The sequence below is a fragment of the Hevea brasiliensis genome, chromosome 1 (genome assembly GCF_030052815.1).
Source record: "Hevea brasiliensis isolate MT/VB/25A 57/8 chromosome 1, ASM3005281v1, whole genome shotgun sequence".
Taxonomy (NCBI): Eukaryota; Viridiplantae; Streptophyta; class Magnoliopsida; order Malpighiales; family Euphorbiaceae; genus Hevea; species Hevea brasiliensis.
The window spans coordinates 119,904,742-119,965,689 of record NC_079493.1 but is presented as its reverse complement, the minus strand read 5'-3'; the positions used below and the strand labels follow the sequence as shown (position 1 = coordinate 119,965,689).

Genomic DNA, 60,948 nt, shown 5'->3' with positions numbered 1-60,948 from the left:
TATTAGGGGATAATTATAACTTAAAAGACAATTAAAATAAAATGAAAATCAATTTTTTTACTTGGTCTTCTTCAAGTGTTGTAGCCTTCTTCCTCTCCTCTCTCTCTCTTTCCATTTCCACCTCCATTAAAGTTTGAATATAAGCTTGATTTCACTCAACAAAACCCTAAATTCCCCAAAATTAATCCATAAAAACTTGTTATCTTCACTTGAGGAGGCATTAGAAGAAGGAAAGAAAAGAAGAAAAGGAAGAAAGTGAAGAATTGAAAGTCAAGTGGAGGTTAGTAATTTAAGATGAAAATTTTAGTTTATTATTTGTGTGCTTAGCTCAATTAACCTAGAACTCAACTTAAAAATCAAAAGAAAACACCTATGGGGGATTGATTGGGATTTTGGCCAGCTAAATGTGGAGTTGGAATTGAATGAATTTGATGCATTTGAATGGTTGTTTATGTTGAATTATGTATGTAGACCATGGATACATATTTTGATTTCATTAGATATTAAATTTATGTATTTAGAATTCTTGAGCATGTAAAAATTTAGAGAAAAATTAGGGAATTGGTCAATTGATGAAATTGACCTTAGTTGAGTTGAGCAATGGTCAATTGGGACCATTTGTGATGTGTGTGAATTGGTAGAACCAAATTGTAATTCGGATTGGTTAGTGTACAGATTTTGGCAGCTTAACCTAGGTCCTTTTCAGGGATCAAAACTAAAAATTTACTAACCCAATTGGTGTGAGGCTAATTGGGAATGAAAACAGACACATAATGACATATTTTTCATTTAGGAACCATGCCCAGAAAATGACATTAGGATAATGAACAATTAGGTCAAACTAGGGTGTAGTGCACTGCCACTGTACCAAAATGACCAAATGAACAGTGTTTATTCATTTGGCCATGACATGGGCTATACAGGTCCAAATGACCTAAGTTTTGTGGCATTGGAAAGGTATGACATAGCACTACAACTTTTATGAAGAACACCAAATCAAATTCTGCCCATAATCCAGTCATTTTGCCACCCAAAGTTAGTGATCCAAAACTGTCAGAACCAAATTAAGTGCCCAGAAATTCTGGGTAGACCAATCCGGCCAGCCATATTCAAATGGCCATAACTTGGGCTACAAAACTCCAAATAGAGTGATTCAAAAAAAGGAATTAAAGTTAAGACAATAAGGAACAAGTTTTATGAAGAACACTTTGTGAAATTCCCACAGCAATATGACCAATGGAACAGTGCAAAACATGATATCAAATCTAGAAATTTTAAAATTGTACTTAAGAGACCTAAAATTTGAAGAAACAATCAAAACCAACAAATTTGACATCCAAAATGTGGTATGTGGGTATAAGTGGATTTCCCATACCTATTAAGCATAAGAAAGTCAACATATTGATATGAATAGTAACCCCGAAATGAAAATTTTCAAGAGCGTTAGTTTAAGCATATTGGGGCGAGAATTGAGCATATATGAATTAATTATTGGATTTATTGTAAGATAAGGTATTGAAACACTGTCAATTGTGTGTTTCAGCTAAAAAAACGGGGAAGGGACAAAGGACTGAGTCAAGGCCTGGAGGCGACTCATATCAGGTCTGTGTACAGTAATTTTTGTTTAAATATATTATTTTTGAAAATTTGATTTTTGAATTAATTATGAATTGTGTTGCCATTTATGATTGTGAATATGACTTTGGAAATTGACCAGATTTCTTACAAATTATTTGAATAAATTATTTTGAATTGATTTTGTATTCACACTTAGCATGACAGTAACACATCATTCCTCCTCCATTAATGTGGTTGAGATCATTCATTTTCCTCCCTCTCTGGCTTACCAGTTGAGGTCGAGATCGGATGAGTACTCATTAGCTAGCTAGCCACCTCCCTCATTGATTTCGATTAGTGTGGTTGTAGATTGCTTTGTCGTGGTGTACAACACGGCATTGATTGAAAATTTTGTGTCATGGCTTAAGATGTGTGTGGATTTACAACATTATGTTATTAAATTGTTTGACTAAAATTGTGTTATAATGAGTTGTGAAATTTGTGAAAAGAAATTGTGAATTGTTAATAAATATTTTACATTACGTATTTTACATTTTATTGTGCACCACTGAGTATTTTTTATACTCAGTGATAGCTTCTTTTGCTGTCGCAGATAGGGGCAAGGAAAAAATAGCAGAGTGAGCTGTTGATTTTGGAGACTACTCAGAGATTTTTGTACGAGTATTTGATTATACCCTTGTAATTTTTTGATGTAAATAATTTTGTAGTCATATGTACTTTTGTAACTGAGCAGTTGTACAGTCATATGTAATCATATTATCTTTTATTTTTTTTTTAATGTTTGTGAACTAAATTGTGAATGAAATCAAATATTTTAAATGCATGGTATATAACTTATTTTGGAAAAATTTGGGATGGCAATCTTATTTTGAATTGTGGAGATTTGATGGATTTGTGTTGACCGAGTGATTTGGTGATTGAGATTTGATAAAGTGCTATTATTTGAAGTGTTTTTCCACAGGTAAATTTTTGGTTTTTCTCAATTACTGTCGGCACTCTGCCGAAATTTTTCCAGAATTTACGAAAAAATAAAATGGACAACAATTTTAACTAATTTTTAATCTTCAATTAAATATTTTTAGTTCCTACCAAAAATGCTCACCACTTTCAAAAAGTAAGAAAATGGTTTTAAAATCCCTTGTAGTGTACTTAATAGGTTATCGGTAGGTGAAGTTCAGTAAGTTATTAAGTATACTACGTGATCATGTTACACCTTACAGGGAGGTAAGGTGTGACAATTGCTGTTAGCAATTGATTCACAAATCGGTTGTAAATAAAGAAAAAAAATTGGGCAGGAATTTGAAGGAAAAAAATTAGTTGCAAAATCAGTTATTTTTAATAATCAATTTGTAAATCGGCTGCAAATAAAAAAAAGTGCAAAATTTTTTTTGGGAAAAAAATCAATTGCAAAATCGGTTATAAAAACCGGTTGCAAATTGAAAAAAAAAATTTATATGAGAATTTTTAGATGAGAAAATTTAATAACTAATTTACAATTGGTTACAGAAATCGATTATTAATAACAACCGATTTTAGCAATTAATTCCAAATCGGTTGCTGATTTTTGCAGCCGATTGTAAATCGATTATTGACTCTAGAGCCAATTAAAATAATTTTTTAATCTAGCAATTGATTCTCTAAATCGATTTCTATTAGCACCAAATTTTAAAATCGATTGTTATTAGTAACATATTTTAGCAATCGATTTTTTAATCATTTATTAATAGCAACTGATTTTAAAATCCGTTGTCAATTGTATATTTAAAGTTTTTTTAATATCTATTAGTAATCGACTAAAAATATAATACTATTAGCAATTGATTTTAGCAATCAATTATAAATTAGTTGTTATTTAATTATTTTATTAAAAAAATCAGAAATTATAAATAAGTTGCTAAATTAATTGCTAAGAACAATTGATTTCAATTAATTACAATAATCAATTACAAAACTGATTGTTTTTTATTATAGTGTGTAACACATAATGTGGTATTTGCTTCTCTGTAACAATGACGAAGAACCACTTGATACCGTCGATATGGGAAACCACAACACTGAACAATATGTTAAGGGTGCCTGTTTGAAGCATTACATCTCTTTATGCATAATGTTTTCATGAATAATATTAGGTGTAACATGCTTTCCAATGGTATAAATCACAAATTTTTTTGAGCTAAAATGAAAAATTAACTTGTGGTTGTTCAAAAAATTTAAGAGTGAAAGCATAACATATGGTGGCAAAGTTAGATTAGAGAAGGAGAAGGTTGCATAGAAAGAAGACGATGATTGTGGAATTGGAGATTTAGAGATTGTCATTACGTGGAACTATAAAGATTTTTTTATTTTTTAATGAATGGCTATGATGGTATGGACTAAAAAAATTAAAGGTGATTAGTCCACTCGTTGAACTTATTGATATATCATTGCATGTGTTGTCAGTGTTGATGATATGCATTTTAGAATTGGGAATATTGTAAATTTGTATTCAAGTATTATAAAAAAAAAATTAAAAATTTTAAAGTGTAATAAATTTTTAAAATATTTAAGAATGCGGTAGGTTAAATTAAATAAGTTTGGAATGCATATATGCTTTTGCCATTTGAAAATTCAATTTCGCTACGTTATTTATTGGAAAAGTTTGATTAAATTTATTTTTAATTTTTTTATTTAAATTAATTTTAAATTTTTATTTTAAAATAAATTGAATTTAACAATAAAAATTATATGCTAGATTTTGTAATTTCTTAATTTAAATAAAAAAATTAAAAACTTATTTTTTAATTTCTAGATTAAATTTCTTTATTTAAGTTAAAAATCAAGAAACTTAATTTTTTTATTTTTAAATTTTGAATGAAATTGAGATAAAATTAAAAAATTTAAATTAATTTAAAAAAAAGAATGAAATAAATTAAACTTCATAAATAAAGACAGTAGTGAAATTTAGCTTTAAATTTTTTCCAAATCACTTAACTACAACAACTCCACCAAGACATCAATGGCCACTTCAACGTAAACCTCTCCAACAACATCCACAGTAGGGGCCAAGCCACCATCATCGATAGAGGAACCTATTGCAACGGAAGTTGTAGAAAAAAAAAAAAAAAAGCACATACGGACAACTCAACCAAAGTAAGGCAAAATGAAAAAGCCACCCAACCTAGCCGAACCTGTAGATGTGTAATCTCGGAGGAAACGAGTGAAGTATGTAGCAAGCACCGAATAAAACTAGGCCTGTAAACTATTGAACCATTGCCAGAAGCATCAGGAGATGGTGTGGCGATACACAGGGTCTCAATCTCATTTAGCTCAGCCTAAGGCAGTGACCAACAAAATACCTACACTTTCATTATGCCAGTCGATAAGGAGAAACCAAAAGAGTAGAAATTGATACTATTGATCGTCGATCTACACCTTTGAAACACAATAACCACATACCAACAAATCAAAAACTCCAAGCAAAACTATGCACATACAGTTGAAAAGGGGAAAGGGAATATCCAACCTTCAATGAGTGAAAGGATCATTTTCCTGTCCAGAGGGCAGGGGATGGCCACCAAGTTCTCTAAAAACCAAAGACTCTAGAGAGAATCAAGTGGATACTCTCTCATTGAAAGAGAAATTGCATGATTTCACAGTCACATGCAGCTTCGTCAAGTGATTTGAATTTCTGGAAAACAATCTCCCACTCTAGACTGTTGGATCAGCATAATAAAAATCGATGCGGGCGATTACACTTTTTATTGTAAATGGATGTTAAGTACGATGTTAATAAAAGGTAATTATTATTATTATAATTTTTAATTTTTTTAATATTATTTAAATATTTAAATAAATTAAATTAATTTTTTTATTTTATTAATATTTTTACTTAATATTAATTTTAATCATTTAAATTAATATTTATCTATATTAAAAATTAAAATTTATAAAATTAACATTTAATTCTATTTTTTAACTTTCTCTCAAGTGCATCGATGCATAAAATTGTTAAAAAAAAGCTGCCTCAACAAAACGACAACAGAAAACTGAAAATAAAAAGGTCCATGGGGCTTAATTAATGGGAATCATCACTAACGCTCACACGTGGTTGTGAGGTCCATTTCTGGGACCGACCAAATCATAGCTCGATGGAGATGTTTCACGCCGTCAGTTTACTGTTAGAATACTTCACCGTGATGATTTTTGCCTCACAAATTCCACTAACTTTTTTAATTCAATAAAATATAATAAACCAAGTGATAATTAATAAAAAAATATATAAAATATTTTTTACAAAATAAATGAAACCAGCGATGGATTTATGCAAACAAAGAAGTTTACTTATGAAAATGACAAATGGTATTTTAGATAAATTTAGCAATGATGATATAAAAGACACCAAAGATTAGGACATTAATTAAGTGTTTGAACATAACAAAATAAAATCTAATTATCATTATTATAACGTTTAAAAGTTTATTAATGGTAACATAAATCATACATATTTGTAATTAATGATATACACGTGGCAAATATTAACTACGCTAAAAGATTTGGCCAAGTGACATTGTGGATTTTATTTTATGGTATTGAAATCTTCCAAGGTTTAATTAATGCAACATTTGATATAAATCTGCCCATTTATTGTTGCACCTTTTGAAGTATTCATAAGTCTACTGCTATTAACTTATACGTAGGAATAATTAGAATTATATTGACAAAAGTCAGAGCCACTTCTACCGTTTAAAGGGTAAAAAAATTCTGGGATTTAAGTATTTTTATTTATTTATTTTTATAGTAAAAATAAAAAATATATATATCTTTACAGTCTTGTTTATTAATTATGTCCAACTCATTTTACTTCTATTAAAAAAATATTAATTAAATAAAATAATTCTTTGAAAAGTTTATCTTTTGCACAGAAAATTTAAGGCACCATTTTCGTGGACCCTCAACATTCAATTCCATTTGGACCCACCACGCTATCCATCCTTATATATATATTATTTTAAATCAAAAATAAAATTCATTCATATTAAAAAATGTTGTACAAATTAGAGTTCATAACGAATCAATTTAGTTACAACACAACAACTCTCTATATTTAAACCCAAAAATAAGGCTTACAACTTATACAAAAGATCTCTAAGTGAACCTGGTTGATCCAAAAAGAAATGGGCATGGATCATGAGAATGTTGCAGCGCCATTGGGGAATGATGGTGGCCAAATGGAAGAACAAGGATAAGATATGCCATTCAGTGGGCAAGAATGGCTATGATGCTTGAAAAGGTTGCAGCAGAACACTTATCCAGTCGTTTACCCTTAAATAACACGACCAAGCAATTCGACCAGAGCATGAAGATTGTATAAGTCAAATCACCTTTGCATGCGATAAGCCACTCATGGAGGGTTATCCCCAAAAAATTGAAAAAAAAAAAAAAAGTAGTTTTAATACATTGCATTTTCAGTGATCTGATTCCCACTATCTGAAGCCAGATTTGGGCTAGATTTGCAGTGTACAAGTTCATTGGGTGTGATCGCATTGTATAGAAAAGTTGCCCTGTCTTTAGCTATAAAACAAGGAATATACGCAGTTTAATACAATACTGTGTTCCATACGTATTTCTTCTCAATCATAAGAGAGAGAGAGAGAGAGAGAGAGAGAGAGAGGGGCAGGCAGGCTCTCAGAAGTCTCACTCTCAGTGCTTCACTGCTCAGAACTTAGAAGTGATAAAAATAAACTAAAATTAAAAAAAAAATAAAGCTAAAAGCAGAAATATATAGGGAGAGTTGTGTTTGTGCTTTGTCCACACATTATCTATGGCTCTGCTTGCATTTGAGTTTCTGTCCGGCCCTTCTTTGAAGTTTTAAGAGGGGAAACCCAGGTAGGTTTTCCATGTTTTTCCTATTTTCCTTTCTTTTGGAGCTTATAGCGATGATCCATTTTACGCATTAGTTCTTGGGTATTTTTAAAGTTTCAAACTTTGGCTTCTGTCGAAGTCATACTCCAATTTTTTTGTTGTCAGATTATTTTACTTGGTTTTTAGTGTTTGTGAGGTTATTTTTGATGCATGATGTGGATCTCTACACTGTAAACATTGATCTAATGGTAATTTTAATTTTTAAGCACCTTTTGAGGAATTTTAGGGATAAAATAATCAAATTTTCTGTTAAGGTCTTTCAATCCTTTGCATCCTTTACTTTTTGTGAATGCTTGATTTTGATTGATTTCTTATGGGTATCTAAATCTTTGTGTTTTATGGCACAAGTGATGCATTTGATCCTTTTAGTCATTCAATAACACATTTTATAGAAACTTCTCTGCTATAGGTTCTTTGGGTAAAAATGTAAAGCAGTTCCTTTGTTGTTTGACTTCTCTCTCTCTCTATGGGGAAAGGGAATGAGAGTTGGGGGATTCTTGATCTTCCTGTTATCTGGAGTCTAGACTCTTATCCATCTTGATGATTAATACGCGTAGATTTCCAAATATATGCTTGCTTTTAGCCCTCCTTTGTGTGTGAAAATACTATAAACTAATGTTTCTCAAGCCTTTGCCCTGCATGATTAAATTGTTGCATGATCATGACTTGCAAGTTTGCTAATTGCTATTACTTATTATTATAGTTTTATTGTTGATTTGCGATTAAGAAATCTTTATGTCTCCTTTTATGTTCTCTTTAATGATCTGCAGTTATAGGATCCCTGGTCCTGAGTTTATGAACTGGTTTCCGGGTATTTAAGCTCTTTTGTTTTTATTGATTATAGATTATATCGTTCAGGACCTTTATGAGTATATGAGAGAGGTTCCACTGTCGATACCTTGTTTTAAATGTGGTTCTCAGATGTCATTCAAAGCTCATAAATGTTTCAAAATCATTTTGGAGTTTTACTGTGACCAAAGATTTGTCATCATTGGGGGGCAATTTTGTGATATCTTGTTCATTGATGGACGTCTCTTCTAATAAATTCTTGATGGTTTTCGCACTATTTCTATTGATTTTGATGCGTTCTACTTTTCTTTGATTTTATTAACTTCAACTGTTACGGCAGGAAATTGCCAGTCTTTACTTCAACCATTGAGGGGCTCTTTAATGATGCTTACAAATAGAAGCAGAATATGATAGAAGGAGCATGCACGTTCAATCTAATGGCTGATTCTGCTTCAGAGTCCCATTGCCAATCTGATGCATCAGGCCTGAGACACATAAGCAGCACATTTTTCAATTTTCCTGGTTTCTTTGTGGGGTTTGGTTCAAGAGGTTCATCAGATTCTGACTCAATTAGGAGCCCTACATCTCTTGATTTCAATTTTTTCTCCAATCTTAGTAACCCGTTTAGCCAAAAGTCCCCACGATCACCAACCCAAAATGGCCATCAGAAGAAATGGGATTGCAGTAAAGTAGGTCTCAGCATCATAAATTTACTAGTTGATGAAACCAAACCAGCTGGTGAAGTTCTTAATTCACCAAAGAGGAAGAATATAATATTTGGATCACAGATGAAGACTGGTTATTCTGTGAGATCCAAATCTTTGCCAAGAGACTACATGCTTTTGCTACAATCACAAACCAAAACTCCTAACCCCAAATTAGGTAAATCAGACTCTGATGCTGTCTTTGGGAATGATGGAGTCCGGTTGGAACCTAAACCCTTTGAAATCTCTTCTCCAATTAGCTTATCCCCCACATCCCCTTTGAGTTCTAAAAAGTTTTGTTCCGAGAATAGAACCACTACTATAACAAGTTTACCACAGTTTAGTGGTGGATGTACACAAACAGATAATTCTTCGGAAATAAAATCAAGTTCACTTCCTGTACCCATTGGCTCTAGCCATGGGTGTGTAGGTTCTCTCTCTGCACGTGAGATTGAGCTTTCTGAGGATTATACCTGTATAATTTCTTATGGTCCAAACCCTAAAACAACTCATATTTTTGGTGACTGTATTTTGGAATGTCACACAAATGAGATGTCCAATTTTGACAAAACACAAAATCTGGGCTTTGAATTGCCTCAAGAGGCTAACTGCCTGGAAGTGGAGGGTCCAACTTCTCACCCATCTGATGAGTTCTTGAGCTTCTGTTACTCCTGCAAAAAAAAGTTGGAGAAGGGAGATGACATTTATATCTACAGGTATGCCATAAAAATTCTGTGAATGAAGTGCCTTACTTCTGATTCTGACCATTGAATCTAATTTAAATCATGGACATCTTGTGGCTTTTGATGTTTTGTAGAGGTGAGAAAGCGTTTTGCAGTTTTGATTGCCACTCTGAAGAAATTTTTGCTGAGGATGAAATAGAGAAAACTTGTGACGATTCCCCCAAAAGCTCTCCTGCATCTAGCTACCATGAAGATATTTTCCTAACAAGTATGCCCAGTGCTATGTAATGGGCTGATGTTACTCTCCAATCATGCTTTCATGTCTTGGTGATAAACAATCGGATCATCTGTTTTGAAAGAGCTGTTTATGTGTATCTGTTGCAGCCTTGGATGATTTCTATGGTGAATCTTGCTGTTTTCTGATTGTGTTTCAGCTTTCATGGTATTGGTGATTCCTAGGTAGCAAAAAGCATAGAGTTTTTATTTTGTAGTCGAGGCATAAACATTGTCGTAGATTTTTGTTGTTCTATGTTTTCAATTAGATGGGTTAGAAGTGGCCAGGAGCCCTCACTCATCAGTTCTCTTTCCATTTTCTTTGTATTGCATTTATCAAGAGTTGATGTAGTCGCCTTCTGTTCCTGTTGAACTCATTATTAAAGCTTTCAGCATTATCCAGCAAATGACATTCTCTAAAATATTCTGTTGGTGAAATTTTGATCGATCAAATTTCTCTTTAGCGGTTCCCATTTTCTGACAAATAGCATCTTCAGTGGCCAGCTTCTTGCTATGTTGCAATTTGAGTGAACTGCTCTGTTCTCTCTATTCATGTCAAGTATCATATCAAAGAAAACATGTGGCTTTCTATTTGTTCATGTATAGCCTTTTCGGCTAAATCTTAACACAAATTTGTGTCATCTGATGGGCAAAGTTGGAGATGTGCTAAAACCGGGTCGACCTTCTGAGTGCTAGTTTGGCATTGTCGGCTGAGGCTTTGCACAAAAGCTGAGAACACAAAACAGATAAGGCTTTGTTTGTGATGCTTTTTTTGTGAAGCTGCTTTCTTTTTGTGAAACTATCGTTGCAAAAGCAGCTCCCCTCACTGTCAATATCTCCCTAAGCATGAGAAAGGATCCTTTTTGTTAGTGATTTTTGCAAATTTGGAACAACCAAATCTTCATTCTTTTAAGAAATACCAAATTGGTGGGCAGCCACTTTCTTGAAAAGGGCAGCATTAGTGGTCCAGTGGAATTGTCCGATATTGGGGAGCCTCGAGTCACGCACGCACAAACACTTGCTAGTCAATGGCTAGGAAAACCAACCATTTAAACTTCGAAGTGGTAATGGTACAGGTAGTGGGCGGCTCATTTACATAAATTTTAGATATTAAAAACAGTAGACCACACTGCTAATGGAATAATAAAAATTTATCTTAAAATATTTTTCTTAGTATAACTTATATAGTAATAAACCCGAGAGAAAATATATGCATATAATGATGTATATCATGATTAATGAACCAAACCCACCAATTTGATGATAAAAAATTAAGAGATTTTGAGAGATTACAGTGAACCATGAAATTATGCCCTTTAATGATAATAATAATATAATAATCATGACTCTCCTAAACAAAGAAGAGTGGTTACCAACCTTATAAAATCTTTCTTCTTATCACCCAAACCATGTCAAATAAAGTGTAAGATTCTTATATGCATATAAAGAAAGTACAAATAAAGCCAGGATGATGGTATGTTCAAACCTTCAAATACCCTTTATAAAGAACAAAATGAAATGAAATAAGTCTCTTTTGATATGTTGCAGTTAATTAATTAAATTAATTAACCTTTGGACTTCAATAGTTTTGATTCTTTCTCCATTTTATGTAGAAGTGAAGAGAATAAACTGACCAATATAGAGATGTAATATGAATATGTCAATGTTATTCCAATTTTCTAAGCCCTATTTTTTTTTTTTTTTAAGAATATTCCAAGGCCTAGCATGTAAGGTGTGGATGTGAGTGTTTTTGTTGGTAACTAAACTTTGGTATTTGTCTTATCTTATAGGCCGATTAATTAGCTTATAAGTTTTAAAAATAAGTTTGTTCATTTATTTAAAATATTTTTTAGCTTATAAACTAAACAATATTAATTAGTTAAATTAATTTAATTAGTTGGTAAAATGTTTGCTATATGTATATAATTTGAATTATATTTATATTTTTATTTAAATTGTACTAATAAAATTAAGAAAGTAAATGAATTATTCATTCACAAGTTAAGCTTTTTGAACAAAATGGTTTCTCTTTTTTTATATGATTATTTGATGTACAAGGTATCTATTTATATACATAGAAAAATGATACTGGTAAATCTACAGATTCCTTAATATCCTTGATTTTATATGATGATCCTTGATTTGCTCCATGAATTTATCTGACTTCTTGATTGGATCCAGCTATTGATGTTATCAGCCCCCCTTCAAGCTGGAGATTGGATGTGCTTGTAGCTCAATTAATCCCAGCTTGGACACAAGAACAGAAAAGGAAGGACCGCCGAGGCTTTTGGTGAAAATATCAGCCAGTTGATGTTGGGCTGGAACATGCTGAGGTTGAATGAGGTCTTTTGTGATTTGCTCCCTGACGATATGACAATCAATGTCGAGATGTTTGGTTCTTTCATGGAAGATTGGATTGGATGCGATGTAAAGTGCTGCTTTGTTATCACAATATAGTTTGACAGGAAAAGTGCGTATTTGGAAAGTTTGAAGTAGATATGATAGCCATTTTAGTTCACAAATTGTAGAAGCCATGCTTCTATATTCGGCCTCAGCGGAAGAGCGGCTCACAGTGGGTTGCTTTTTAGACTTCCATGAGACTAGTGATTGACCAAGGAAAATGCAAAAACCCGTGATGGAACGCTTGGTTTCAGTACAAGAGGCCCAATCAGCGTCGCAAAACGCTTTCAAAGTACTAAGATCATTATCTGCTAGAAAAAAGAGCCCTTTACTTGGGCAGCCTTTGAGATATCGAAGAACATGAATTGTTGCGTTCCAGTGGACCTATCGAGGTTGTTGCATGTATTGACTAAGCTGTTGCACAGAGAAAGAGAGGTCTAGTCGGGTGAGATTAAGATAAAGTAACTTCCCAACCAGCCGTCTATATGTGTCTGGGGCAGGGAGTAGCTCACTTGTTTTGGAGGAAAGTTTCATGCCTCGCGGTAGTGGTGTTTGAGCAATTCTTGCATCATTGAGGCCGAGATCAGTCAAAATGTCAAGAATATATTTCCTTTGGCAAAGGTACAGTCCAGCAGTAGAGCTAGCCATTTCAAGTCCTAAGAAGAATTTTGCAATACCTAGGTCCTTTTTTGTAAAAGCTTTATCAAGGGATGCCTTGGTGTGGAGAATATCGTCCTCACAAGGTCCTGCAATTAATACGTCATCTACGTAAACTATCAAGGCAAGAAAATGAGCTCCAGTACCTCGTGTGAACAGGCAATCGTTGTGAGAGCATTGAGTGAAACCAAACTAGATTAGTTTGCATGCAAATTCCTTATTCCACTGACGGGCAGCTTGCTTTAGCCCGTATAAGGACTTCTTAAGCTTGCACACTTGTCCTGGTGTAGCCTTTGTATAGCCGGGTAGGGGTAACATGTAGAGCTCCTCTTCAATGGTTCCATGGAGATAGGCATTGTTAACGTCTATTTGATGAATGGGCCAACCAAAAGAAGTGGCTATCGCAAGGAAAAGTCGAACAGTGACCAACTTGGCTACAGGGCTAAAGCTGTCAGTATAGTCAATGCCTTCTAGCTGGTTAAAGCCTTTTGCGACAAGACGTCCTTTATATCGGTCCACACTACCATCTTGATTATATTTGATTCTGAAAACCCATTTAGATGCGATGGGTTTTTTATGTGTGGGATGAGGAACCATGTCCCATGTTTGATTGAGCTCTAATGCATCAAGTTCTTGTTGTATGGCTTGAGTCCAGTTTGGATCTATTTTTGCTTGCTCATATGTAATAAGTTCGTGAGCTAGTGATACTGCTGCAATAAACTCAAGGTGATTGTGATTGAAACAAACATTAGAAAAGTGAAATGGGTGTTGATTATGGTTACCTGAGTCATCCGCCAGACTGGGTGAGTTACTGTTGGCAAATGGGAAGGATGGATTAACATCAACTGTTGCCACATAGTCATTCAACCAAGCAGGACGTATATGTGTGCGTGAGCTTCTTCTCATGATTGGAGCTGGTTCTGAAGCAGTGGTATTTTTTGTTTGGGGAACATTGAGCTCATAGTCAGTGGAGGTGTTAGGTATCTCATCTTCTGATATTGGGTAAGGAGAGGGTGTTGATGCTGGTGTTTGGTGGATTAATTTGTAGGGGAATATATGCTTATGAAACTTGACGTCTCTGGACATATATATGGTTTGAGTTTATAGGTCCATGAGTTTATAGGCTTTATAGCCCATAGCATGCCCTAGGAAAATGCTTTTGATCGCTCGCGGCTCAAACTTAGTTTTGGATGGCTTTGTGTTGGTGCCATAACATAGGCACCCGAAGGTTCTCAGTATTTGATAATCTGGTGGTTGAGGATGGAGAACTTCATATGGACTTTTCCAATTAAGGACTGCAGTGGGCAGTCTATTGATGATGTAGGTGGCATGGAGGATGGTATGTCCCCAAAACTTCTGTGGTAGAGGGCCCTCGCAACTTGAAGTAGATGTTTATGCTTTCTCTCAATGACTCCATTCTGTTGTGGGGTGTATGTGCAGGTGTCGCAAGGGATTTTGCGGTCGCCTGGACGATCACTCACCGAAGTGGGAAAGAGTGAGGAGTCGCCACCTTAGTTTTGAGGGAAACTAAAGAAAACCATTAGAGAAGTTAAATAAAAAAAATGAAACCACTTCAAGACAGAGATTCTAGGTTCGGGGTCCGTAAACGGGTGGGGAAGGTGTTAGGCACCCCACCTCGTCCCTTAATAAGGGTAAGTAGACTTAATTTCTCGTTCTTCATAAATTAGTTAAGAGGGCTCGGATGGAAATGTTAATCCTTTTGTCAAAAGGAAATTTTGATATTTCACTAAATTCGGATCACCCAGATACATAAGTAAATGAGACAACCTTAGTGAGTTGACGTCGCGAATCATTTTTGGTTTTGAGATTATTTTGCGTACAGGTTAAGATTTGGTGTGAGAATCGGATAAGAACTCTCCTCCGATCTCTTTTAAAATTTTGGGTGGAGACCGGATAAGAACCCTCCTCCGTTCTCCTTTGAATATTTATTAGAATTTTGTGGGGAGACCGGATAAGAACTCTCCTCCGATCTCTTTTAGATAGTTATTAAAATTTTGAGTTAAGACCGGATAAGAACTCTCCTCCGATCTCTTTTAGATTATTTATTAAAATTATGAGTTGAGACCGGATAAGAACTCTCCTCCGATCTCTTTTAAATAGTTATTAAAATTTTAAATTGAGACCGGATAAGAACTCTCCTCCGATCCCTTTTAGATTAACAGGAGCCAGAAAGGGACTTTTCCGATCTCCCGAATTTTAATTTCAGCTACATGTCATAAGAGCCTAAAACTAAGGATTCTGGCATTCAAAGATGCTGGGGATAAGGCTTCTGGATACCTTGTGACTAAGCGGGGAATACTAAACTTGATTTACCGACCTTTCATGTAGTCATTTTACCAATGCCTATTAATATCCGCTCTATTCTGTTTCGTTTACTTTGGTTTTATTCTACTTTATGGAATCTTGCCGAATTGCCGTTTACATCAGCTTAATAGTTTAGCTATTTTCCTGACGTGTTATTCAAGTTCTCTCTTTTAAAAGAGACCCTTAAGTTGCAGTTACCTACGTTTTACCCAACCACTTACACGCTACTAGGAGCTAAAAACTTGCATTCAGAAATGACGAAGATTAATAAAATGATGGACTGATCACTAAAGAGATAATTTGAGAGTAACGTTCTTTGGGATTCTTTTGTACAAAATGAACTTGGAGAAAGTCGCATGCGTAAGAAGAACAAAGAAAGTGCGAAAAGTAAACGTAAACAGTTAATAAAACAGCAATATGAGCTCTTACCTGTGAGGAGCCAAATCTATTGAAATAACTGCGGGATGACGAATAGTGATAAAACAGCGGACTGATTAGCCTGAGGGCCGATGTTCATCGTGAACTGAAGGTTGCTTAGCTAAAATGCGATCAGATTAAGATAAAAAAAACGAGTGAAAGGAAGTTGAGCTTGGGTAATGGGAATGAAAACAGAGAAGATAAATGGCTGAAAGTGAGAGTGTGACCAGATAATGAACAAACTGAAAATGTAGAGTTCCAGTATTCAGAATCCTTTTCAAGAAAACACTTCAGAAAACTAGTTTCAAAAGTCTTTTAATCAACACTCCTAAGTAGCAGAGTAACAAGCTGAATGAAGTTTCAGAGTTCCTCCGCTATAATAACTACCTCTTTTTTTTGCCCGTCCCCTGAACAGTTTTTCATGCAGGTATTTATAGGAATCGGGTGCTCCCCATGAAGGGTCAGGATTTATTTTGAGGGAGATGGAGGGTCAAGATTTCGAAGGACATGATCGGATGTTCAGGAATTAAAGAGAATCAAAATGAATGGTTGAGATCATTCTTCAGAATATTTGTCCTTTTCTTCTTTCCATCTGACGGTCTTGAATCCTCTTGTCTGGAACGATCTGAGGGCTAAGAGCGAAAGACGCTGGTATTGTCGTCTTCTCTTTTGATCCAATGGTTCTGGGTTCGTCCTTACAAGTGAGATCAACGGTGGAGATTGGGATGTACAGGACTGTCATGACATGCTCTGGCATTTGTTAGCATTGTGGGCGATTCTCAGGCATGCGGTGGAGATCTCGTCTGCCACGCTTTAACTACCTCGGCTCTGATTCTGACGACGGTTATTGGGATTTGTCTTATTCTTTTTGTCTTCCGATCCCTCCCCCTTCTCGATCTTCTTGACACGCTCCTATTCCGATCTCTCATGCTGATCTCCTATCTTCCGATCTCCATTATCCCTTAATCAGCCTGGGTCCGGTCAAAGCATTAATTGCACCTCGATTCCCGAAGCGTCCGCTTCGTTTTCTGCTCAGCAATAAATGCCCATTTTCCCCCTATATATACCCCTGACGACAGAGACATTTCCTTCATCTGATTTTCCTCTCTTCCTTCTTACTTCCCAGTTCTAGCTGCTCCGGCGGAAGTTCCGGCTATAACCGTGGCTTTGATCCTTTTCCGATGGGCTTCCTTACTCCTCGACTGAAAATTTACGACCCCGGTGATTGCATAACCTTGTCTGATGATGGTGAGAGGATTGGGTTAATTGACCGATCTGGGTTGCGGACCTCGACCGTGCCGATCCCGAGTTGTTCAACTGGCATAATCGACAAACTGATTTTGGCCGAGCAAATTGCTGATGCTCCGCTGACCCTTGGCGGTTGCTTCCTCAAGTTCATTCGGCTTCTCACCACATTGAGTGTTCCGACAGCGGTTTCTTCCCACATTGGGTGTTCCGACAGCGGATTAAGCTTCCGGTCGGCGACATCCTTGGGATCAGTTATAAACTTGGGCCTCTTTAGATAGGATGTTCCGCTGATCCTTAGATCGGCCTTTTGATGTAATCAGATCTCTAATGTATTCCGATCCTTAGAGATCGCCCAAATGATGTAATCCGTCAATGTAATCAGATCTCTAGAGATCGCCCAAATGATGTAGTTAGACCTTTATTGTAATCCGATCCCTAGAGATCGCCCAAATGATGTAATCCGATCTTTTGGAAATAAAAATCTTGTTTCTCCAATTATTATCCTTTTGATTATTTTCCGATCTCTGGTATATTTGTCCGATCTGGTTCCTAACAAAACGACTCTTAACTAATCCTTTATTCAAAATATTCAACTTATTATGCCGATCTCCAGTTAACCGATCTCGGAATGTTCGAGAGACGTGTCAGAACAGCTGGCGAATCCCGTTAATCGATGCACTGCCTGGAACCTCGTGAGCATTAAATGCTCGGACTAGTATAAATAGGGGTGGGGGGTTAGTCATTCGCTCCTGTATGTCATTTTCAACCTCTTGCTCACAACTTCAAAGTTCTCTCATTTTCTCAAGTTCCTCCGACGCCGATTAGACTCCGGTAAGGGCTTTGATCTTCTTTTTAGTTTAAGTTCTTTATTTCTTTTGAAAATGAGCGGTGCCGAAGGTCAGAGAGCGACGAGCCCTCCTTCCATCCAATTCTCGTGGTCCTCTGATGAAGAAGAGGTAGTCGGGCCAAGCGTTCAACAAGAACCTCCCAGGGTCTCCGTTCCAGCTCAGGGGCGGATTGCACCATCAAGGCATGCACCTTCTTCAGGGAGAGAGACTCTCCCTATGGACGAGCTGCCATCGATCTTGCGAGAATCCGATCTGCAATCATTTAGCCAGGAATACAATATTCGTCCTGATTCGTATGAACTCCTCCAGTGTCACGGCTATCACCGAGCCGATTACTTCTTTGAAGAGAATGATAGGGTTATGGTATACGAGGAACAGTTAAAGGCCGGTCTTCGGTTCCCTCTAGATGACTTCTACAAGGAGGTCCTAAAACTTCACCGAGTGTGCATTGCTCAAGTTCATCCTAACTCGTGGCGGATCTTGGTAGCCTTCCGAGGCCTATGCCGAGCTAAGGGAATCAGACCTACGGCTAAGGTGTTCGCCGAACTGCACAGGCTAACTCGCCGAAAGGACGACGAGCACTGGTTCTTTCAGGCGAAGCCTCATTGCGGGCTCTTCACCGATCTGCCCTCCTCCCTTAAAAATTGGAAGAACCGCTTCTTCATTCTGAGGAGCAAAAATCCGACCTGCTTTGAGGACTTCCCCCGTAGCTGGTGGCACCAGGGGCCCTTGCTTCCGAAGCGCATTACCCTGAACCAGGAGGAAAGCTTAATAGTGATGGATCTGAAGAGTCAGGCTGCCACTCAAAAGTATTCCTGTTTAAATGCGGTGACTGCCGAGCTGCACCATTGGACGATTCAGTTGATCACCGGCCAAGATAGCGAACTTCCGCTCTCTGACCTCGGCATTGGTATTTTCTATATCTCAGATCTCAGGACCTTAGCGATCTCACTGACCTCTTCTTTGTGCAGGTATGGCGGGTGGTGAGGGTTCTAGGAAGCGAAAGAAAGAAAGAGAGATCTCCCGGAAAATAAAGGAGATGAAGCGTTCGGAAATGCTTCGAACACCCGGTCATGAACCTGGGGAGATACAAAGAGACCCGCCTCAACCTTCGGGTTCGCCGATCGCAGAAGCTGTCCGATCTCCTCTTAGATCGGAAGAGCAGCCTCCACCTCTTCCAATTGTTCCAAGCACAGAAAGGGGTCCTTCTCAATCTTCTATGAGGGCCTCTTCTCGTGGCGCTCAAATACTGATCGACTCCCTGAAGAATAATCGGACTGTTCGGGAGAACCCCGGTTTTGCCAAAGTCTTGGGGTCTACCATCTGCTTTCGGGAGGATCGAGACAGACTGTCCCCGGGCAACCTTGACGATATCTTGACCCGATCCATGAGCCTGAACGTGGAGTGTCTGGTGAACCAGACCATAGTTCGGGAAAAGGCTCATCGCCTGGGTAAGGAGATTGAGAAGAAAAATCAGGAAGTAGCTTCCCTCCGATCCCAACTCTCATCCGCTCAGGATTATATATCTCAAGTTGAGGGGCGGGCGAAGTTCCATGAAGACAAGCCGGCCGAACAGAATCATATTCTGGCTGAAAAGGATCGTGCTCTCGGGGAAGTCCAGGCGCTTCGGGCCAACGAAGCTTCTCAGGTCGCTCAACTTATCGAGGAGCTTAAGGCGAAAGACGAAGAAATGGTGACAGGGATAGCTGGTGCCTATGTGAATGCTCACAAGGACCTCTTGGCCGAACTCCAGAAGCGTTACCCTGAAGAGGACTTCTCTTGGATGGCCGACCTGACTCCTGGGGGCGAGGGTGAGGATAGTGAAGAGGAGGGAGAGGAAGAGCAAAATGTAGATCAGGCTGGGGGTGATCCCCCAGCTGAATAACTTGTACAAATTTTACAATGAAATGAAATAGAATGCCTTTTTGTTCGATGAATGGTTGTGATCGGAAAATTTCTAAATCCTTGTTTGTCTGAGTATATTGAAATAACTGGAGGCGATTATTATCCTAAGTGTGAGAGATCGGAAAACACAGTATGAATGAGATTGGTAAGGAACCAACGTTAAACAGAACTTAATTGAAAATTTGGCTTGAACATTTAAGATCGAGATCATCATTGAGCCGGAATGAAACCTTTGATTATTCCTAAGGAAGATCGGCAATAAAACTGGTAAGAAAAGATCAAGTGTCAGTTCATTTTGTTTGTCAACAGAGATCATGAATATACTTGACTGGTCCGGAGATTCGACAATGGGTTTGGGCTTTGACCGATGTGAGGACTTAGCATTGATTTAATCCTTTGTGAGGAGAGATCGGAAATGTAATTATCTAACAAAGAGAGATCGGAAATGTAGTTAGCTGTCAAAGGAGACTAAGTACTGGGGATCGGTTTCAAAGTCTCATTGATTTTGGGGATCGGCCAAAATATGGTGTCTACAGCAGGTCCTTTGGTGTAAGATACCATTTTGAACAAACAATTGTTCACATTCTTGGTTGATAAATTTAGTCCCGTTATCTGTTCGTATGATTTTCACAGTGCCTTCAAAGTAGTTCTTGATGAATTGTAAGAATGTTGCGATGGTGGAGGGAACTTGAAATTTATCAGCTAGTAAGTATGTCCAGGTTGACTTGCTATAGTCATCCACGATGGTGAGGAAGTAGGATGCGCCTTGCAAGGACATGATCTTATATGGACCCCATAGATCGAGATGTAATAGTTGGAAAATGGCTAAGCTGTTAATGGTACTTTTTGGAAAAGGCAACCTTTGTTGCTTAGCCAATGGACATATATCACAATCAAAATGATTTCCATTGAATTTTATTTTGGCAATATGAGAAAATGTAGACTCAGATGCATGCCCGAGCCTTTGATGCCACAAATAGGAGTCATTGACATGACTTGAAATTGCATTGACAGAATCTCTACAATTATTTGAAAGTTGACATAGTTCCTCAAATGTAGTGAGCACAGAGGGATGTCGAGCTTGGTTGAATGAGCTTGTGACAAGCTTATATAGTCCCTTGTCCATCCTTCCAATTGCCAATAACTTCCTAGTCCAGGGGTCCTGCATATAATAATGATTATTAGTGAAGAGAATAGGAATTTGCGAATCTTTAGATAATTGGTGAATGGACAAGAGGTTATGTTTGAATTCAGGTATATAAATCACATTTTGTAATTTCAAATGTGGATGTAACTCCACGGTTCCTATATGGGTAATTTTTTTGGTGGAGTCATCAGGTAGTTGAACAAAATTGTGTGATTTTTGGGGCGTAAGAGTGGTAAAAAGATTTCGATCACAACACATATGAGTCATTGCACCACTATCAATAATCCATTTACCATCTTTACATAAAGTAGAGGTGTGAGAACTCTTACCAGCGAAGTTAGGGAAGTCGACACAACCAGCTTCATGATCGATTTCACCTTTCAATGCTTTCATGATTTCTTGCTGGATCAAGTTAGTGAGATTTGGGTTGTTCCAATCTCCAGAATGTTTGCCTTGTTCAATGGATTCATCTGCTATACTTCCCTAAGAAGTTGTATTTGCTAGATTAGCAGATGGTGTGGTTCTTCGTCCTTTATACCATTCCGGGTATTCAATGATTTTAAAGTAGCTTTCCGAGAAGTAGCTGGTTGTCTTACAATGCTCACAGTATTTATCCTCTTTCTTGATTCCATCCTTCCTTTTGTTTTGATTTTTGTTGCCTTCATGGATTCTTTTGGAGCTCAATCCTTTTGCCAGCATGGCTAGGGATGATTCGGTGCTGTCAAGGGAAAAAGTGTTGATCTCTCTCTGTTTTTCAACTTGCAAAGCCATAGAGTAGGCTTTGTTGACAGGTGGGAATGGGTCCATGAGCAGAATTTGGTTGCGGACATGGTCATAAGATGGGTTCAATCCCATAAGGAACTGAATCAATTTTGTATTATTTTCCATCTCTGCAATTTCCTTTGAGGCTTCACATTCACAAACTGGAAATTGCTCGAGACAAGCTAGTTCATCCCAAAGCTTTTTGAGCTTAGTGAAGTAATTTATGAGAGACATATTACCTTGGCTAAGAGAGCATATCTCTCTGTTGATTTGATATATCAAGGGACCGTTGCTTTCACCAAATCTCTGGGCAAGCTCATCCCATAAATCCTTGGCAGACGATGCATATAGAAAAGCTTCTACTATTTCTTTTGACATAGAACTTAGTATCCAAGAGATGACCATGCTGTCGACCTTGAGCCATTTCTCAGAATCTGGAGAGGTATCTACTGGCTTTTTGCATGTGCCATGGATGAACCCAAGTTTATCTTTGGCCCTTAATCCGATCAACATGGATCGACTCCAAGTGAGGTAATTATCGCTAGTGAGAGGGACGTTGATTAGTGACATGCCTGGGTGATCAGAATTTGATAAGGTGAACTGGTCATGTTCTGTTTCTTTCTTGGATGTGTTAGCCAAGGTGGAGTAATAACAGGTACAGAAAGGTTAGGTGTATTTGAACAATGAGCTGATGTTGTCGAGGTGGGATCTTTACTGCTCTGATACCATGAACAAAATGGTTTCTCTTTTTTTATATGATTATTTGCTGTACAAGGTCTATATTTATATACATAGAAAAATGATGCAGGTAAATCTACAGATTCCTTAATATCCTTGATTTGATATGATGATCATTGATTTGCTCCATGAATTTCTCTGACTTCTTGATTAGATCCAGCTATTGATGTTATCACTTTTAAAAGCTTTGTTTGTCAATAGTTTTAAAATAACGTTTAATATTTTGACTTTAGTAAAAATATTATTTCTCTTATTTATATTATTCGGTAATATCATTATTTTTATATTTAATAACTAATCAAATAATTATTTTTACTGAATATTTTTACTTTAAATTATTATATAAATAATAACAACTAATGATTAATATCTAGCGCTATCATCTAATTAACAATAAATATTTATGTTGTGAATCTTTTAGTCAAGTTGAATACATTGATTAAGTTGGAACACAACTGAGTTTAAATATTATGAATTTTGGTTTAGTGATTTCTAATTATAGTTAAATACTTAATTTTTATATAATTTTGAATATATTTTATATTAGAAATGATATATAAAAGTAAATTTTAAATTCTAATTCAAATTTAAACTTCAAAATTAAATGAGATTAGCACGTGTATTTTAAATTTAATTAATCAAAAAAATCTATAATTTTAAATTTAATTGATTTAACTTTTATATTTTATATTTAATTAAATTTTATGCTAAAATAGCGGGCAAATTGAAATATTTTGAAGCAGAGTGAAGTGGCTAGATGCAGCAAAAGTCGGTCGGTCGGTCGCGTAGACTATGACTGCATAGCTTATAGCGCATCCCTTTTATCTCCATCGACAAAACTAGCCCATGGGCTTTGCAATGGGAAGCTCCCACCTGTTGCAGTCTCACTTTCTCCCTTCTTCTTCTTTCTCCTCTTCTCATTCCCATTCTGTACTTCTTAATGCTAAGAACTGTAATGGGAAGACCAAGAAAAAGAGGGCAACCATTGTTGCTTGTACGCGCCAAGAAGATCCAGACGATATCGTTTTTAGCAAGAAGAGAGCAGTTCTCTTTGTGGGTATTACGGTTCTTCCCTTCTTGCAACTCAGGGCCAGAGCTATTGAAGGTTCATTTACAAGTGAGTTTTTTTTAAATTTTTTTTTTAAGTCTCATTTCTGTTTTCTCTGATTTTGTCAAATTGTTGAATTGCGTGGTGTGGGTTTTTCACATTTTGACTAGAAATAGAGGATAATGAGTGATATGAGTGTGCTCTTGCTATTTCAAGTTTTATTGGCTGGTTCTTTGTATTATTTTGGTCTATGGTATAGGGTAAACATTGGTTTTGTTCCTGTATCATGGTTTATTGCATCTGGGATAGTGTAAACATTTACTCTAGCTTCTGTTTGGTTATAAATACCTGTGTATGCTGCTTGATATTCTCGTTTTGTACTGGACTGAACCTATATTCAGTTTCCGTTAACTTATTGTTAGAAAAATTAAAGTCTAAGTGTACCTGGATATGGATTGCAGATAATTCCCAAAGAAATTGATGAGAAAGAAATCACAATGAATAAGAGAACCTTGTAGCACCAAAGTTTGCACCACCTTTGTTCTCTTATTGTTGCCAAAAATCCACCCTTATAGCACTATGTATTTTTGCCAATTCACAAGAAAGAGAGAAAATTGTATCTGCTCCTTCATGTGAACCTTTTATTTCTCATACTCTTCTATTATGAGTAGAAGACCAAAACCTATAGTGCTAAGAATTCCTACATGTTGAAGGATTCTATCATTTTGCAAGATATTCAATTTCTCTCTAAAAGAAATTGCTGGCAATTTTCACATGGCGCTTTGGCCATCATTTACATGATGGGCTTCAAGCCCAACATGGGTGAATGATCTTCTTCACTTATGCTTTAAAATCTTTTCAATGGCCATAATTTAGTATTTTGGATTCTTGAATATAATGATCCTTCCTTCCTGTTAACTTTCATATAGAATCTTTATGAACATTATTACATCAAATCATTTCCTTTCACTGCTTTCTTCCATTGAGTTTTATAGGGTTCTTAATAATGAAGTATAGGGTTTGGGATATGGTGGATAAGCAAGAAGCACAAATTGGAAGTGAAATGAATAAGTGGATATTGCATCAAAATTTGAGTAAGACAATTTGAATTCTGAAATATTGAATTTTGAGCCAACTCAACTCAACTCAACTAAGCCTTTATCCCAAAAATTTGGGGTCGGCTATATGGATTCGCTTTTTCCACTCTGAACGATTTTGGGTTAAATCCTCAGAAATGTGTAATGCTTCTAAGTCATGCTGTACTACTCTCCTCCAAGTCAATTTAGGTCTACCCCTTTTTTTCTTTCTATCCTCTAGCCTAATGTGCTCTACTTGTCTAACTGGAGCCTCCTTATGTCTACGCTTCACATGACCAAACCACCTCAATCTCCCTTCTCTCAACTTATCTTCAATTGGCACCACTCCTACCTTTTCTCTAATACTTTCATTACGGACTTTATCTAGTCTAGTATGGCCACTCATCCACCTTAACATTCTCATCTCTGCAACTCTTATCTTAGATGCATACGACTCTTTCAGTGCCCAACACTCACTACCATATAGCATAGCCGTATGGTTGTTAAAATTTTCCTTTTAATTTATTGGGAATCTTACGATCACATAAAACTCCCGTGGCACATCTCCACTTCAACCATCCGGCTTTAATCCTATGACTAACATCCTCCTCACATCCCCATCTACTTGAAGGAGCCTAGATATTTAAAGTGATTACTTTGGGACAGTGCCACTCCATTCAAACTAACTCCTTCCCTATCACGGTTTGGCATTCAAACTTGCAATGCATGTATTCTGTTCTACTTAACTTAAAACCCTTTGACTCTAGAGTACTTCTCCAAAGTTCTAGCTTCCTATTGACTCCTTCTCGTGTCTCATCTATCAGAACAATATCATCCGCAAACATCATGCACCAAGGAATACTCTCTTGTATATGTTTCGTCAGTTCATCTAAAACTAATGTAAAAAGGTAAGGGCTTATGGCTGATCCTTGGTGTAATCCAATTGAGATCGGAAAATCTCTTGTGTCCCCTCCCGCACAATAGTAGTTGCTCCTTCATACATATCTTTCAATACTTGTATATACCTAATAGATACCCTCTTTTGTTCTAACGCATTCCATAAGACCTCTCTTGGAACACTATCATAAGCCTTCTCCAAATCAATAAAAACCATGTGTAGATCTTTCTTCCCATCTCTATATTTCTCCATCAAGCTTCTAATGAGAAAGATCGCTTCCATAGTTGAACGACCAGGCATGAAACCAAATTGATTGAGAGAGATAGAAGTATCATGACGTAGTCGATGCTCCACAACTCTCTCCCACAACTTCATAGTATGGCTCATGAATTTTGAGCCAGTGAATAATAAATTCAATAATGTGTCAAAACACCTTGGAAGTGCTTATTTGAATCTAAAGAATAGAAGAATGTATGAAGTATCGTAATTGTAGAAAAATGTCTTATTAAAATTATCTAAAAAATGGTACTTTTAATTTTACAATAGTCTTTGATAGCTATATCATTTTCTTTTCTGGTGAGTTCTTAGAATCTGGTGAAGGATAAGCTGATTTATAGTATCTGTAAATGGTCACGCCCTTTATTTTAAATAGCTGGTACACATGGTAAGGCTTAATGTAAAATGAAAAATATCATTATTTCAGATACTGATGGAATGAAGGTTTTGGGTGAATAATTTGTATTTTTGCTTTGATAGCATAATATCTCTGTTTAGTAATTTTGTTATACAAGCAATTGTATGATTGATGAGAATTTCTTGAAACATCAAAATTGAATAAACATGAAATCGTCTAGGAAGCCTTGTGGGATCAAGTAATGAGCTGGAGGCTTAACATTATTTGCAGCAAGATATGACATGTATTATAGATATGTTGGGTGACCATCCTACGTATTTGGTCTTTCTTCTTGAAGGAAAAATTTTTTCTTTATTGTAATGATTACTTTTGGTGTCGAACTGTATCATCTCCTTCTTTAACTGTTTAAGCATTTGTTTACTTTGTTTCAGAAGAAAGTGAGCTCAAGACACCTGAAGATAACTCAAAAGAACAGGTATGAATCTCTGCTTCGTCTACAAATAAATCCAGACAAGTAACTTTTGGTATTTTTGATTTTATATTTTTTGATTTTGTACTTCTTAGTTAGTTGTGTTTGTGGACAGCTTGCACTTCAAAGATATACACCACCAAATCCCTTCCTGTCTCTTCTGAATGTACTTGGTGTATTTGGTACTGGTGTTATTGGTGCGCTCTATGCATTGACTAAGAAAGAGAAGAAAGCTACTGAAACAGCAATAGAATCTGTAAGCCACTGCTGACATTCTGTCTTATTTTTCATGCAACCTGATTTTACCCTGTTGAGAGAATTTAAGATAAATACTCTCATACCTTTGGATGTTGAAGGACTTCAAAATTTTGTTTTCTTTTATTATTTCTTTTAAAATCTCTCTCTTTCTCTAGATGTTCAAAGCTGAAGAAATCCTGTATTTTCTCTCAAATTTAGAGTCTTCTTCGAACTTGTTTCTTCTAATTTGACTTTATAATGCATTGTTTGGTGATAATTTTTCTTAATTAATACATGAACTGGTGGGATGCACAGATGACAGCCAAACTGAAAGAGAAGGAAGCTGCCATTGTGTCCTTAGAGAAGAACTTTGAGTCAAAGCTATTGAATAAACAGGAAGAATGGACAAAGCAACTCAGAAGGGCAAAGGATGAACAGCTGGTTCTTGTGAACCAACTAAAATCAGCTAACAGTACAATTACAGGGCTAGGACAGGAGCTGAAAAATGAGAAAAGAACAGTTGATGAACTCAAATTTCAAATGGATATTCTAGAAACCAACCTTTCAAAGGCTGAGGAAGATAAGAAAGCTCTTGAACGAGAACTAAAGGAAAAGCTCAATTCAATTGAAGTCTTACAAGATAAGACTAACTTGCTTAGTTTAGAGCTCAAAGATGAGGAAGATAATGTTCAACATCTCACCTCTTCACTTGCTGAAAAGGAATTGGAATTGAAGAACTTGAGTACTACGTACAAGGAAACAAAGGATGAACTGGCCAAGGCACAAAGAGAAATCACAGCATTGAAAGATGAACTTTGGAAAAATAGAAAGGAACTGGAATCGAAGAATTCTGTGGTGGATGAATTAAATTTGGCAGTGAGTTCTTTAATGTTTGAGAGGGATGAATCTAACAAGAAACTCGATGCTGTTCAGGAGTGCTACAGTGATCTGAAGTTGTCCTCTGAAAAGAAGGCTGCTTTGGATACTAAGCTGTTGGCAGAAAGAGAAGATGAGCTTCACCAACTAAAGGAAAAGCTTGAGCTTGCTCTGAATGAAGTAAGCAGAAACCAAGCCATGATTACAGATTTGACACAGGTAAAGGTAGATTTGAGAAAGATGCTTGATACAGAATTGAACAATGTGATGAATCTGAAACATGAACTTCAAGGCACTCAGGAAGATCTTGGGAAGTTGAGAAATGAGGCATCTGATCTGGCAAAAGAACTGCAGCAGTCAAGAAATAGGTGCACTGATCTTGAGGCTGAGGTTTCTAGAGTTCAGGCTGAGTTTTCTGAAGCTGCAGAAACAATGCGGAAGAGACTTGAGAAGGAGACACAGAGTGGTGAAGTGTTAGCCAATGAGATTATAGCAGTGAGGGAACAACTGATGAAAACTAAGGATGAGATGCAGTTGATGTCCCATGAACTGGCAGCCGTGACAGAAAATCGTGATAGTGTGCAGAAAGAATTGATAGATGTCTATCAGAAAGCCGAAGTCACAGCCAATGAACTAAGAGAAGAGAAAAAAATAGTTTCTTCTTTGAACAAAGAGCTACAACGGCTGGAGAATCAAATCATGAAGGACAGGGAGGCAAGAAAATCTCTTGAAACAGATCTAGAAGATGCTACTAAATCACTGGATGAGATGAATCGAAATGCATTGATACTTTCTGGGGAGCTAGAGAAAGCTAATTCTAGGATTTCTAACCTTGAAGATGAGAAAGAGGTGCTTTACAAGTCCCTAACAAAGCAGAAGAACGCATCTAAAGAGGCCCAAGAGAATATGGAAGATGCCCATAGCATTGTCTTGATGCTTGGCAAGGAAAGGGAGATTTTGGAGAAGAAGGCAAAGAAATTTGAAGAAGAATTGGCCTTTGCCAAGGGTGAAATATTGAAATTAAGGAGTCAGATAAATTCCTCAAAAACTCCTGGAAAAGAGCAGAAATCTCAGAAAAGTGAAGCAGAAGACAAGATCTCTGTTACTGCGAAGAGAACTGGCAGAAGAAGAAGAGCCAACTCCCAGTGAAGTATTTTAAAAGTAATTCACGGATTGCCAATATTAATATCTGACTAGTTCTCCTATTATAAATTGTTTTGCTGTTATCAACCTTCAAACTGTCTATTTCAGGGTTTTCATCCATTTCATCTATATGGAGATTTTTCCCCATACCAGTGTATGTATAGATTTGAGCTTGATGCATAAAAATGAGGAAATCCTTGTTCGTAATTTTTCCCATGGTGTTTGTTTTAAGAATATTAGATCAGATTCACAATCTTTTTCTGGAAAGGTTTGCCGAGTTTGTCTTGTTAAAATTATTTTTCATCATCTGAATGTTTCTCTAAGTAACTGTGGGATGGTTCTATTCCAAATTTGAGTAAAGAGGCAAAAGCTTTCCATCTTCACAATGGCTTGGGCATTGAATATTAATTGGCCGTTAGTTCAGTTATCGAGTATATGTAATATTGAAATTAGAAAGCCATTATTATTACTATACCCTCAAAAGGGTAGCTTTCCTGATTCACCACTTCCCAAGATAATAGATGTAATGCAATTAGAACTTCAAGATTGAGTTTTTTCAGCAATGGATCAAGGCCGGATGAAAAATCCTTGATTTTTTTAGGCACACTTAGGACAGTGAAAGAAATGAAATATCCTTGATGGAAAGGACTAATTATTCTGTAACATGGATCTTACTGTGGGATGGGCCAAGCAAACTTAAGACATAAATTATGTGGGCTGAAATTATGTTTTTTTTTGTGGTCCGTTCACGCTGCTCTTTTAATTCGTGTTTGTGCTTTTACATTACGCTGCACGAGGAGGCCTCGCCTGGATGCTCGTATTTGCTATTTCTTCTCTCTTCTTCTTCCTAAATCTTCTCTGTAAACGGCCACTTCCTGTACCTCTCCATTCGAATCTAGGGTTTTGTTTTGCTTCTTCATTGATTTAAATTAATCTTCTCAATTTCACCAATCGTTACACTCTCGGATCCGATCCGTCCACTATTCATTCCCTCAATTTTCACTTTCATTTCAGAAAAAAAAAATCTCACTATTTTTTCTGTTTTCAGAAAGCTTCAGATGGGGCGAGAATTTTAATTTCGCTGGAGTTTCTTTTTTTTTTTTTTGATAAACAATTCTAAGTTCGTTCGGTAGTGAATTGATTTTGGAGAGTTTTTTAGGTGAGTGTTAGGATTAAGGTTAGTCATGTTCTATGGTGCAGTGGTATGGGATCCATGGCTAATTGTTGCCCAAATAGTGTGCCTTCAATGCCTTTACTATCTCACGCTTGGTTCTTTCTTATCGATTCTTGTTGGGACTCGCGTGTCTCGCTTGAGTCTCGTTTATTTCTTTGATTTCGTTGCTGTTACTACCTCTACCATCACTGGTTGGTGTGTAATCGCCTCCTTTCTCTTTAGCTCCATTGCTGGGTAAGTGTTTAATCAATTTTGCTTCTTTTGCTGTTTTTATTTTTCCTCAATAAGTTGTTCTGTTAGCCCAGTAAAAACCTGAACATGTGCTTTGATGGTTTTTTTCTGTACGGTTTAATTAGTTTTTGGATCCTCAGGTTTTGGTTCAGTTTTGTTAGTTCACTAGAACCGTAGATTATTGAGTGTGATTTGACTATTGAGGTATTGCTTTCCATTTTATTAGTTACATTTTGTTGACCGTAAATGTTTGGAGAAGTTCTTAGTGTTTGCATTAGCAGTGGAATCTATTGGTGGACTAAATACTCAGATAAGTATTTATCCCAACAATTTGGGTCCGATATATATATTCTTTTTTTCAAATCTAAATGATTTAGTGTTAAATAATAAAAAATGTGTAATGCTAAATAACTGCTCTCCTCCAAATCGGTTCAAATAGATTTAGTTTTACTTTTTTTTTTCCCCTGTTTATCTAACTAGTGACTCCGAATGTTTAATGTAAGTTTTAAATGACTAAATTACTTCAATCTCGCTTCTCTCAATTTTGAATGTCTACGCTTCACATGACTAAACTAATTCAATCTCTCTTCTCTCAACTTCGATACTACTTCTAATACTCTCGTTTGGACTTTATTAGACTCCTCCATTTCATCTCCGCAATTCTTATCCGCAATTCTTATCTTAGACATATTTCAACTTATTGGGATTCTAGCGATCACACAAAACTTTTAAACTTCCGTGTCACGTGTCACGTCTCCACTTCAATCGTCCCACTTTAATCCTGTGATTAACATCTTCCTCGCATCCTCCCTCCCTCTCTACTTAGAGTACTGAGCCATCCTCCCTCCCTCTCTACTTAGAGTACTGAGCCGAGATATTTAAAATGATTACTTTGGGACAGTATCACTCCATCCAAACTAACTCATTCCCTGTAGACTTAAACTCCTTTGTACTTCTCCAAAACTCTAACTTTCTATTAACTCTTTCTTGCTGTCTCATCTATCATAACTATGTCTTCCGCAAACATCATGCATCATGCACCAAAGGATACTCTCTTATATGTGTTTCGTTAATTCATTTAAAATTAATGTAAAAAAGTAAGAGCTTAACGCTGAACCTTGTTGTAATCCAACTGAGATAGAAAAATTTCTTGTATCCCCCTCCATTGTGCGCACAATAGTAGTTGCTCCTTCATACATGTCTTCAACACTTGTATGTATTTAATAGATATTTGTTTTGTTCTAACACTCTCTACGAGACATCTCTTGGAACACTATCATAAGCCTTCTCCAAATCGATAAAAAACATGTGTAAATCTTTCCTCGCATCTCTATATTTTTTCATCAAGCTTCTAATGAGAAAGATCGCTTCCATAGTAGAACGACCAGGCATGAAGCCAAATTGATTGGGAGAGATAGAAGTATCATGACGTAGTCGATGTTCCACAACTCTCTCCTACAACTTCATAGTATGGCTTATGAGTTTAATTTCGCTATAGTTTGAGTAACTCTATATGTCTCCCTTATTTTTAAAAATAACTACTAAAACACTCTTCCTCCATTCATCAGACATTTTCTTTGAATTTAGAATCTTATTAAACAATTTAGTTAATCATGCCACTCCCATATTTCCCAAACACTTCCACACTTCAATTGTTATTCCATCGGGTCCACAGGCTTTATCCACTTTCATTTTCTTTAAGTGCTTCTTTTACTTCTAATATGTATGCAGTGGGATATGGTTATTTGCTTTGTAAAGGAGGCTCAAGCAAAACAATTTAGCAATTCTAGAGTATTCTATTCACTCAATATATGTAATGCATTCAATATGAGTTGGATAGCGGGAATACAACGAATTTTGGTTTCAAAGTTTCATTTTTGGTTAGGTAGTTTGATGACTGTTATGTGCTTGTGTGTGGAGACACTCTGTTTCTTCTTTCCGTTGATATGATTGATGTCTGTGGGAAAGATTGTCTAAATTTCCTAGGTTCTAAGATAATTTCACATCCTTTTGTGCCGATTATGTTCTTTTTTGCTTTCGACAACAGTTTTGAATGTACATTTTGATTATAATATATTCTAAACTTCCCTATTTTTGTTTTGTTTGGTTTCCGTAGAGCTGGATATATGCTTTACTTGATTGAGAGGGCAAAGAAGTGTTTAGATTTTTCTGCAACCCTCTACGTCATCCATCTTTTTATATGCATTATTTATGGAGGTTGGCCTTCCTCAATGACATGGTGGATTGTGAATGGTACTGGACTTGCAGTGATGGCTTTGCTGGGTGAATATCTGTGCATTAGACGTGAACTTCGAGAGATTCCAATCGCGCGATACCGATCAAGTAAGAAAGTATTCCTGTATATGTTAGGCAACAACCTAAGAGAATTGTCTTTTTTTTTTCTTAAATTTCTTTTTCTTCCCTCCATCTTTCTTTGTGATATTCCTTATGAGCGAATACAGTTAATTCCAGTTGTTGAGAAATTACTAGCCTTATTAATATTCTATGAGGATCTATTTTTTTGTTTTGCTGTGATCTTTTGCTACCCAAGCAATCAACATGATATTTCATGTGTCATGCAGTTGGTATTCGTGTTTGTGGCCTCAGGGCTGTAAGTAAACTGAGCTGTTTTAGTCAGTTAGGTGCATGTGCATTATTTAGTGAATAAGCTGAGAGCAAGCCTCATTTTTAGGATGTCAAATTGGAATAAGACATGGTTCAAGTGTGCTTATGGACATGGTACAGAAAATCTTTAGTTTTCTGATTGACTTATGTCTATCAATCCTTTTGACAGCTTGTGCTGCGTGTTATGTTCTAAAGTTTATTTTGGTCTTTTTCCTTGCTTTAGAGTTTTCTATATTCTGGATTAAGGGTCTTGAAAATGTTTCAGTTTGAATATATTGCTAAATTTCATGGAAATCAAGCAATACATTTGTTTTGGCTTTTTGAAATTTCATCTGTTGTTTCTCTATTATCGCTGATGTATTTTTTATTTAAGGAGATAATAGGTGTTTATCATATTATAGATAGTTTACAAAGTTATGCTTCATGAGCTGAGTTTTCATTTTATACATTCTGTTGCCACGTAGTTTATGTTCTTGGGTCTGACTGAGTGGACTACCGTTGATTCATGAAATTTTGTATTTTTCTTACTCATGTAGGTGTGGATATGTTGTGTATGAGATGATAATTTCGATTCTTCCCTTCTTGTTTTTTTTTTTAAACTTTTTATATCGTTCTATTCTGGTGATTTATGCTTTATTTTTTATTTTTGTTTATTGGGAGGCCCATTGGCTTTGGGATAAGGAGTTTGGGATTGTCTTACCTCACTAAAGCCATTTGATAAAAACCAACTAGAAATGACAACCCATTTGAAAGGGGGTTGTTAATTTTGAGATTTGACAATAGAATCTCAATGCTCTGGAGCGCATTAGCTTGAGGGATGGGCAATGAACTACTAGGCCAATGGCCAATTTCATGATTTCCAATTTCTGTTGTAACAGGAATGATGTTTTTAATCATAGACTATTTCCATGCAGATGTTTGATTGACAAGGAAAACTCCATAGGAAGGAACAGACTTGGTTCTGGACCTGTACTTTTTGCTTACGGAAAAGTTTTAAGGAGCTCTTGGATGAAGCTTGTGAGATATGAAATCCAAACTATGATAGGATGAATATTTTTAGTCTACTGATTCTATTGGCTGTGCTGAAGGTAATGATATGGAATGGCCACAGAAAATGGAGATGGTTTGTCAATTATGGGGTGATAGAGCATGTGAGACTAGGAAACCCTCAGTGTACAATTGTGGGTGGTTTCTGGGGAAGATGCTTGTTGTTGTTCTGATATTATTTTCTGGTTCAGTACCTTATTTTAATATGAATTTGGATGAGTTTCCATGAACTGAGAAAATGTCGTTCCTCGTGTCTTTAGACTTTTTAGGGCTGGTAAACTAATATTGATTTGTTCAATCTTTATGATAGGTTTGTTTTTCAGCTACTCAACAGGGTAAGCATCAAGAAGAAATTATAACAAACGTAATAACATGCTAAAAGCCTCCTGAGGTTTCCCCTAATAAATACTTCAATTAATAATTTGTCTTTATATTTTCATTAGGGATATGTATAAGCTTTTGAAAGATTGAAATATTGTAATAAAATCTAAAAATTTGCAGATTAAAATATAATTAATATTTAAAATTTCAAGAACTAAAGTAACTAATTTTGAAACACTGGAAATTAAAGTATGTGTATCAAATTTAATGGTTGCAATTTATCCTTATAAAAAGATGGTTTAGCCCATGAAAATGGGGAGTTCAATTTATTTATCATCTGTGGAATGGGCATACCTAAACTGTGATGATTCCTAAGAACATTAGATTCCCGGAGTTCAAGATTACAACTGGGTGCATAGGGATAGAAGAGAATTGAATACCCAACACCATCCCTTTGAGCAGTACTTTGTTTTTTAATCCGTTTAAAGGGTCATTAGAAAAGAATAATTTAGATAGCCAGTGCTTAGAGCTCTTGAAAAGTGGTGTTATGGGTGGTAAGCGAGAGCTGCATTGCATTTCATTTGTGGCATCTTCCATGTTGAGATTTGAGAGTGGCTTCACTTTTAAAGTTTGCTTTTTTACTATTGCATTTTTTAAGCTCAACTATGTCATTTGTGTAGAAAGCCAATCAGTACATAATGCATACTCCACAAGCAAATATGAACAGAGAGAACAACAAATTCTTTATTTTTTCAAAGATAAAATGGGTTAGATGCATAGATGATGCTTCGGTGACTAATAGCAAGATGAAAATTTTCAAGATCCTACAGAATTCCTGCTTTCATTTAAGAGCAATGTTGCTTGTAAGAGAATACACATAAATAGCAACTTAGAAATTACTAAATATGAAAATTTTAACCAAGTTCCTTTTAAATCTAATAGGGTGTTTGGTGCAAAATCAACAAAGGATAATTATTATCTTTATAATTTCTAATTTCTTGTTAATAATATTTGAATGCTTAAAAGATATCATGTTAATTTTTAATCTATTTAATATTTATTCCTTTTTAGAGGCTAAATGTTAATATTGAGGGATTAAGTTAATGATTATTTTTTTTTTATGGGTTAAAAATTCAAAGAAGTAACACTTAACTTTCAAATTTTTAACTTTGTACCAAAGCCATCTTAAGTAAGGTATCACCATTTGGATTACTCTAAATACCTGAAATTTTTCTCTTTTCACTTCTCTAAAAGAAACCATTTTAGTTTTTGCATTTTGTGCGCGATTGCAGAATCCATGTTGCCAAACGGGGTCTTAAGAATAATTAAAGCTTATATTTCAAAATTCCACCTTGTTTCAAACTTTATACCTTCTGGGTTATAGCTACAGGTTTATTGAGGAACAGTAACAATACTTTGATTGTTGGTGTTTATTAGATGTCTCAACATCTCTGTTAATCTGTCTTGCACATTGTTTGTGTGTTAATAATGATTTATTTGTTTTGAGCTCTATTTTTATATATTTTTCAAGGCAATGAAACATCTACCTACAATAGCTTTCTTCCATCAAACAAAACATGCAGAAGTCAGCAGTAAATTAAATTCAATAAATTTGCTGAGAGTTAAGAACTTCAAAATCTCTTCTCAAAAGAGCATATTTATCATCTATTCTCATTTTTTTTCAAAAAAAGAAGGCAATATTTTCCATTGCCTTGCTTCCCCGCAAACAGAAAAAGAGTACTACTCTCCTGACTACAGCTCTCCATATCTAACCTGTCATAATCTGAAAGAGTTAGTCATCTTTTCATTTCTTTCCACTGTCCTAAACTCTAAACAATCATGGCTGAGACTTCCACAAGGCCAAAATATCGGCTATAGCTTCTTCAACTGTAAGATAGAGTCCATTTAATCCAAATGACTCCAATACTTTGGATTGCTGCAGCTTTTCCATCACACTTCCAACAGGATTTGTCAACACAAGCTGTATGAGAAAAAAGAGTATCCAAGTTATAATTAAAAAGAACCTATATTAGTAAAATGTCCTGAAATTGATTTGGTCTTGGTCTTACCTGTAGAGATCTTTTCTCCATCATCTTTCTGAGTTCACATAGTAACTCAATACCACTTGTGTCTATAGCTGTAACAGCTGAAAAAAAAAGGTAACTTTTAAGCGATTGTACTGCAGACCCGTCGTGCAATTCATCAAATTGGAAACTTAAATATTGCTACTGTTGTAGTTTACATGGTATTTTGTGCCTGAATACGTTTCTCTTATGCTGAAAAGTGTTCAGATGACTATTCTACCAGACACATAAATTGCATTATTACTGTCATTAGAAGAACCTTATACTACTGGCACAGAAGAGTTGCATAGGTTCCAGGACTGAGGAAGATTCAAGGAATGATGGAACAGTTGCTTAAGACAAAAAGGTAATATACCTGTCATGTCTAGAATTATGCATTTAAGTGCACTTCCATTATTTGCTTTTATCCTCTCTTCTTCCTCACGAACCCACCTTAGTATCCTGCAATGGAAGATCAAACTTGGTGTCATTTTTTAAACTTGGCACTTGGCAGTATCGGACCTTATAATCTAAAATTGATAAAATTGCAGCAAGTTGTATTAAGTATTGGGAATTAAAGGTGAACAAACCTTTCTTGGAGGTAAGTAGAGTTTGCGAAGTAGATCGGGGACTCAATAGCCAGCATGAGAAATGAAGGAACTCTTAGAGCTTCTCTGTATCTGCTGAGGCTCTGGTATATTTGTGTTCCTGGTATGTTTCCCATAACTACGGTGTTTGGCCTGGTGACATGCAGTAGAATTTTGAGTACTGAAACTCCAACCTGAAATCCCCAGTCAAGAAGCCACTCAAGTTATAGCTCTTTTCATTCATTTCTGCTGTTTTCAAGCATGTTGGACAAGCTAAGTGAATCAGCGAGCTTACCGCTATGGCAAGACCCAAAGGCACTGAAATGAAAAGGACACCGAAGAAGGAGCACAAACAAGCCAAGAAATCAAGCTTGTCAACTTTCCACAATTGATATGCAGCCTGGTAATCAATTAGTCCAATCACAGCTGTTATTATGATGGCTGCCAAGATTACATTGGGAGTGTAGTAAAAGAGCGGCATGAGAAAGAGCACAGTCACAAGCACCGCTGAAGCCATTACTATGTTCGAGAGTGCAGTCTGTGCTCCAGCGTTGTAGTTGACTGCAGATCGAGAAAATGATCCTGAAACAGTAGTTGTAATGGGCGGTTTAGAAGTTGTGAAAGAATCACAGAACTACCAAGAAAAGTTTAAATTATGGATTATTACCTGTTGTAACATAACATGAAGAACAAGAACCAGCAACGTTCATGAGACCAATAGCCATCATTTCTTTGTTACCATCGACTTGGTAGTTCTTTAGTGCAGCAAATGTTCTTCCCACAGCAATTCCTTCCTAAAAAAGGTATACCAAAAGATGGAAATATTTAGCAAGATTAAGACTGCTGTGAGAGGAAGCTAAGAATAGCAAATTTGGACATAGATTTTTAGGCTATTATTGGCCATATTAATATAAAGAATGAAATGCATGTTTTGAACAACTTACAGTGAGAGATAGGATTCCAGTTACAATGCCAGTTTTGATGGCAACTGCCAGATACGAACCATTAAAATATAGCATATTTGCTGAGGGTGGATTCAAGCCCTTAGGCAAATGACCAATCTGTTAAGAGAAGTGCACATAAACAACTTGTGCAGATGATTCTGATATACAAGCAGCATAGGTTAAGCTATGGATTCTTACAATTGAGACTCCGTGAATCTTTGATTTGAGGCAGAAAACTAAAAGGGTGGAGATGATCACTGATGTTAATGGTGCTGCTGCTGACACCCAGAAAAGCTTGGGTTTCTTCATGCTCTGTGTCAATCCATCCAATATTGAAATTTTAGGAACTGTAATCAGTCATAAGAAACTAGTGGAGTGTTTTTGTGGGCAAAATGGAGGCACTTACAATATGCCTTGTTGTCAATAGAAACACCAAGAAACCGAAGCCAATAACAATGGTTTGCCAGGACCACTGCAAATTCAATTGCTGCTGTGTTATCATATGCAATTCTTAAAAAAGACCAATGTAATTGCAATATAAAGTACCCTTCTGTGAGAAAATTACCTCATCTCTGTTGTTGAAAACAGAGGACATCACAGGAACAAACTGCATCTTGCTAGTGAAGTGAACAATTCCAAGCAACCCTTTTAGCTGTTGCAGTGAAACAATAATGGCTGCACCAGCCATAAACCCAACAAGAGTGGCCTTTGAGAGAAAATCAATAACAAAGCCTAACCTGTAAACATATGATCATAAAAAACACAATCAGTTCAAATTCAAGAACGTAGAAATCATATTTCCTTCTTATCATCAAACCCTCTTCAAATTCTTATGATTTTGTCAACGAAATGATGGTGGTCAAAGTTGCCACAAAGTTCTCTAAGGGCTTAGCTCCTTTTTTTTATTTTTTAAATAAATTTGTCTTAAAACAAAATTTTGAGGTTAACACCAAGAGAAGCACACGAGACTGACATTGTTGTCACAAAATTTCTGGCAAAAACCATCACTATCAACTTCTCATAACACGAATGAATGACTGATCTTTTACCTTAGTAGACCTAGAGAAGCCTGAAACACACCAGCAAAGAAGGTAGCAGTGAAGGCCAATTTCAGATAAAGAATTTGATCTTCAGTAGGAGAAACTGCCTCACTTAGCATGGACCCCATTACCAAAGATGATATAGAGACTGGACCAACACCAAGGTGTCTAGAACTTCCAAGGATAGAGTATATCAATGGAGGTACAAAGCTTGAATCTGCATCAAAATTAATCATTATAAATTTTCACTTAGAAAATCATTTTTTTCCATTTGTTTCATAAGTGAATTGCAATACTGATACTAACATAGCCCAACTATAGGTGGCAAATTTGCGAGTTTTGCATAACTGATTCCCTGCAACATAAGAAACTTTATCAGATCACTGGAAAGGAAGACGCATTCATTTCGAATTTTCAGTTAAGGCCATGTATTTTTCTTTTCTTTTTTTTTTTTTTAAAGTTTACTTTTTTTTCAGATATAATTAGGCCAGAAATGAATTGATCTTAACATTGATTGCCAAATAGTGTCAAATAAAAAAATATTAAGTTATATTACATGAATTGCTAAGACAAGAATCATGTTCCCAGACAAAACAAGCCCAGATAAATATAAGAACAAAATTGACAAATAAAAAATGAACCTATTTGAGATCATCCTTTAAATTAATAATAACTGCCACTCTAATGATCCAAAGAAAAGAGCAAAGAATAAATGGAAACCCCAACTCAGAGTTCTTTGCCCATTAAAGCTCATAACATAAACCATAAGATGTCAAAAACCAGAAGCACCACATCACATATCCATATTCATACACAAACTCACACACACACACACACATATGCATGTCTGTGTGTACGTGTATATGTATGCATCTGCATGATGCATTTTCATGTATGCCTATATAAATACGCAGTTCTTAATTACCTGTGGGATGGCAAGACTGGCAATGGTGAGACCAGAGATGATATCAGACCTGAACAGCCTTAAACTATACTCAGGACCCCATTGGAAGATGGGGAACAAGAATTGAAGACCCAGAACCAGTTTCTTGCTCAAAGTTTGATTCTTGAATCTGTAGAGAGGATCATCAGGGAAAAAGATCTCACCAAGCCTTAGTTTCAGTTTCTGCAGGGTGGTTTGTTGGGGTGGCGGGCACACACTATGTATCATGGGTGGCATTACTGCTTCAGTGTTGATTCTGAGAGCAGTTTCATGGGAAGAGAAATCTTCTACTCTATTAGAATTGACACCCATTTTTTAAAACAAAGCAAAAAGAGAAGTGAGAACACAACTTGCTGAAGGAAGACGAGCAAGGAATTGATTTTATAGAGAAAGCATACGCACAGATATGGAGGGCATGTGTCAAGGAGGCAGTTACTTAAACAGTTGTCTGTATTTTTGTTTGGTAAGGGTAGTTTGGTCATGCTGAGGGTCCAGGGTAAAAATTTTATTATTAATATAAATTCATTAATGCAATTTTTTAAGAAAAATTAATATTTAGTCTTTTTATTTTAATAAAATTAACTATTTGACTCATGTATTTTAAAAAATATACTATTTAGTTCATGTGCTTTGCTTTCGTTAATTATTTAGTCCCTCTATCAAATTTTCTATAATTCAATATATGTCAAACTATTATTTAGTCCCTTTATTTTAGTGAAACTAATTAATTAGTCGCTATATTTTGAAAAATAACCAATTTATATCAAAAGATGAAAAATAGAGAGAGAATGACGAGAGAAGGGTGTGGTGAAGAGGGAAGAAATAATAGGAGATAGAAATAAGGGAAAATAAGAAACAAATAAAAGCGAGAAAGTCAAGGCAATTTAGGTATAAAAAACAATATGAGGAATTAAAGAATTAACGGAACTAAATTATAGGAAGTAGCTAATATCTATGCATTTTTGAAACTAATTAGTTGGTTCATGTATTTTGAAAAATAATACTAATTTGAAAAACATATTCCAGATGAAAATTTTACCGTACAGCCATACGATCGGTCATGTTATATTGTAGTGAGTGTTGGGCACTGAAGGAGTTGTATGTGTCTAAGATAAGAGTTGTGGAGATGAGAATGTTAAGGTAGATGAGTGGCCATAGTAGACTAGATAAAGTCCATAATGAGAGTATTAGATAAAAGGTAAGAGTAGTGTCAATTGAGAATAAGTTGAGAGAAGGGAGATTGAGATGGTTTGGTCATGTGAAGCGTAAACATACGGAGGCTACAGTTAGACAAGTAGAGCACATTAGTTTAAATGAGAGAAAAAAAAAAAGAAGGGGTAGACCTAAACTGACTTGGATGAGAGTAGTACAACATGACTTAGAAGCATTACACATTTTCGAGGATTTAACCCAAAATCATTTAGAGTAGAGAAATAGAATCCATATAGCCGACCCCAAATTTTTGGGATAAAGGCTTAGTTGAGTTGTAAATTATTTTCCTTCAATTCTTGGCATATTATGTTTTTTATTGGAAAATAAGTTTCTTAAATTATCGCTTTAATTACTTAGAGATCTAGGAAAATTGATTAATCTTTTTATACATATAAATTATACTAATTTCTATCAAAAAATGAAAAATAGAGAGAGAGAGAGAGAGAGAGAGAGAGAGAGAGAGAGAGAGAAACAAATAAGGGGGATGAGACAAATTGAGTATAAAAAAATAATAAGAGAAATAAAAAAATTAACTAAACTAAATTACAATAACTAACTAATGTCTTTTTTTTTTTAAATATATAGGCTAACTAATTAGTTTTATTAAAATAGAGAGACTAAATAGTAGTTTAAGTGATATTAAACTTTTAACTAATGAAAAATTTGAAGAAAAAATAAAATAGTTTAATGAAAATAAAATATAGAGACTAAATATTGTATTTTTAAAATACAAAAATTAAATAGTTAATTTAATTAAAATATATAAATTAAAAATTGATTTTTCTTTTTTCACAATTTGTTGGGAAAAAAGAAATCCAGCTTATATTTCCCAAAAAAAGTATTATTATTATTATTATTATTATTATTATTATTATAAAAATTGAGTTCTCAATAATTTAAAAATCTCAATTTCTATTACATTATGTATTTTTCAACTCACTCAAAAGATTTTAATTATCTTACTCAAATTATTAAAAATTATAATAATTGATGAAAAAATAAATTTAATATAATTTATTAAAAAAAAATTCATGATACCATCTTATGTGATTATTCAAACTAAATAAGTAATTGATGTTAATTTAATTAAAATCCCGAGAGAATAAGAGGATTATCACATAAAACAAAATTAGAATAGATCTTAATGCCCGAAGAATCAGTTAATTTTATTTTTTAATGATTATTCGACACTATTTACAATCATTTTTACCCTATAAACTTTCAATTAGTGATTGTAATAGGATATTAAATCTTAATGTTGAGGGGATATTGACTAATGAATTGATTTTTAAGCTAAATAAATAAAGGAGTTTGAGTTATTGTTTTTATTTTTTATTTTTATTAATATAGTCGCATTATTAAATGAATTAACTTTCATTTTTTTGATGCGAAACATGGGTCTATATGTATAAGCTGATGTTTACTTATGAAAAATTATTTTCTGTTTTTTATTTTTTATTTTCAAAAAAATTAAAGTTTTTATTTTTTTTTTTATAAAAAATAAGAAGAAACATAGAAAATGTGTTATATGCAGATAATAAAAAATGATTTTCTAATTTTAAAAATTTAAAAATTATCCATATCTTTTATACTTTATTTATTTATTTTATAATTATATGATAATTTATCATTATAAATAAATATTTTTTAAATAATTATTTAATTTTAGATATTTAAAATTTAACATAATTTTAATTATAAAAAGTTATGATTTTCAATTTGAAAAACAAAATTTTTTTTATTAAAAAAATAGTGAAAAAAATACTTTTGTATATGAGATTCTTATTAATATTATTATTAGAAATGAGACTTTGAGTGGAATATCTCATATTCCCATTTTAGCTCCCCTCTTCAAGTAAATAAGCATTCAATCATGGCCGTCCAATTGAAGTTAGCTTGACAACAATTTGATACCTCACTTTTTCTCTTTTCCACTTTTGTCCATGTTTATTCCACCATTAAGTTTCCCTTCCAACTCAAGTTGTCCATCCATGTTTTGCATTACTATTGAAATATTTATTTCTTCAAATAAATTATATTTAATGATTCATGTTAAATTTAATATATTTTAATTATAAAAATTTTAAAATAATTAAATTATTCATTAATAACATTTAAAATATTACCTTTTTTAAAGTACTTTTTATTCTAAAGGCAGTCCTATCAAATAGTTCTGCCTAGGAACCAATTTGGTGTTAAAATATTTTTTATGAAAATATTTTTCATTATTTGATTGTAGTATTAAATTAATAATATATATTTATTTTATATATGTATAAATATTTTAACATTTTAATAAGATTATCAAAGTTTAAAAAATAAAAAAATGATTTTCTCTTTTAAAAATAAAAATGACTTAATTTTTTTTAATAGAAACATATTTTCCGTTGATCAAGTTTTCTGAATCCTAAAAAAGTATTATCCGTAAAACAAACGGAGCCTAATTTTTTTTTTTTTTTAAATCTTTTAAGGAGTGTTATGACAAAAGTAACCTCATGAACAACCATCTCATAGATGCAATGCATAGGCAGACTGTGAAGAAAAGAAGAGAAGGTTTAACTAAAAGCAATAAATAGCAGATTATGGAGAGAGCAATTTTGATTGTGATTTCACAATTGACTCTGAGAAAGTAAATACAAAACTCGATTGAAATCCATTTGGCAGATGAATTTATAAAGAACTTGACAACACAAAACATTGAAACACAGAGAGATCATCCACGTTGCAGTAATGTAGAAATGGTAGATAAGGGAACATTAATTGATGCCTAGCATTGCAAACTAGCCTACGACTGTGGTCGCAGCTCACAGACATACAAAGAAATTAATGAAGAACCTAGCAGAAGTGCAATCTCCTATTATTAAATTTGTTACTAAGCCAGGCTTATGCAAAAAGCCACATCTAAAAAAAACCCTTATGCATCAAAATTAAAAATTATAATGGTAGTGGCATTGTAACAATTTCTAAAAAATAAATTTTAAATTTCAATTTCAATTGAAATTAAATAAAAAATTATAATGATATTTAATAACTGCACCTAAATGGTTGGAAACAAGACCCCAGGAGCTACAGCACTATACTGCTAGTGCTTTCTTTGTTGGACTCCAATCACTATTTTAGAGCACCTTTTTTTGACCAAAACATAATCTTGACTCATTTTTTTATTTTTCTTCTGGTTAATATATATATATATATATATATATATTATAAATTCTTGAATCTTAGAGTAAATATAATTAGATATGATTTTGTCATCTTTAATCGAACTGGAGAGATGAAGTGAATTCGATGTCGATAGTTAACCTATTGCTATTTGAAAAAAAATAAAAATCATCTCTAATGGAAGAGAAAATGGACCGAATTTAACTTTATCCAAAAACTAACACGAGGGTAGAAGTTTATTAAAGTTTTATATATAGCACAAATACCTTATTTACATCTAATGTGGAATAACACAATCCCTCACGCATGGGCATAAACATTTAGAGTGTAAAATTTGTAGACAAACACATTTGGGGTGGTCCAACATTGAAGCATAACATGTAGAGAAAATAGACTAGCCTAACTCTACCCAAAAAACTAACTCAAGAGAGGTTTGCCTAAATCTTGTATATAGTATAAACACTTTATCTCAAATTAATGTGAGACAATATTAATTACAGTCAATGGCTCTTAATTAAATTAATGTTAGGGTATTTTTGGGATTTTATCATGATTTATATTGTAATTGGGTAATAATTAATTACAAGTGCAAATATCAACCAATGAAGGGACTTTTTACCTGAAGTCTTTATGTCAAAAGCACTTTTTGATTCAGACCATATATCTAACCTTCTGTGAATGATTGAGTTTTGAAAGTTGAAAGGATCTATTTGGTTTGATTCTTGGGATCTTGTTTTCTTTAATACCTTAAAGTTGAGTAATTAAAGTAGCATTACAAATATTAAGTACTGATTTCAAAATATATCATTTGCAATAATCGAAGCGTGCTTAATAAAAATATGGTATAGTGCCAATCAATGTCATGCACAAAAAGCATACCTAGCAAGAATTAATGAATTTGGTGAATATGAGATAATTTTTAATTGGATTAACTGAAAATGACTTAAACTTAATTTCTTAATGTAATTTTTTTCTTTTATCCAAAGGAGGGGATAAACACCCAAATTAAAACACAGAAAAATAAGATCTAACTGCCCTCACTATCCACGCGAAGCAACTACAAAATATAATTTCAGGAGGGGAGCTGAAAGACAAAGAACACCAATGCTGCACCTCAAGGAAAGATTAGCTCAAAAACTAATGAAGAAATGCATGTTATTTTATTAGAAAACCTGATTGAATTAAACTTTTAAGATCCTTTGATGAACCAGCATAGAATGATAATATAAAGAGTCAAAAGTTGCTGCTGATAGAGCAATCTGTGAGATTTGGCAACTTGCAAGAATAGAAGATTATATCACCAACCACTAAACATACTTTTGTACTCGTGGAAAAAAGAACAACAAAGAATATTTTTTTTTACTACAAATACAACTCGTATATATATATATATATATATATATATATACGTACATTATGGGAAGGACAGAGGCATTTCCCTATATATATGCGGTGAGAGGCCAATGTTCAAAGTTGGCTAATAAGCTTAAAAATCACCAAAATTGGAAGAGACCAGGACACAAATTATTTTGTCCCTATATGCGGCGAGGGATAGCAGCTTTTTGCTGGTTGCTGCTTTGCCTAAAAATGGATGGTAAAAAGCAGACGACCTTTCTTTTATTATTTTATAAAACCTTTTATGGAACCCACAATTGATGAACCAGATTTAAATGCGTATGGACTTCTTTAGAATCATTTAATTTTCTCTGATTTTAGATTGATGAGAATATTCTTGTTGTGGTGTTGGAAAGAGTTGATAGGTGCGCATGGTGTGCCATCACTGCTGGGAATATATAGTGGGGTGCGGTGGTGTTTTGATTCTTGCAATAACATGCATTAAGGCAGTTCAGTTTCTAGGGGTTCTGCTGTTAACACCTCATCATTTGTTGATAAGGTTTTTTTTTTTTTTTTATAATCTTTTGCCCAAGTAAACTCTGCGCTTGAGAGGGAAACAATTTGTACCGTTAATATTTTGAATATTGAAGTGATCGATCACTTGCTATATAAACCCCACACGTTTTCTTCAACATTTAAGCTCTTGTTTAGTTTGGGTAACTCAATTCAGGAACTTCTTAACTTGTCCTTGACTTCTGGGAAAGTTCTCTTAATTCTTTCACTTCTAACTTATTTACTTCAACCTAATTAAGTTATTTTCTATAAAGTGAACTTTCCAAGAAGTAGGCATTTTGAATTAAATAAGTCCTCAGTTAGGTTTCAATGCGGCATGACATTGAAAGAGGCCGGGTACCCTCTCCTAAAAAATTTTATTTGTGAACAGTGATTCTAATAACCAGTAAAACAAAATGAGTTGACATATAATAGTGCTTGCTTGACAAGGGTCTAGCTAGGGTCCAACCCTATTTCACAAATATTAATTAACCCTGATCGCAGAGAGGCGATTGAGAAGAGAAGTGAGTGGACAAATTTATTCTTTGGAATATACCAGTTCCTTCAGGCTTTTTGCCGCACCTGTACACAATATTTTCATGGCTATGATCACACTCAGATTGACTTTTCTTTCTTTCTTCTTCTTGGGAGGAGTTCTATATACAGGAACTGCATGGCCGTCCTCCACTAAAGTCAACTTTGGGGACCTTCAAATCTTGAACTGCTAAATATGCAAAGCTTCTGCGCAATTTCTACCAATAAATCCATAGTGGTCAAGGCACTAATAAGAACAAGAAACGTATAATATATTGAGACAATCTATGGGATCACATAGGTTTCCCTGTTAAAAGTAAAGAAAATTGATAAAGAAAAAACCTGTATAATATTGACTCATGAAGATGAAGGTAATAATAATAATGATGATATATTTCTTGGACGTAATAATTTAATGAGTGGAGTGAGATAATTTTGAACTTATTGATATAATTGTAGAAAACGACATGCTTGTCAATGTAAACCTCTATATAATTTTATCACAGCAATGAAATTTTAGGCCAAATCATCATCTGGGTTTTGAAATAATTAATATTTCTAGGCGGAGGATTGCATAAAGCACTACTCTAAATAGTTTGAATTGTCGAGTGATATGATATTTGTCAGTACATGTCAAACATGAGCTCTGTGTAAGCCACATTATGTGGTAATATTTTAAATCACATTGTCATAAAAATCGATCACAGTAGAGATTGGAATTTGGAACTGCCATGATAAAAAGAAGCAATATCTTGTTATATTTATATATTTGTTGTATTGTTTTTTCATTTATTATTGTACTTTCTATCCATTGTTGGTGGAGATAATGATTTCATGAATATATATGTATAAACTATATGTAATAATACGCATATATAGACCCATTTCATGAATGATATCTGAAGAAAAAGCAGAAAGTGTATGTGTTTATAATTTTATAATGTTAATGCTTAAATTGACTTGAAGCTTTATAACATTTTGCAGTTTATTAGTTGGTGGTATAATTAAAATCATAATAATGAGCAAGGCACTAACAAACTAAAATGAATTGGTATATGATCAAATTACACTTAATAATATTGTTTGAGATTTTTAATATATAATAGATATACGATTATTATTAATACAATTATAATATCATTATTATTTTAATAATAATGTAATTAAATTTCAAATTTTAAAAGGCTACAAACCAATCTGAATTTCTAATTTGAATCTAAATACAACATTCGCTAAATTAATAAACCTTTATATTGTCAGATTTGGAGGTGAGAACCGTTTTGGTCACCTTTGCTTAGTTCTTTCTCGGTTCATACAACACTGGTCTCAGTTTTATTGATCTTTTAGCGTTTGCTCCATGCCCCCATCCTCCATCTGGATTTTAAGTGTTAAGCAAGTACAACTTTTAGTTTGAATGAGAGCTCAAACGCTCCCTCTAATGCTGTTGCTATCCCTACCTGTTACAGTCTCAACTTGCCTCGCGAATTCTCCTTCGAAGGCCAGTGAAACGTCGCTAGTGAAGGAGGTTTTAGTGGAGATAACTAATCAAGGACAAGGATGAAAATGGTATCCGAGTTAGACCCATTTTAGTCTAGGAAGTCTTTATCTGGTCTTGAGTCAAAGTTTGTAACACTGTATCTTTTAGTGGGTTTTCGTCTTGTAACCCACATTTTCATCCATTGAAATATATTTTTTATTAAAAAAAAATATTGTGATGTTGGTGTATTTGAAGCAATATTTACTTTATATTACATTTTTTAAGTTGAAAGTGTAAGCTGTGGGGAATAAAGAACAAGAAGATATATATACAATATTATGAATATGAGAATCGGAAAGACAACTTCATTTTCATGCTTTTGTTTCGTAATCTCTGCCTTCATTTTGCTAGGTCTCTAGTTATGATTTGCACTAATGCCACACTATCTCTTTCCATTACTTTTTTTTTTTTTTCACCTCTTATCATACACTATCTCCTAGATTAATGTTTACTCATTAAGCAATGTCTAGCAATATTGTAAACTTAATTCTTAGCAGATAGCACCAACTTTGGCTATTAGCCCGTAACTAAGTCCTATGAACTTTCTTTCCATTTGACGGCAAAGAGCAATCGAACACCTGTGGAAGTCACATCTTTGACCAATATACATGGGCGTTAATGGCAATGTTTGGCAATGTTTGTTTTGCATTATTGCAAAATTGGGTAGCCTAATGTTTACTTATTAAGCAAAAGAGATGTATGATTGCAATTACTCAACAAACTAACATCTCTAATTAGATTTATGGACCCAAGTTGATTTTCTCTTTCTTCAAATTATTATTTTTTTTTAAAAAAAAAGAAAAAGATGTGGTGAGGAATTAGTTCATGTTATCAAAATTTTTTAATTAAATAATTTAATTCTAATATTATTAAATTAAAACTTATAAATGGATGGCATTATATTTTAATTTTTTAATAAAAGAAATGTGTCCTCCACATAGAATGCCACTTCCATTATATTGTTACAAATCTAGGAAGTAGGAACAAGTCATGATTGAGACCATCCTTATCCAAATTCTGCATATCACATGGGAATACCACAATCACATTAATTACCTAATTATATGTATCCACTATATATTTTTGCTAAAAATTATTAGTTTAAATCAATGAAATTACTTTAAAATATGCAAGTGAAAGTGATTATATAATATTGGACTAACAAGCTAATAATTAATGTCATTTTTTTAAATAAAAGTAATAAGAAATTAATTTAATAATAAATTATTGTTTATTTTTTATTAATTATTTTTTTAATCTAAAATTATTAAAAGAGAAAAGGGTGTCAATATTTAATATTCAAGTTTAAAACCTTTAAAATTAAAAATTGAAATCTAAATATCTAATGGGTTAGAATGTCCTTTTGAATAAATTTCACAAGTAGGTTTATTGTGAATATTAGAATAGAATAATTCCTATTCTTTCTTGAACCTGGAAACACTTTCTTTTTGTGTTATTGGAAATTGTTTTTGCTCTTCATGAGCAGCACAAAGCCCATAAGTCTTGTAGCCTAAGGATTGGACTCAACAAAAAGGAAAAGCCCATGATTTTGGCTTTGTTTAATTAGATTTTCAATTATTTTATATTTGAAAGATTGTGTAAAATTGTGGAAGAAAATATATATTTTATTACTTTAAGCTCCATTCGTTTTAAAAAAATGATTTGTATATAAAAAATATTTTTTATAAAAATATTTTTCATTATTTAGCTATAATATTAAATTAATTATATTTATTTATTTCACGTATTTATAATTGTGTTCGCATTTTAATAAAATTTTTAAATTTTAAAAAATAAAAAATGACTTCATTTTATAAAAAATTGAAAGTTATTTTTCTTAAAAATGACTTAATTTTTCTTTGATTAGAAAAATATTTTTTATTAATTAATTTTTTTAAATATTTCCAAACATTAAAAAATATAAAAATATATTTTTCAAAAAAATATTTTCTTTGAAATAAATAGAGCCGAAATAATTAACTTAATTTTATCTCTCTCAACTTTGAACTGTAAAGGTAATATTATCATCGTCTCATTAGCTTTAGGAACCGATGGATGAAATTAAGTCTACTTTAATTAGTTGTTAAATACAATTTATGAGAATGAAAATGATTTTGAAAGGCTTGATGTTTATTTGACAGTCGAAGGGGATAGACGATGAGCCGATAATCGCGTATTTACAAGTCAAAGCACGTGAGCTCATAGGAATCAACTCCGAAAGTAACGACATAAATTATTGTGTAATCTCAATCTCACCTTCTTCGAATTAACCCTTCGTCCCCGGCCTCTAATGGCTGCCAGGGTCAAACTACGCGGACACTGAAACTCCATCTTAGCCGTCCAATTCTAGCGCTTGAACACAATCGACGGTTTGGGGCACATCGGATGACAAGATGATGGGAAAAGTCTCAATTCTGGATTTAGAAGTATCTTGTGATGTTGATAGGCATGGGATATATATTTTCCTTAAGTGCGAAGTTTCCCTTCGTTTATATATAGAGCTTTGCTTCAATCTTATCTCTCACAACATTTACAAGCTATTTCAATTCATCAACACTGCTTCTTCTGTTTCTTATACCAAATTCTGAATATGGTGAGCTGGTTCTACACTTTTCTTAGGAAAAATATTTTACCTTCATGGTTAATTTTGTATTTTTATTTATTTTTTAAGTAATTTTTATCTCATAATATAATTAATACTAGAAATGTTCTATATTTAAACTCTGCCATATAGCTTTTTTCCTCTACTAAATAAGAATAAAAAGCCTCATATACCCCTCCTTTAACGGAATTTTATATATCTATGTATGCATTTTTTTTCAAAAATAAATACATACATATATACACAGACTTAAAAGAAGATATACGTTTCTTTGAAAAATTATAACAATTTTATTAAGATGCACTAACTCGTATAAGTTCATATGTCTCTCTATCCACAACCCCCTAACGATCGATGCGGATCTCAAAAGATCAGCTCATTAACAAATGGTCTCACCCCGAATTTTTTTTGTACCGAACAACACACTGTGACTGTTATCTACGTTCTATTTGACCCAAGCAACACAATATGATAGTACTTATCATATAGGAAGGAACTCAGAGAACTAAGCTCTGATGTCTATAACATTTTTTATATGCTTTTTATCAGAAAAAAAAATGCTCCATTTTTATTTCCTCTTGGACTAATCAATTTGTGTTTTGTCTTTGTTTTCACACGCAGGCTCTTTCATTGGAAATTAAGGTTCCACATTTCTTTCTCTCTCTCTCTCTCTCTCTCTCTCTCTCTCTCTCTCTCTCTTGTATTTTTGCAATTGATTTATATTACAGAGCATTAGCAAACTGACACAGTATAATTTGTAAAATATGTTTTCTGGTGCAGAAAGAATTTACCCAATTATCAGAAAGGGTAAAATCTGTGGATCTACATCCAACTGAACCATGGTAATTAAAATTCACTCTTCCTAATTTTGATCTTAATATTAATATATTTCCTAGCATCACACTAATCCACTAGTTAATTATTTTCATGCAGGATTCTTGCAAGTTTGTATTCAGGAACTGTCTGTATCTGGAACTACCAGTCGCAGGTATGCATAAACATGCCTTATTATCCCTTCGGCCCATTACCCAGTTATATTTTAGCTAGTGCTAACTTAGAACTTGTATCATTGATGCTAGACCCTGGAGAAGTCTTTTAAGGTCACTGAATCCCCAGGTATATTTCTATACCTCCCACATTCCTTCTCTCTTTTTGCACACCATATAAGCTCCTTGCCTATTTGTACTCACTCCTTTATTTCATCTGCACAATTCTTACAGTGAGGTCAGCAAAATTCATTGCAAGAAAGAACTGGATTGTCACTGGATCAGATGACAAGTTCATTCGCGTATATGATCAAGATACAATGGAAATGATCAAAGAATTTGAGGCACACAAAGATTACATTAGGTGTGTGTCTGTCCACCCTTCTCTTCCCTGTGTACTGTCATCATCTGATGATATGCTAATAAAGATGTGGGATTGGGAGAAGGGCTGGGAGTGCACTCAGACCTATGAGGGACATTCTCATTATGTGATGCAATCAGTTTTTAATCCAAAAGATTGTAATACATTTGCAAGTGCATCACTTGATGGAACTATAAAGGTATTTAGCAAAACTTGGTGCTAGCCATTTTGTTGTTAAAAGCATTCTTTTGTAAGTTTATAAGATGTTTCAATGTTCTACTTCTTTTTCTTCTTAGATTTGGAATCTGAATTCCCCTGCTCCAATTTCTACATTGGAAGGGCACTCAAAAGGGGTAAATTCTGTTGATTACTTCATCAACAGTGAAAAAACATATCTGCTAAGCGGTTCTGATGACTATACTGTCAAGGTATGCAATCCTACAAATCTTTTTCTTTAGCTTTTCAGTAGTTTGCATATAATTAAATGCAATGAGATCAACAGGTTTGGGACTACGAAGCCAAAACTTGTGTCCATACATTAGAAAGCCACACGAACAATGTTTGTGCAGTCTGTGTCCATCCAGAGTTTCCCATCATAATTACATCTTCTGAGGATGGGACTATCTGTATATGGGATGCAAACACTTACAGGTAATTAATTATATATGATCCGTTTCTACCTTAAAGCTTCAAGATCTTGTATTTTTGGTTCTGCTAATTCGCATGCAGATTCTAAAAGTCCTTGATAATTCTGACCTATTAACTTGCAGACTTGAGAACACATTGAATTATGGTCTTGAAAGAGTCTGGACTGTTGGATGCAAGAAAGGCTCAGACCAGTAAGTTCCTTTGCCATAATTCCCAGCAAATAAGTTAGATGTGATCAAAATTACTTGTATATAGGCATAATTAACAAGCCCATTCTCGAGTAAATTTTCCCACCAGTAAGCTCCTTGACTGTACTCCTGTTGTGTCTCTTGCAGGGTTGCATTTGGTTGTGATAATGGAACCATTATGATCAGCGTTGGTGGCTCAAAATGAGAGGCAACAATTCCAAGAAATAATTGTGGAAATAATTCTAGCGACTATTAGTGTTGCTTTTGCTGTTTGTAAAATAATGGCTACTAGCTTGTATTTTTATTTCAAGTATTAGACCTTGGTGCCCACTCTCGGACGGCCTTATCTTGACCATAAGATAAGGCACCGATTATTACATGTACCAGGAGGAATAACGTGTACTAGTCTTGTATGCTCTTTTGCCTTATTTGGAACAAGAGATTGCATATAAATATAAGGATTCTTTATCATGGATAAAAAGCATAGCAAATCAAGCAGTTAATGTTCCCCATTTAGATGTATTGATCAAATGTCAACAACTTTGCTTAGTAATGCTAAAAATGTATAATTACCATAAGAAGTTCAAGAGAGCATAAAAGGGGAAAACACAGCCAAGAAATATTGGCAAACCATTGAAGGGAGAAGAGTTGGCAGGCTTGTAGTGATGTGATGCGCATGGCAATTGAAGAGCAGGCTTGTGGTCATTAGTTTATTTCTGATATTATTAACAAGGGAATGACAACAATTATGGTGATGATGACTGGGCAATGTTAAACATCGAGTGGTGATGGTAGTGATGGCAGCTGCAACAAAATGTTCATCATATTAACATATGTAGGCTTGAATATAGAAGTTTTTCATTCTCCACAATCATTTAAAGGGTTGGAGAAGCATAAAATTGTTTTAAATTTATAACCCACAATTTTTTTTAGGCTTTAAAAAACAAATCGCCCCCATGTCAAAGCTTTGATATCAACAGTAGTTCTAAAAAAATAACTTGATCTATATACTTTATAATGGGAAATTTAAAAAATAAGTTTGAGTATTTTAATGATTGAGTATATCTCTCATTATATTAAATAATTAAAATTTAAAATTTGACAGTTATTACTTTTTAAAAAAAAATTCTGAATTACTTAAAAAAAGTCTAATGACAAAAGAGCTAAGAAAAGTAATTTTTTAAATCTCTTTCTTGGATTAATTTCACTCATCATTTCTTAACTTAGGTAGTTGTATTAATGACAACCCTCAATTTTGATTTGTATTTTAAAAATCTCTAAACTTTAATTTAAGTATCATTAAAATTTTTGTAATATGTTATATAAGTTAATTTATGTTTAAATTTAACTTACTATCCCTCAATATAGATGAATGTATCACAATCGCCCTTAATTTATAATTTACATTATAAAAATTTCTAAATTTCAATTTAATATATTTATCTTTCAAGTTTTTATGAAAATACTCACAATAAATCATAAAAGATGATTAAGTACTTTTTCTTTTCTGAAATTTTCTTTATTTATTTAAAATAAAAAAAACATATTTTTAGAAAAGTCTACATATATATATATGTTTAATTTATTTTATTAAAAATTATATTATTATTATTATTTTTTTTTCTTAAAAAGAAAAATAATAATAATATTTTTTTTACTTGTATTATTTTTTAATTTGACTTTAAGTTAATGTCTAAGGATTCATATCTAATTTATCTTAATTTTATTGATTTTATTTTAATGTAATAAGAGAAATATTAATGATATATATTATATGAGTTCATATGATTTCAAACTGAAATTATTAAAAATTATTTATATATTAAATTAAAGTCAGAGATTTTTTTGATACAATTTAAAATTGAATGAAGTTTATGATATACTTATTTAAGTTAGGAGATGATAAGTATATTTATTTATAAGTTAACATATAAATCGGTAATGCATTCCATCGTGGCAGCCACGTCACTGCCACAGCTGCTATGCATTCCAAGCTGGCGTTGTACACCAGACGCCTCTCTCAAAATCTCGACCGTTCAATCACTACATCTTCAACCATCATATCTTCAGGCACCGATCTTATTGTACGACATCATCCACTACATCCCAACCCTGGTAGTGGCACTTCCGTAATTATGTCCCTTAATCGCAATGCATTTCTCTAAACTCTCGCTCTCTCCTTCCCTCACATATTAACAGGGGTCTTGCTAATACATAAATCAAAGACCCTTCTCTCTAATCTTCCTTCCCTCGATCTGTTTCTCTTTATCATCAGAGCTTTGAGTATCGATCCGCAAAAATGGTGAGTTCATGATCTACTGTCGTTTCGTTATCCACTTCCAGTTTTATTGTCGTTTTTGAGGTTCACTTTCGAGTTCGAGTATCACTTAGATCTGGTTGGAATCTGCATTGATTTGATACTATTGCATAGTTATGCATCTAATTGTAAGGATTTATAGCCCCTACTCACGTAATTGACACTGCTTTTGGTTTATTGAATTCAATGCATGACTGTGGAATCAATTACTCTCTGATTGGTTGGGGAGAATCAGGGGCTCGCTATGCGCTCTTTCGTTTCTTTGCAACCAAGCAGAGTGTGATGGATTTGGATACACCTGAGATCTGGTGATTGCTGAGCCGCGAATTTAATTTGGTTGTTTGTTTATAAACTTTTCTGAATGTTGGTAGTTTGAGTGAATTTCGGTAGTACGTTTGGTTTCTGAGAAAGTTAACGAATATGTGGAATCTGGTAATGGTTTGGGTTTTGACTAGCTGTTTTGAGATGACATAATTGGTTACACTTTCACTAGTTTTATGAGTGGCCAAATGGTGATTTTGTTTTTGGACTAATTTGAGATCTGGTCTTTGATTTGGAACTGATGAGTGTGTTTTTTTTCTTGGTTTTGTTCGGTGGTAACAGCCTCTCAGACTTGAGATAAAGGTATTGTTATACATTTTCTTTGATTTGGTTTCATTTTCTGTGGTGGATCACATTACTCTTTATGGTTGTTTCTGACTCTTGTTTGACATTTTAATCAGAGGAAACTTGCTCAAAGATCAGAAAGAGTAAAATCTGTGGATCTACATCCAACTGAACCATGGTAAAATACACTCTTCTCTGGTAGATTTTCTTTACTAAAAATTTCTGTTATTTGAGAGCGTACAATAAGTTACTGGATGCAAAACATTAGGAAGAGAGAGTTGGTGAAGATGTTTAGCATTAAAATGCTATTTGCTATGATTGTTACTGCAGGATTCTAGTGAGTTTGTATTCGGGGACTGTTTGTATCTGGAACTACCAGTCACAGGTATGCACATATAACAATGTTAATTCCAAACGTAGAAAGGGGGAACTTGCATTAGTATATCATCATGAATTTGTGTGATCTTCTCTTGCATTTTCTTTATACAAAAAATAAATAAAATTGCACATATGTTTAAAAACCAGGATTGAAATATTCAGTTGTCTCTAGTTTTATCATTTTGGATAGATCTTGCATTTGAAATGTTGTGAAGAGTGACTTCGTTTAGCATTGAGCTTTGTTATTGTCCCAAGAGCACTTTTGCTACATGAGAGTGTTAATAATTCTCAGTTTCTGCTTTACTTTTTATAAAAAAGAGTAGCTATTGAGAAAACATGGTACCGTGGTTCAATGATTGTTGCAGCACGTTGCAAGTTCAGGTATGACGGAAATTTTGTACTTGTCATCAGACAAACAACTATGTAATTGGGTTCATAACCATGTTGTCACTTGTGAAATTGTTTGCTATTGTCTTCCATGATTTGGAGAGGTGATGACAGGTTAAGTTTTAGAAAAATTTGAAGGCTTCTAATTGCACTCTCATGTGTCTTTAGTCTTCCCACTCTGCCTTTGATCCCCCTCAGTAATTGTGATTCTGGATGATGAAGTGAGAGAGCTAAGTTAGCAGGTCTTTATTTACAGCAGACTTAAAAATTGTGAGACTCCAACAGCCTTTTTCTGCTGTAGACCAAGAAAAGAAGATTGTCATAGTCAGATAGAATAAGAAATATTAATGTTTTCTTTGTGATTTTTGGTGTTGTCTTTTATTAAAACCTTCTGGAGTTGTTCTCTCTCTCTCTCTCTCTCTCTCTCTTTCTCTCTCTCTCTCTCTCTCCAAGAAAAGATTTAAGATTTCCATTTCTTCTAACTTATATCTCCTTGATCCTCCTCCAGACCATGGCAAAATCTTTTGAGGTCACTGAGCTGCCAGGTATATATATATATATATATGCTAACCCACTTGTGCATGAGGTCAATGTACACACTTCTCTTTTTTTTTTTTTTTGCATTTTCTTCCTGCTAAGTTGTTTGCCATGATCTAAAGTATATTGTATCTGCTTTGCAGTTAGATCAGCAAAGTTTATTGCACGAAAGCAGTGGGTTGTTGCTGGAGCAGATGACATGTTTATTCGTGTATACAACTACAATACGATGGATAAGATTAAAGTGTTTGAGGCACATACAGATTACATTAGATGTGTGGCTGTCCATCCTACCCTTCCATATGTGTTGTCATCATCTGATGATATGCTCATAAAGCTTTGGGATTGGGAGAAAGGTTGGGTCTGTACTCAGATATTTGAGGGACACTCCCATTATGTGATGCAAGTGACATTTAATCCGAAAGACACAAATACTTTTGCAAGTGCATCCCTTGATCGTACCATAAAGGTATAAAGGTTGTTTTCTGATGGTACCTTTTGGAATGCATTTTGTGCATCATTTGGCATGCTTATTATTCTTTTTCCTCCAACAGATTTGGAATCTTGGCTCACCTGATCCAAATTTTACACTGGATGCCCATCAGAAAGGAGTAAATTGTGTTGATTACTTTACTGGTGGTGATAAACCTTATCTAATCACAGGTTCTGATGATCACACTGCTAAGGTTGGCTGTCAAGTCTCTTTTTTTTTTGGTTATATAATGATGTTTTGATTTTTCATAGTTACCTTGATTTTGGAATGTCAACAAATAATTCCTGTATAAACAGGTCTGGGACTATCAAACCAAAAGTTGTGTCCAGACACTAGAAGGCCACACGCACAATGTCTCTGCAGTATGTTTTCATCCCGAACTTCCTATCATTATTACAGGTTCTGAGGATGGGACAGTTCGTATATGGCATTCAACAACTTACAGGTAACCTTAGTTATGCAAATATCCTGGCTTTTATGGTTTATATGCTGATGAACTTCACTTGGCCCCTTTTCTTTCACATAAAATAAACTATATTTTTAACTTTTTCAGCCAATTCCAGTATCAAATTTCTTTTTAGAGTTTTTATTTTCCTTTTTTTTTTGTCATTTCTAGAAGATTTAGCAAACATTTAATGTTGAAATTATTCTAGCAATTATGGTTTTCCAGAGTCCTACATATATGAATTTCTGATTCATATGCTAATGCTAGTCATCTGGCTGCATGATTTAATTCTAGTTGTATGTGGCTATGTGCATGTACAATGTTCAACTTCATGATTTATCCTGCCATAATTTTGAATTTCAGTCGAAGGTTCAATTGTGGTCTCAGTGAATTCAAGCTTGTAAGGGGCTAAACTAGGGTGCGCTTTTTACAATTACTCATTAATGAGTCTAGGATTCAGAAAATTTTTGAGAGAAAACCAAAGTCTTTTATTCTGTTTATAGTTTGTGCCTTTACCTTCTTAATATTTTGTTTAAATCTGCCATCTATCTTAATCTTTGTAGTATAAATAACTGAGTTATGGATTTTTTCTTGTATTTCATTATTCAGTCTTTGAGATGTATTTCATTGACTTACAGGCTTGAAAACACATTGAATTATGGTCTTGAAAGAGTTTGGGCCGTGGGATACATGAAAGGCTCACGCCGGTAAGTGTCTTGCAGATGGCTACTACTAAAATTACCACATTATTGGTGTTTTTATTATTGGTGGTGGTGTTGTCATTTTATTATTATTTTGATCCTCTTATTGTTGTTATTCCCTTGGCTCTCTTGTCGATTTCTAAATCTCTTAATTATAGTTACTCCTCTAGTAATAGTTATTATTATTTTGTTTTTATTATTGTTGTTATTCCCTCCATCTCTTTTTTTGTACTTGATAAATTCCTTAGTTACATTAAGTATTCCTTTTTTTGGGCTTCCCTATGGCCAAAATCTTTTCTATGGCTGAAATTTCAAAGATTGATCGATGCTGTTGAGTTTCCCATTCTCATTTTTGTTACAACTTACAAGCAAAGTACTAAAATGTTGTTAGGAAACAAAATACTCCATTGAGGCAAAGCTGGAACACTAAAGTAAATTGGTTTTCGAAAGTGTATTAGTTGCTGTGTGGGATACTTTGTGGACTGGTTAACCCTTTTTTAGTTGCTGTTGTTTTATCTTAAGTTGGAAATTCTAGGATAAATTTCTAATATTAGAGACTTGTTATAGTGGTCCAGAGTGATCCATGTGGTCCTTTTTTTTTTTTTAACTTTGTTATTTTTAAACTATCACTTATGTACTAATAGCGTGTAAAAAAAAAAGTCTCTTAAATAATGCTCCTTCCTTCCCCTTTATTTAATAAAATTTCATCTTGTTGGGGCAAGTTTATGGATGATCAAATTTGACCATTGCGCAGAAGCGGTTGGAGATCTTTTTTATATGTACACACACACACACACACACACACATACACACATATAACTATGGTTAAAAGAAGGATGGTTGTAAATCTTGCTGTGCAGTATTGTGATTGGTTATGACGAAGGAACCATTATGGTCAAAATTGGTCGAGAAGAACCTGTCGCTAGTATGGATAACAGTGGGAAGATTATATGGGCCAAGCACAATGAAATTCAAACTGTGAACATTAAGAGTGTGGGAGCGGATTTTGAGGTCTGAACTCTACTAAACCATTTCCTGCATTGCTACTTGACGTCAAACCTTGAAGCAAAGGGTTCTATCATATATTATCACATTACAAGTTCTTTTTGTTTCTGTGCCTTAGGTTACTGATGGAGAGAGATTGCCTTTGGCTGTCAAGGAGTTGGGAACATGTGATCTTTATCCACAAGTTAGCATTTTTCTGGTTATGTTTCTTGAAAATTTTTGTTGACATGTCTTCTTTGCACTTATCCATATTTCATGGTAATTGGGTCTACAACTCTGCATCTTTTGAGGCCATTATTAATGTTGTGCATCTTAATGAGTTTCATGGAAACCTATTGGGATTTGGGCCTTGCTTTGGAAGTGTTAATTTTTGCTAGGTGTAAGCCAGTTCTGCTGATGTGGAGGTTTGGGTTTGATACTTTTATTTGTTTTTCCTCTCTAAAGAGGAAAATGTCAATGAAGGAACCATAACTCAGTTAGATGCATGATAGATGGAACACAAATCTACATGTAAATATCCCTTGCATACATTTCTTGTTTCCCATTTATTGGTGACACGAATCTGTGTAAGTTTTTAGTTTACCTTTTGTATATAGTTGGTTTAGGGGAAGCCATAACGTGTCATGAATCCATTTTACTCTTAAACAATTTGTAATTACTGTCTTATTCTAGTTGAGTTGATTTGAGGTTCATTGTCCATGTGTAGGAGAGTAGTAGATTATTGAGAACTGCAGTTAGTGTATTAGTGGTTATGTTTTATTGCATTTTCTCCCCAGAGTTTAAAGCACAATCCCAATGGAAGATTTGTTGTTGTCTGTGGAGATGGTGAGTACATCATATATACAGCTTTAGCCTGGAGAAACAGATCATTCGGTTCAGCATTGGAATTTGTTTGGTCGTTGGATGGAGAGTATGCTGTTAGAGAAAGTACATCAAAGATTAAAATTTTCAGTAAAAATTTCCAGGTTTGCGCACACAATCCCGGATTGTTAAATCTTGATTCTAGTTATTTAGATTAATACATTATATCATGTTTGGAAAATATGGAGTTAAATGGTGGTTTACTTCAGGAAAAGAAGAGTGTCAGACCAACATTTTCTGCTGAGCATATTTATGGAGGGACTTTGTTGGCAATGTGTGCAAACGACTTTATTTGTTTTTATGATTGGGCTGAATGCAGGTTGATTAGGCGAATTGATGTTACTGTAAAAGTAAGAACCAATATTCTGTA

At 34.3% G+C, this 60,948-nt stretch overlaps 7 protein-coding genes across 13 annotated transcripts in view; 5 read left to right on the top strand and 2 right to left on the bottom strand.

The window, feature by feature from the left end:
* The first annotated feature begins 7,168 nt into the window (after nucleotides 1–7,168).
* On the top strand, nucleotides 7,169–10,335 carry LOC110660383 (FCS-Like Zinc finger 10). 3 transcript variants are annotated; one of them, XM_021818688.2, is made up of 3 exons: nucleotides 7,169–7,443; nucleotides 8,609–9,688; nucleotides 9,790–10,335. In XM_021818688.2, exons 2-3 carry the CDS (start codon nucleotides 8,676–8,678, stop codon nucleotides 9,941–9,943), a joined length of 1,167 nt encoding a protein of 388 aa, XP_021674380.2. In that variant the 5' UTR covers nucleotides 7,169–7,443; nucleotides 8,609–8,675; the 3' UTR covers nucleotides 9,944–10,335. The 3 variants fall into 3 exon arrangements, with proteins under 3 accessions (XP_021674380.2, XP_021674381.2, XP_058005327.1); XM_021818689.2 differs by lacking the exon at nucleotides 7,169–7,443 and adding an exon at nucleotides 7,463–7,667; XM_058149344.1 differs by lacking the exon at nucleotides 7,169–7,443 and having other exon boundaries at nucleotides 7,690–9,688.
* An 11,023-nt stretch (nucleotides 10,336–21,358) lies between these two features.
* Nucleotides 21,359–22,150, bottom strand: LOC131183807 (uncharacterized). The gene has a single exon (XM_058154436.1). The coding sequence runs from the start codon at nucleotides 22,148–22,150 to the stop codon at nucleotides 21,359–21,361; it is 792 nt and encodes a 263-aa protein (XP_058010419.1).
* An 870-nt stretch (nucleotides 22,151–23,020) lies between these two features.
* LOC110660379 (MAR-binding filament-like protein 1-1) lies at nucleotides 23,021–28,963 on the top strand. 2 transcript variants are annotated; one of them, XM_021818683.2, is made up of 4 exons: nucleotides 23,021–23,492; nucleotides 26,466–26,506; nucleotides 26,616–26,756; nucleotides 27,053–28,963. In XM_021818683.2, exons 1-4 carry the CDS (start codon nucleotides 23,222–23,224, stop codon nucleotides 28,760–28,762), a joined length of 2,163 nt encoding a protein of 720 aa, XP_021674375.2. In that variant the 5' UTR covers nucleotides 23,021–23,221; the 3' UTR covers nucleotides 28,763–28,963. The 2 variants fall into 2 exon arrangements, with proteins under 2 accessions (XP_021674375.2, XP_021674374.2); XM_021818682.2 differs by having other exon boundaries at nucleotides 23,025–23,492; nucleotides 26,463–26,506.
* A 529-nt stretch (nucleotides 28,964–29,492) lies between these two features.
* LOC110660382 (uncharacterized) lies at nucleotides 29,493–34,063 on the top strand. Its single transcript, XM_021818687.2, has 3 exons — nucleotides 29,493–30,164; nucleotides 32,278–32,504; nucleotides 33,701–34,063. Exons 1-3 carry the CDS (start codon nucleotides 29,941–29,943, stop codon nucleotides 33,706–33,708), a joined length of 459 nt encoding a protein of 152 aa, XP_021674379.1. The 5' UTR covers nucleotides 29,493–29,940; the 3' UTR covers nucleotides 33,709–34,063.
* Nucleotides 34,064–35,732: 1,669 nt separating this feature from the next.
* LOC110660380 (probable sulfate transporter 3.4) lies at nucleotides 35,733–40,106 on the bottom strand. Its single transcript, XM_058149340.1, has 13 exons — nucleotides 39,714–40,106; nucleotides 39,095–39,143; nucleotides 38,798–39,005; nucleotides 38,314–38,485; nucleotides 38,155–38,220; nucleotides 37,947–38,060; nucleotides 37,749–37,865; nucleotides 37,472–37,598; nucleotides 37,100–37,386; nucleotides 36,808–36,998; nucleotides 36,594–36,679; nucleotides 36,224–36,300; nucleotides 35,733–36,135 (listed from the first exon to the last, which is right to left on the bottom strand). The coding sequence occupies exons 1-13, from the start codon at nucleotides 40,041–40,043 to the stop codon at nucleotides 35,992–35,994; spliced, it is 1,968 nt and encodes a 655-aa protein (XP_058005323.1). The 5' UTR covers nucleotides 40,044–40,106; the 3' UTR covers nucleotides 35,733–35,991.
* Nucleotides 40,107–50,534: 10,428 nt separating this feature from the next.
* Nucleotides 50,535–53,329, top strand: LOC110660381 (coatomer subunit beta'-3). The gene is made up of 10 exons (XM_058149359.1): nucleotides 50,535–50,656; nucleotides 51,287–51,307; nucleotides 51,446–51,507; nucleotides 51,599–51,653; nucleotides 51,745–51,781; nucleotides 51,886–52,211; nucleotides 52,309–52,440; nucleotides 52,515–52,663; nucleotides 52,783–52,851; nucleotides 52,996–53,329. The coding sequence occupies exons 1-10, from the start codon at nucleotides 50,654–50,656 to the stop codon at nucleotides 53,051–53,053; spliced, it is 912 nt and encodes a 303-aa protein (XP_058005342.1). The 5' UTR covers nucleotides 50,535–50,653; the 3' UTR covers nucleotides 53,054–53,329.
* A 1,676-nt stretch (nucleotides 53,330–55,005) lies between these two features.
* Nucleotides 55,006–60,948, top strand: part of LOC110660378 (coatomer subunit beta'-2) — a 14,870-nt gene continuing 8,927 nt past the window's right edge. For all 4 annotated transcript variants that reach the window (XR_009149920.1, XR_009149905.1, XM_058149339.1 and 1 more), the window contains exons 1-13: nucleotides 55,006–55,150; nucleotides 55,769–55,789; nucleotides 55,888–55,949; nucleotides 56,102–56,156; nucleotides 57,045–57,081; nucleotides 57,217–57,542; nucleotides 57,628–57,759; nucleotides 57,863–58,011; nucleotides 58,650–58,718; nucleotides 59,573–59,723; nucleotides 59,836–59,901; nucleotides 60,494–60,682; nucleotides 60,788–60,928. Coding sequence is in view for 2 of the 4 variants with exons in the window: in XM_058149339.1 (XP_058005322.1) it covers nucleotides 55,148–55,150; nucleotides 55,769–55,789; nucleotides 55,888–55,949; nucleotides 56,102–56,156; nucleotides 57,045–57,081; nucleotides 57,217–57,542; nucleotides 57,628–57,759; nucleotides 57,863–58,011; nucleotides 58,650–58,718; nucleotides 59,573–59,723; nucleotides 59,836–59,901; nucleotides 60,494–60,682; nucleotides 60,788–60,928 (1,401 nt within the window). In the remaining 2 variants the exon portion in view is untranslated. The remainder of the gene's footprint in view (nucleotides 55,151–55,768; nucleotides 55,790–55,887; nucleotides 55,950–56,101; nucleotides 56,157–57,044; nucleotides 57,082–57,216; nucleotides 57,543–57,627; nucleotides 57,760–57,862; nucleotides 58,012–58,649; nucleotides 58,719–59,572; nucleotides 59,724–59,835; nucleotides 59,902–60,493; nucleotides 60,683–60,787; nucleotides 60,929–60,948) is intronic.

Bases quoted from the DNA above. Each gene is read 5' to 3' on its own strand.
- LOC110660382 (XM_021818687.2), top strand. From the start codon at position 29,941: ATGTTCTATGGTGCAGTGGTATGGGATCCATGGCTAATTGTTGCCCAA. The intron at 30,165-32,277 runs GTAAGTGTTTAA...TGGTTTCCGTAG, and splicing joins CTCTTTAGCTCCATTGCTGG to AGCTGGATATATGCTTTACT.
- LOC110660379 (XM_021818682.2), top strand. From the start codon at position 23,222: ATGGGCTTTGCAATGGGAAGCTCCCACCTGTTGCAGTCTCACTTTCTC. The intron at 26,507-26,615 runs GTATGAATCTCT...GTTTGTGGACAG, and splicing joins AAGATAACTCAAAAGAACAG to CTTGCACTTCAAAGATATAC. The intron at 26,757-27,052 runs GTAAGCCACTGC...TGGGATGCACAG, and splicing joins CTGAAACAGCAATAGAATCT to ATGACAGCCAAACTGAAAGA.
- LOC110660383 (XM_021818688.2), top strand. From the start codon at position 8,676: ATGATAGAAGGAGCATGCACGTTCAATCTAATGGCTGATTCTGCTTCA. The intron at 9,689-9,789 runs GTATGCCATAAA...GATGTTTTGTAG, and splicing joins GATGACATTTATATCTACAG to AGGTGAGAAAGCGTTTTGCA.
- LOC110660380 (XM_058149340.1), bottom strand. From the start codon at position 40,043: ATGGGTGTCAATTCTAATAGAGTAGAAGATTTCTCTTCCCATGAAACT. The intron at 36,999-37,099 runs GTAAGCTCGCTG...TGGGGATTTCAG, and splicing joins CTTTGGGTCTTGCCATAGCG to GTTGGAGTTTCAGTACTCAA. The intron at 36,136-36,223 runs GTAAGACCAAGA...TTTCTCATACAG, and splicing joins TGGAGAAAAGATCTCTACAG to CTTGTGTTGACAAATCCTGT.
- LOC131183807 (XM_058154436.1), bottom strand. From the start codon at position 22,150: ATGTTGATCGGATTAAGGGCCAAAGATAAACTTGGGTTCATCCATGGC.
- LOC110660381 (XM_058149359.1), top strand. The intron at 51,308-51,445 runs GTTCCACATTTC...TTTCTGGTGCAG, and splicing joins CTCTTTCATTGGAAATTAAG to AAAGAATTTACCCAATTATC. The intron at 52,852-52,995 runs GTAAGTTCCTTT...TGTCTCTTGCAG, and splicing joins TGCAAGAAAGGCTCAGACCA to GGTTGCATTTGGTTGTGATA.